General features: G+C 36.6%; 3 gene segments (V, D, J or C); all 3 read left to right on the plus strand.

The window, feature by feature from the left end:
- LOC127531715 (Ig heavy chain V region 5A-like) overlaps positions 1-11,574 on the plus strand; it is a 12,797-nt gene extending 1,223 nt beyond the window's left edge. The window contains 1 exon segment of the V gene segment in view: positions 11,171-11,574. Within this exon segment, the coding sequence occupies positions 11,171-11,481 (311 nt within the window).
- Positions 2,671-3,694, plus strand: LOC127531711 (immunoglobulin heavy variable 3-33-like). The segment is given in 2 exon segments: positions 2,671-2,818; positions 2,936-3,694. Coding segments are annotated over 2 exon segments (366 nt in total).
- A 22,913-nt stretch (positions 11,575-34,487) lies between the features above and the next one.
- On the plus strand, positions 34,488-60,420 carry LOC127531707 (immunoglobulin heavy variable 1-46-like). The segment is given in 2 exon segments: positions 34,488-34,733; positions 59,957-60,420. Coding segments are annotated over 2 exon segments (522 nt in total).
- Positions 60,421-60,948: the final 528 nt, after the last annotated feature.

Genomic DNA, 60,948 nt, shown 5'->3' on the forward strand with positions numbered 1-60,948 from the left:
TCAGAGGTCACATCTCCACACTCAGGATGATCAACACACTCACTCTGCTGCTGGTTGCTCTCTCTCTGTCCTGTGAGTTCTCCTGATAACTTGACATGAGAAAACATCAAGCCATCAGTGATTCCAGAAAACTTGTGTGATAACTGTGTGACTTTCTTGTGTGCTTCCTCTCTGCTTTCATCTCATCAGGTTGTACAGGTCAGAGGATGGAGTCTATTCCTTCCAGTTCAGTGGTGAAACGTCCTGGAGAGACTCTCAGTCTGTCCTGCAGAGGATCTGGATTCACATTGAGTTCCTTTGCCATGCACTGGATCAGACAACCTGCAGGAAAAGGACTGGAATGGTTGGGGATTATTTACTATGATGGAAGTAACACTGCTTATTCTAGCAGTGTTCAGGGACGGATAGAAATCAGCGGAGATAACAGCAACAGCATGACGTATCTGAGACTGTCCAACTTACAGCCAGAGGACTCTGCAGTTTATTACTGTGCAAAAGACACACAGTGGTCTGTGTTAATGAAGAGGCTGTACAAAAACTCCACAGAAAATGTTCCTCCAAAGACCTCAGGGTGTCAGTGGAGGATGTGAAATGGATGAAACTAACTGAGCAGTGTGTGACATGAAAACTACACTCAACAAAAATATAAACGCAACACTTTTGTTTTTGCCCCCATTTTTTATGAGATGAACTGAAAGATCTAAAATTTTTTCCACATACACAATATCACCATTTCTCTCAAATATTGTTAACAAATCTGTCTAAATCTGTGATAGTGAGCACTTCTTTGCTGAGATAATCCATCCCACCTCACAGGTGTGCCATATCAAGATGCTGATTAGACACCATGATTAGTGCACAGGTGTGCCTCAGACTGCCCACAGTAAAAGGACACTCTGAAAGGTGCAGTTTTATCACACAGCACAATGCCAGGAATGTCAACCAGAGCTGTTGCTCATGTATTGAATGTTCATTTCTCTACCATAAGCCGTCTCCAAAGGCGTTTCAGAGAATTCGGCAGTTCATCCAATGGTGAGAGAAATGGTGATATTGTGTGTGTGGAAAAAGTTTTAGATCTTTGAGTTCATCTCATAAAAAATGGGAGCAAAAACAAAAGTGTTGCGTTTATATTTTTGCTGTGTATGAAGGAAGACCTGACTTTGTATTTGCAACTCGTTGTTTCTTAAAATTCACCTCAATCAACTGCATGAGATAGAAATTAAATTTTGTGTAAATCATTAAAATGCTGATATTTATGCATGAATTGGGTCACAAAAAGACATCTAATATGTGATAATAATCACATAGTCTTTAATATTTCCAGTGTGACAACTGGCTAATACTATTATACACAATTAAACTCTAAACTTTTCACTGATGAAGTTAATTCAATTGACACTGATTTTTTGTCTTCAGACAAGGAATGAATCTTTCAAGGTAGTGTCATCTACATACAATTATTATTTATTAATTGAAGAACAAGAGAACACCTGACACAACATGAGCAAAGACTCTAACTGTTGAAACCAGCAGGAAATATTAAGTTCAGTCGTTTTTATTGTTGCTGTGAGTTTCTATTTATTCACAGTTTCTTTGTTGGTAAATCTGAGACTGTCCCTAAATGTCAGGACTGTTTATAATGAACATAAAAACATTTGCAGCAAGTAGACGAAACAGCGGGACACAGATTGCTGGAATGTTTTGCTGTTAGTTGGTTTATATTAATATTTTTTGAAATCATATTGTTGCTTGTCAGATGTTGCTTTTCCAAAGCTACATGCAAATAAATTTAAATCATTGTATAGTAGAAGCTGTGTAACAGGTATTTATATTATTGCTGTTTTAAAAATCGCCTAATCTACTAATTGGAATTTATTTAGTAAAATAAATCACCTTTTTTGGCTGGATTTGGAGAGCATAATAATGAGGGATGTCCCATAATATCAGTGGGCCAATATTATTGTCCCAATATTGACATAAAAATTTAATATCAGTCAATATCATTATCATTTTTTTCTTATCCTGAAAATCAATAAAATAATTCATGGATTTTGCCAACAGTTTTAAAAACTGGACAGTATAGTTGCCACATTGTAACAGACTCCTAGATGAATGGAGGGAGGGAGAGTGTGAACTGTTGTTTGAGACAATTAAAAAAAAGAATTTTTCCAAAACTTAAGTTGAAATAGTTTTCTTATTTTGCACAGTCAGTGTTTACATTATGAAAGCCTTGTTGAATTTGAGAATGTATCCAATGTGGCATCACAACAAGATCAGTCATGATGTGTGAATTCCATAACAGGAAATATGTAATATTACCGAAAACTTGTTAAATAGACTACATATATTACTATCAGTTGGCATAGGAATCGGAAATTGAGAAGTGGACAATTTCAGCAAATCGGTTATTTGCAAAAAATGACAATACTGAACATCCCTAAAAATAATACATGAAGTCACCTGAAATTACAAAGTTTTCATCACATTTGAAAGTATATCTGCTAAAGAAGTCACGTTATTATTCCGAGCAGTTTAAAGAAATAATCAAGCATAAAGGTACTGGTATTGTCTTCCATAGTGATGGATAATTAGTCAAATCACATGAAAATAAATAGAAAATAAATGATTTGGTTGAAATTAGGTGTAACACTCCATGAGCTCCTCCCTCACGATGTCCTGATGCAAATCTCCAGTCTGTCCAGTGTACTTCTGTCCTGCTGACTGATCTTGTTCTTTGTGTGGAGCATCAGAGGTCACATCTCCACACTCAGGATGATCAACACACTCACTCTGCTGCTGGTTGCTCTCTCTCTGTCCTGTGAGTTCTCCTGATAACTTGACATGAGAAAACATCAAGCCATCAGTGATTCCAGAAAACTTGTGTGATAACTGTGTGACTTTCTTGTGTGCTTCCTCTCTGCTTTCATCTCATCAGGTTGTACAGGTCAGAGGATGGAGTCTATTCCTTCCAGTTCAGTGGTGAAACGTCCTGGAGAGACTCTCAGTCTGTCCTGCAGAGGATCTGGATTCACATTTAGTAGCTATGCTATGAACTGGATCAGACAACCTGCAGGAAAAGGACTGGAATGGTTGGGGATTATCTGGTACGATGCAAGCAAAACTTATTATTCCAGCAGTGTTCAGGGACGGATAGAAATCACCAAAGATAACAGCAACAGCATGACGTATCTGAGACTGTCCAACCTAAAGCAGGAGGACTCTGCAGTTTATTACTGTGCAAGACACACACAGTGAGTTCAGTCAGTGAGGAGGCTGTACAAAAACCTTCTTTAACTTTTTACAGTCTCCACCAGGAGGCAGCAGAGTTTCTGGAATTTCAGTTATTATGACAAACCAGTTTGTCTCCAAACCTTCACAGTTAAGCAGCAGCTGAGGCTGTGGTTTGTCTCTTCCTCTTTTATTATTTTTACCAACAACAGCTTCTCCACAGCAGTTTATTGTTAAATATTTTTTCCATCAGGTTGAACAGATGTCGTGACCAATTTTCAGTTATGTCTCAATTATTTAATAAATGTTTTGAGTCTGCTCAGAAATTATTCAGACGCCACAAAATGAACACATGAAACAAGAAAATAAATGGGGATTTGGCAGACATGAACTTTTTTGAACTCATATGCACAAATTCAGCAGTAGACAAGAAGATTATTGTTAATATTATTTTACATATTTCCATATTAATAAAAACCTTTATCAGACTGTTTCAGGAACACTAACACCAACATGTTCTCTGTAGCTCTGCTGCTGGATTTACACTGCTTCAATATTCAACATTTCATCAAATGACACAGCAAGTCCATGTTTCACTCCATGATTCATGTGTGTCCATTTGAAATGATATTGAAGCAATTCAATTTGACAAAGGTGGACTGACTTCAACCAAGGTCTAGACTCATTTAAATGAATAGAAATTACATCTGACCACAATATGAACTCTGCTGCAAAGGATCTGAATATTTAGTCTGACTTTTATTTTTTCATTCTGATTTCTATCTTTATGGTTGGACGTGGTCACTTTGGTTTGATTTCAGATTGATGAGCAACAACGAAACTTTTATTCATTTACAATGATATCTGTAACACTATAAATATATTTTTGAATCCTTGACTTATAGTTGAACAGAAATGTCTCATATATTCATCATTGCTTGTAAAGCCCACAGCCCAAACGCTCATCATTTATGCAACGTTGTAATTCCCATCAAAACTACATCATTAATGTGATCTGCTTGAAAAATACTGAAAAATGTGTGTGAAATTATTCAGTAATAAAGTTTTCATTTCTTTGTTAATTTTACACAGAGTAATTATGTTAATTCTCTCCCATCAGTTTGTATTATACTTAGTTTGACTTCAATGTTTTATTTACTTCACAAAGAAGATTTAAAAATGATCTGAAATCATTTTGAAATCTTTTTTTTCAGACTGTTAGTCCAGTTTCGTGTTGAATTAGTGTGACTCCAGTCTTCTTTCACGATGGTGTTAATTTCATTTACACCTAATTATGAATTAAACATTTTTTACTTCAGAAGAAACTCTACATTGCTGGTGCTGTCATTCCAATTCTATTCATTTTTATTTGTGTTGTTTTCAAGTAAGTTATTAATTTAATGTGTGAATATGTGAGTCTGTCTTCAAAGAGAAAATGAAGATAATAAATCCTGCTGCATGATACTTTTTAGTTTTTATGTCATTTGCATAAAATACCATATTATTTATTCATTTTTTGTGTGCATGTTTTCTCACATTTCCAGTTCCTGAGCAGATATTTTCTCTGCAGAGTTTCAAATGTCTGTCTGCATCTTTGTCTTAAAGCATCTGCAAAAACTGACAGTATTAATGGTAAACCATCCACAATAATCTGCATTCAATGCATGATCTTATAGACTATCAGTGAATATTTTTGCTGCTCACAAGGTTGTAAATACTGTAATAAATGAAGAAATAAATGCTAAAGATCCCAATACATTGTGCTGATTTGTGTGAAATTCATCACAAATACGTCGATGTACTTACAGTAAATAAATTCTCTCAAGAAACTGTAGAAATCATTTTACAAGACACACTGATGTACAAATACGCAACAAACATGGAGAGCACAACTTATATAAAATAACATCAGTATTTGCAAATGCACAAGAAACTACATGATAATAGAAAACTGAATCATTGACAACACATTTATAGTTTCCAGAAACAGAAAAGTTAACAGTTGTTTTACTGATGGAAGTCTAGAAATATTTCATGTTGCACTTTAACATGTAATGACATTAAAATATCATGTATGAAGTCAGGAGGTGATTTCCATGTGTGTGTTCATTCTGCAGATACAATAAGTGAACAGACATTTCTATTGGCTTCTCTTGGACCAGCACTGATGCTTCATATGTTCTATGCAAACTCCATGAGCGTCCAGCTTTAAAAACATCAGACTGTCAGCAAAGTTCACAGCACATCAGTTTCACCTCCAACCATGTTGTCTGTAGCTCTACTGCTGCTCTTTGCAGCTGCATCCTGTGAGTCTCTTTGGATTTATGACAGTCTGTACTTCATTCTTTGTAGTATGACTTGATCATTCTACGTATAATATTTTCTTTTTTAACAGGTGTGAAGTGTGTACAGTTGACTCAGCCACAATCTGTGACTGTGCAGCCAGGTCAACGTCTCTCCATCACCTGTCAGGTCTCTTATTCTGTGAGCAGCTACTACACAGCTTGGATCAGACATCCTGCAGGGAAAGGACTGGAGTGGATTGGAATGAAATATACTGGCTACTCATACTACAAAGATTCACTGAAGAACAAGTTCAGCATTGAAATAGACACTTCCAGCAAAACAGTGACTCTGAATGGACAGAATATGCAGCCTGAAGACTCTGCTGTGTATTACTGTGCCAGAGACACACAGTGACACAAATGATCAGTAGACCTGAACAAAAACCCCTCAGTGTCTGAACACTTGTAACATGAAGCCACCAGAGGAGGAGCCCTCAGACCAGGAATGAATTTAAGAACAGAACACAATTGAATTAGTACAGCAACTCTTTCTTCAGCAGTAGATACAGAATGACCCAGTTCTTGTTCCATTTTTGGTATATTATATTTGTGGGGGAAGGAGTCCAGGTCCTCAGACCAGGAATGAATTCAAACTGTTGATTCAAAGTTTAACATGTGTCTTCTTTGCTTGACTCACAGTATTTATGCAAAAGTACTGAGCTGGATTGAGATTATAATAATGAAACAAAGCATTAGCAAGCCCCTCATGTGTATATACGTGTAGTTATTTTTTAACAATATAAGACTGAAATTTAGTTCAATTATCCAATCAGTCACATCGAAAAAAAAACTCTTTACTGTAACACGTTCTGCTCCAGTGTGATAACATGAGAGGATGGTTGCTTGTGCAGCCTGGACAGACTCTGACCATCACCTGTAGACTGTCTGGTTATTCTGTGACTGATAACAGCTATGGAACAGGTTGGATCAGACAGCGTGAAGGAAAAGCAATGGACTGGATTTTCCATCAGTGGGGAGGAAGTAGTGGCAGCTTTTACCAAAATAATGCTCTGAAGAACAAGTTCAGCAACAGCAGAGACACTTCTGCAGGAACAGTGACAATAACAGGACAGAACCTGCAGTCTGAGGACACAGCTGTGTATTACTGTGTACGTCGCCCCACAGTGACACAAACCACCAACAGACACGTTTTATCTGTAGACAGTTACTTCCTGACCGAGATGCTACATATAAATATAAACCAGCTATCAAAGCTTAACCATTTTCCTTTCACATCGGTGACCTGTATGTTTTGATGCTGGAAATTAAGAATCTTAATCATGATTTGAAGAAGATTTGCTTCCCACTCATCCACCTACCTAAAAAATGAGAAATTAGCACATGTGAATATGGTTTGCCCTTTTAAGATATGGTCAGAAACATGTTGTTGAAAATTCAAGATTCAAGGGTGTTAATTGTCACATTTACATGCTATTTATTACACTGTACTTACACTCTATTTCTTCAGAAATGCACATTTTACATTATTTATGCTTATACTGTTTCTACTTATCTTTATATTTTTAACGACATCACAAAAACTTATAGTGTAACACAATAAAATCAATGAATATTTAATAGAATCTGCTGAATGGAACATCAAAAAAAACTGAGACACTGAAATGTTCTGACAGGCTTTTTTTAATGTCATGGAGGAAACAGATGATTTTTAGCTGCTGAGTTGTTGAAATGATGTTGAATCTCTTGTTGTGCTGTTTATAGACCTGCCCTCTGATTTGACTGATGCAGGAGGAGCCTCATGGAAGCATTTTCATGTGGATTCAGTTTATTTAGAGGACATTTACAGACTTGAAGACATATCAGTCACATTGTCAACATGGATCACAGACAGCTCACACTGTTGGTGGTTGCTGTGTTTGTTTGGAGTGGTGCTGAAGGTTGGAGCATGACAGAGTCTGAAGCAGCAGTGAAAAGACCTGGAGAGTCCCACAGACTCACCTGTACAACATCTGGAATATATTTCAGCAGCTCCTGGATGAACTGGGTCAGACAGGCTCCTGGAAAAGGACCGGAGTGGATCGCTACTGAGACTCAAGATAGTAGCAGCAAATCCTACTCTCAGTCAGTCCGAGGCAGGTTCACCGTCGCCAGAGACAACAGCAAAGAGCAGCTGTATCTGCAGATGAACAGCCTGAAGACTGAAGATTCTGCTGTTTATTATTGTACTCGACACACACAGTGACTGAAGTTGGTTGAACAGCTATACAAAAACCTACAATCCTCATCAGACATGAAAAACATCCTCAGTTTAGAAAATTCTTTCACACCTAAACATCTTTTTTTAATCAGTGACATTTTAATTGTGTTTTCAAGGCAAATATGAGAAATAAGTGTGAGTAAACATAGATTTTCAGCACATGTTCTACAAAATGTCATAACAACTTATCACTGAAACTGTTTGCCAAGTTGTTGCCTCTTAACTTGAAGAAAACAAATTGTAAAAATGCAGTCTCCAGTATTATGGTGTCCGAATTCTTTTTGTATCTACCTGCCCAAGACTGTCTGAAAAGCAATACTTATACTGAAGGAATTATGATGCAATAAGATAATCCTGAACCTAACATTGCAAACTTTTCTGACATATTTTAATTAATTAATTTATTTTTGCCTGTTGTGACTGTCCCCTAAATGTGTCACAGACAGACAGTAAAAAGTGCCCAAACACTTGTAACATGAAGCCACCAGAGAAGAAGTCCTCAGACCAGGAATGATTTTAAGAGAAGAACACTGTTTTATTTCATTTTAACTGAATTCATATTACAACAAACTCTTCTCTCTTTTCCTCCTTTGCAGCTTCTCTTTTCAACATTTTTTCTATATTTAATTTCATTATCAATCAACAGGTAATATTTCCTCATTGACTATCGGTCATATACAGTCAGATCTTCTCATGTGCAGACTCAGATTCATGAACATGTGAACATATTATGCACTAAAAGGTTTTCATTATTCTGAAGAGTGAAGCTCAGGCATTCAAATCAAGCTGTCAGGGTTTTTTTTAATTCTGTGCATTAAGAGGCCCAGCAAACATTATGACTCTGAAATGTTGTTGAATTGATTTTAAATATCAACTCACAAAGTCGTTGCTGTCTTCACTGGTTGAGAGGGAAACCTGTAAGTTTTCTCAGCGTGTTTGAAGAAGTTGTGCTGTACAGCTGCCATTGATGTTGTTTGGATGTTGACTACTTATGCATCATATTATTATCATGAATATCTGGACAAAAGTCTGTCAACAACCAGAATGATGAGCAGAAAATGGAACTTCCACATCAAAATAAATTTCCAGACAAACACGAATCACAAGTTCATCTGGTCTGAATCAAAACTGTCACTGCACATTCTGAAGGTTTACATTTAGTCTGATGATGAAGTCTAATTTCCAGTTTGATGCTTCCTGTGAGGAGGACTCAATGCAAAACTTGCATGTATAATTTCCACCTCTACATCTGTGAGTGCAGAGAGTGAGACAGAGCAGTGGACTGACAGTTTAACATGATGAGCTACAGCGTTGGACTGCTGCTTTTAACTCTCTGCTGGACAGGTGAGAAACTATTCACACATCTGAGTCTGGCCTCAAAAAGTAACCAACTCACAACTATTTTCTCTTGTCTTGACAGGTGTTGAAGCCCAGACTCTGATACAATCTGGAGCGGTAATTAAAAGACCTGGAGAATCCCACAGACTGACCTGTACAGCCTCTGGAGCCACAATCAGTGGTTCTACTATGGCGTTCGCGGACGCCGGACATTCTTTAAATTCCTATGCAAATTCGGCGGATTCATGACGATCTAAGCTGTCCATCGGCGTTTGCGGCCGCCATTGCGGCTGCCAGACATCTGGCCGCTGCGGCGGCCACAAACGCCGATGGACAGCTTAGATCGTCATGAATCCGCCGGTATAAACCACTTTCAGATGTGATTACCACAGCGGGTTTCGCTCGTGGTGAGCGGCACGAAAAACATGACGACATCGTGTTGGTGCGCACGAAACCGAAACAAAAACTGACGTGACAGTTTCACGAATCCCCGTGAGACCGCGTTGCATCACGGCCGCGGCGGCTCGTCGGGGGAACACGGGGCGGCGGCGGCGGCGGCGGCTGCAGATATTACAAAACAGGGAGAAAGAGGAGTGCTCCTCACTGTCTTGCCCACTGTGTGCAGGAGAACATGTCACTAGGTGGAACACACTAGTTTAGCTGTGTTTAATTCATTAAAGGTTTGTTTATTTTAATGCACTGTTATTAATATGTTGTGTAAAATGTTTGTTAAAGCTTTATTAGAACAGGGTCAGGTGAATAAAAAGTTTTGCTATTTGTAATAGTAGTGCTGATTTCAACCCCCAAATCGTTGTCCGTGAAAAATCAGATAGTGATGTTTGACTTTTCCACAGACAACGATGACCCCATCACACTGATTGTAAAATATTTCTTGTAACTTTATTAGAACTTGATAAAAGGTTCTTGAATGAATGGACTTTAATACACTGTTAATACACAAAATACATTTATTTTTAATACAGTGTTATATAATGTTTTTACATCATTAAATACTGATGTTCAAATTCTATGAACCCACATATTTATATGACATTATGCTTAATAGAAAAGAGAACAGCAGATGACTGACATGACAGGCCCCACACAGATTCACCTCGAATCACGGAAGCGCCTTCATCACTCGGATTACCAGCCATTCACGAGGCGCCTTCATCAGCCGGCTCATATAATCATCATATTATGAGATTCCCGGATCTATCCTACGAAAAAAAATATCGCTCACTGGTAACCATAGATATGTCGGTAACGCTAATGTCTAAACCACACCAAATGCACAATAACTTCCTGGTCAAAGGTTAAACGGTGCTTTCGTCCAATCAAGTAAGTTCTCCTCTCTCTCTCGTCCAATCACGGATGATTAATACCGCCACAAGTACCTACCTCTTCCGGTATACAGAGCTATTTGCCGTTGTGTTTAGTTATTTGCCAATGTGTTTAGTTATTTGCTGTTGTGGTTTGCACTTCAGGGCCACCGTAAAAATGAGCTGCAAGATATGATAAAGAATGTACAAAACATCTTATATGCAAATTAAGTGTCATATTTAATATTTTTGAGTTTTCAAAGGGGTTGAGCACCGCTGCTGTGGCTTCAGCCTCCGAGCCAGTTGATCTGAAGTGGTGGGACTTGATCCATCACTTTTTTATGTAACACAAAACTTTCAGCAGCTAAAGTTGAATGAGTTAAAAATAAAAAGCATCAAATGTGAGGGAGATGAAGACAGAGAACAGATAAAGTCAAACTCTTCTATTGGCTCCACTTAGTCCAACATTCAGGCTTCATATGTTTGATTCTATGCAAACTCACTGAGCTTCCTTCCTACTCAGCTATAAAAACTTCACAGCAGGATGTGGAGTGAATTGAACTGAACATCTGTCTCAACAGAAACCATGTTGTCTGTAACTCTGCTGCTGCTGTTGGCAGCTGGATCCTGTGAGTCTCTTCTGATGTGTCGTAGTTAACAGTTCTTCTTTAGCAGCACAATTTAATTATTTGTTTTAAAATCTGTTTTTCTGTTGACAGGTGTGAAGTGTGAACAGTTGACTCAGCCACAATCTGTGACTGTGCAGCCAGGTCAACGTCTCTCCATCACCTGTCAGGTCTCTTATTCTGTGAGCAGCTACTGGACAGCTTGGATCAGACAACCTGCAGGGAAAGGACTGGAATGGATTGGAATGAGAACTACTGGATACGGGAACTCATACTACAAAGATTCACTGAAGAACAAGTTCAGCATCGAATTGGACACTTCCACCAACAGAGTGACTCTGAATGGACAGAATATGCAGCCTGAAGACTCTGCTGTGTATTACTGTGCCAGAGACACACAGTGACACAAATGATCAGCAGACCTGAACAAAAACCCCTCAGTGTCTGAACACTTGTAACATGAAGCCACCAGAGGAGGAGCCCTCAGACCAGGAATGAATTCAAACTGTTCATTTAAAGTTAAAAATGTGTCTTGTCTGTTTTACTCACAGTATTTATGCAAAAGTACTGAGCTGGACTGACATAAAAATAATGAGAACAAAGCATTAACAAGCCCCTCATGTTAGCAAAGTTCATATTTTAGCATCCTGGTATCTGAGCTGTGAGTTTCTCAAAACTGGTTGTTCTGAGATTCGAACATTCAAAGTTATCTGCAACCTCAAAGCTTTAAAAATCTACGTATGAAAACACTGAAAATAGACTTTTAGATTTAACATTTATTTTAATCAATTAAATTTACCTGGCATCATCATCATCATCATCAACAACAACAACAACAACAACAACAACAATAATAATAATAATAATAATAGCAAAAAGACTGTAAAGAACCCTGTCAGTTTCCACTGGTTTAGTCAGTTTCTATTTCTGGCAGAACATTTTAGTTTCATTGATTGAAAATGAATCATTAAAACATCCAAGTAAAGTCATTTTTGAAAAATAAAGTTCTCAATGGTTGTTTCTGTTCTCTGGCATCTGAAAAACTGAACATTGTGAGGAAAATAACAGGATAATATCATGAAGTGATTTGTCCAGAAGTTATGTTTACTTTAATTCATTTTATTAATTATAAAAAATGTTGCAGAATTTTAGTTCAGTTCCCTCCTTCCTGTGAGGAGGAGTCGATGCAAATCTCAACATTTTTCCACGGCTACTTATTCAGCTGCAGAGAGGAAAACAGAGAGTTGGACACTTTGTGAAAGATGATGGACTACAGGACAGGACTGCTGCTGTTAACTCTCTGCTGGGCAGGTGAAGGACTTCAACAATCCTGATTTGACACGACTCTTACATGAGTATGAACAGAATTCATTTGATGTTTTCTTCATGTCTTGGCAGGTGTTGATGGTCAGACTCTGACAGAATCTGAATCAGTGGTTAAAAGACCTGGAGAATCCCACAGACTGACCTGTACAACATCTGGATTCACATTCAGCAGCTATCCTATGAACTGGGTCAGACAGGCTCCTGGTAAAGGACTGGAGTGGATCGCTTTTGTGCACACATATAGTTCTCATTTCTATTACTCCCAGTCAGTCCAGGGTAGATTCACCATCTCCAGAGATGATTCCAGCAGTAAAGTCTATCTACAGATGAACAGTCTGAGGACTGAGGACACAGCAGTGTATTACTGTGCGAGAGGCACAGTGAGAGACAGAAATAGAAGAGTGGTACAAAAACTACTTCCTCTATTTACCATGAACACTGGGATCATTTACTTATGATTAGCTTGTGTGCACTGCTGATTTTAACATATTATTCAGATTCAGTGACTGAAATTCTACCAGACAGGTTTCATTAAAACAAAGATAATAATTCGAGCTATAAACATTTTTTTCTCATTTTTTTTCTCTCATTTTCTCGATATCTACCAATATGTTTGTTTTAGTGGTACAACCTGTCAAAGCTGCTTAATCAATTTTCAACTTTTTCCCCATTTTTTATGACCAAGTATTTCATCTTAAAAACTTTATTCTGTGTGTTTGCTTTCATGTTATTGTGATAAGCAGCTACATGTGGTTCAGAAAATATCGTTAGTTGACTACTGAATTATCAATATTTTTTAATATGCTCAAAGATGGATTTTTTCATAACAGGTTTAATCGTTTTAGTCGTATTTAAACTCACTCATATTCAGATATTATTTAATCCACTTGTCCAATATTACAGATTCTAAACCAAGGACATTATGAGAAATAACAGTGAACATTTCAGGATTTTAACTTTAATTGTTCAGGAGATTTTGTCGTTCAGACTCAAGTGTCAGTGTGCAAAAACAAACAAAAGTGCCGAAAGTTGGTCGACAGACAATTAAAGTTCTGTGTTAAACTGTGAAGTGAAAATTGCTGTGGTGTGTCGTTGATGTGTCAATTTATCAGTTTGAATAGTTTGAAATGTTTGGCTCATAAATCAGTCCAATAAACATTCTACTTTATAATGCAGGACAGTTAACATTTTCATGGGTTACAGTTTTTTTCGTACAAATACTATTAACTCTGTATATATTGAGGGAAAATATGTAACGGAGTCCTTAAATGTCAACTTTTTTTCTTTTATTAAACACACAAAGGGAGGTCTATTCAAAGTTTTTCTGCTTTACAAACTTAAAATTTGCATGTAATTGTTGACAGAAATACTGATTTTAATGCAACTTTGGTGTTTATTTCTTGCCATAAATATTAATATATTACAATAAATTCAGCTGCAATGAATTCCATATCTCAAAAATGGATCATAATATTGTTTGTATTAAAGAAGTACCAAAAATGTCTTGATTTATATGTTTGTCTCCCAGAACATGTGAGAATCCAATACATATTTGTGCAGCAGACATTTTATAAAGTGTGTGAGGGTTATTTATTATAATACTGAATAACAGAGCTGTACTATTTCATCCTCATTTCTCATCCCCGTACATATTGTAAATATTATTATTCCTACTATTTTTTTGTTATTATTTTAATTCTATTACTACGTTTATTGCTATGTGAGCTGCTGTAACAATGTGATTGTCCCCTGGTACAGGGAGAAATAAAGGACTTATCTTATCTCATCTTATCTTATCTTATCTTATCTTATCTTATCTTATCTTATCTTTAACTTTAAATAACTGGACTCCTCTGCAGTCTCCATTCACTCTCCACTTCAATGAATAAATAAAAACATAAATTATACAGTATGCACTTTTCTGCAGTTCAGTATTTTGTAGGATTTTTCTGGTTGTCAAAACCCTCAAACAGAAGTTAAGCTGCATCTTTACTCCCCTTTCAAACCTGTAGAGGGAGGTCTATGCAAACTCATTCTTCTTTATTAACTCTCCATCAACAGCTGTCAGGTCATACGATAGAGAACAACTGACTCAGTCTCATTGATCTTAGAGGAACTCATCATCAGAGACCTCCAAACTACACCGTTCACTATGAATGGAATAGAAAGTATGATTGGCTGGAGTTTATTAGTTTTAGCTACAATTCAAGGTAAGACATGAAATATTCTGCAGCTACAAAGTAAATATAAGTTTTTAAATGATAAATATTTGGGTGATGATTCCTTGAATTTGCTTCCAGGTGTTTGGAGTGAGATCAGACTGGAGCAGTCTCCCTCTGAGCTGAAAAGACCTGGAGAGACGGTGAAGATCTCATGTGTAACATCTGGTTACACTATGACAACTTATAGCATCTGCTGGATAAAACAAAAGCCAGGAGAAGCTCTGGAGTGGATCGGGAGGATATACACAGATAGCGCCAGGACTGTCTTTGCCAGCTCCTTTCAGAGTCGATTCACTTTGACTCAAGATGTGTCCAGCAGCACTCAGTACCTGCAGATCAGGAGCCTCACAGCAGAAGATTCTGCTGTTTATTTCTGTGCTCGAGTCCACAGTGACTGAAGACAGTGAAGCAGCTGCACAAAAACCTCCACAGACAACAAGTTCATGGAGTCGTCACAAAAGCATCTGAGATTTCTGAGCAGCAGAACAAAAATGTGCTTACATTTGAGACAATTTTAGACAATAACTGTCCTTTGTGTTTCTTTAAGAAAAACAGTCATGAAAATCATCCGTACCTACCAATAAACATCAGCAATGCCATTTAAAAATCAAACAAAGAGAAGTTCAAAAGGTGTAATTCAATTTTTAAAAGTAAAATATCAATATGTTGTAATTTTTGTAAATCTGTTTTTTCACCAGTAAACAGAAAAACAAGCTGGATAGACTTTAGATCAAACATGCTGCATGAATTCATCATTACACCACATGTGGAATATGGAATACCACAATAACTCATTTGTGTTATTATTGTTATTTATTATACTAGTCATGATAAAATAATACAATGTTGTTGCTACTTTGAAGTCACATGACCAGTTATTATATGTTTAAAATGTAAAACAAAAGAAAATATATTGTTCAACAAGAAAAAATTTATAAGCTTTGCTGTCAGTTTAATTTGTTTCTACTGGAACCAAATATGATGACAGTACAGAATATGAAACAGTGGTTACGTTTATAATGTTCTGGGACACAAAATTAAACTTTAATAAGTGCATCATATCTGTGTTGTGCTCCCATAAAGTCTGCTCAACTATTTCAGTATTTCCTATAAAGCAAAGATGCTGCTCTGAGCTTTCACTCACATCACTGATATATTAACAGAGAATGGAGAGAACAGAAATGGAATATATATGGCAGGTTTGTTTTTATGAAGCATTTTAGAGAAAGTAAGTTTAAATATGTCGAGGAGAAATGGATCATTTATTTATTAAAGTTGGCATTTTCATGAGACGTGAAACGTTTTCAGCATTATTGTCCATTATCTTTTTCAAGATCCTACAATGTCTAAATGGATTTTTTTCAATGTTTTATCCCAAAGTCAAAAGTCAACAAAAGTTTACAGTGCAACACAATAATATAAATAAATATTTACCAGAATCTGTTGGATGAGACATCAAGAATGAAAAATCAAACAATAATAATTTACTTGAATGTCGTGGAGGAAACATGTTTTTTAGCTGCAGAGTTGTTGAAATGATGTTGAATCTCATGTTGTGCTGTTTATAGACCTGCCCTCTGATTTGACTGATGCAGGAGGAGCCTCATGGAAGCATTTTCATGTGGATTCAGTTTATTTAGAGGACATTTACAGACTTGAAGACATATCAGTCACATTGTCAACATGGATCACAGACAGCTCACACTGTTGGTGGTTGCTGTGTTTGTTTGGAGTGGTGCTGAAGGTTGGAGCATAACAGAGTCTGAAGCAGCAGTGAAAAGACCTGGAGAGTCCCACAGACTCACCTGTACAACATCTGGAATATCATTTAGTAGCTACAATATGGTCTGGATCAGACAGCCTCCCGGAAAAGGACTGGAGTGGATTGCTACTGATCGTGGCAGCAACAGCAATTACTACTCTCAGTCAGTCCAAGGCCGGTTCACCGTCTCCAGAGACAACAGCAAAGAGCAGCTGTATCTGCAGATGAACAGCCTGAAGACTGAAGATTCTGCTGTTTATTATTGTACTCGACACACACAGTGACTGAAGTTGGTTGAACAGCTGTACAAAAACCTACTGACTCCTTCTTACTACATTGACAGGCCCCATCAATAAAATAAATGCATTTTAAATACACATTATTCTTTGTTGTGCTTTACTGAACACATGGTTTCTTAACGCTTTTCTTTGGAAAACGTGATTATTTTAGAAAAATTAATGTCTATGCACTGTAAGAATAAAGGAAATGCTTCATCAATAGAGCAACAGACACACTTTTCTTACTGATCTTAGATGTGTGGTTTTCCAGCACTGGATGGGATGAATGCTTAAAGCTGCTGCTTGTCATGTATTTGTATGTTTGCTGTTGGAAGCTCCTTCAGTGTCAGAAGTGAGGCTGTGATTAAAGGCTAATTAAACGTTTTTCCTGCAGGATTAAACAGTAATAGACTTCTGTGTATCACAGGTGAATGAACTATTCTTAAATGTAACTGTTCTTGTTTTAAACTCTAGAGGGCAGACAAAGACAGTTTTAACCGCATGGTGATATTTTCTCTTTTATGACCTCTGTCACATTCAGCTTTGCACCACTGCTTCACTGCTTGTTGCTTCTGGTTTAGATCAAATTAATCAGATGTCTTCAATAGTAAAAGTAAAGTGGAGTTTAGCTGCAGATGAGGCCCTCAGTTAGAAAGACATGAAACATGTTAAATGTTCAGACAGAGAAGGACATTTTCTGCTCAGTAAACATCCATCCTAGTTTCATTTAGATAATTCTCTCACACCTAAACATCTTCTTTATAAGCAGTGACATCTCAGTTGTTTTACACACATATAATATCTTCATATCTTGTCATTGAAACTGTTACGTGGGTTTCTCTGTCTGAACCTGAATGCATTTAGTTCATCTTCACCTACGACCACTAATGTAACACCAGGTTAGCAGGAACACATTTGTAAAAACACAGTCTCCAGTATAATGGTGTCTTAATTTATGAAGTTTTATTTTGTACACCGACCTGCCGAGGAGTTTCTGGAAAGCAACACTGATATTGAGTGAATTATCATGATTCAATAAATAATATTAAACACTTCTTGCATAATTTTACATCATTTTTTTTTAGCCTGGTGCGACTAAAAATCTGTCATAAATCACTTGTTATCTTCTTAACTGTGACACAAACATCTGTTCTGTGGAGATGATTTGACAGATTAGAAAGTAGATATCTTCCTGTCCACTACAGCATCAGTATTTTGTATATAGTCAAACTAGTTTCAGTTCCTCACTGTTTAATTTCCTCTTGATGTTTGAAGTTTCTCATAACGTCTGTGGTTTAAAACATAATTTAAATATTGAAACATTTGAAGATCTTAAAGAATCCAGTCCTTCAACCAGCTGAAACCAACTCAATCATTCATTTAGATTTTCATGCTGTCAGTTCACTCAGGAAATAAAATCAATCAGGAAATCTACTGCTTTTATTTTTTCTCCATTATTATGTCTTTCGAGATTCTAAAATGTATACATTAATACAATTTTATCTTCTTGTCAAAAGTAAACAAAAGGTTACAGTATTACTCTAATAAATAAAAGAAAATGTTTCACAGAATCTGCTGGATGAGACTTCAAAAATTAAAAAATAATATAAAGAAACAGACTCATAAACTGGGGCTGTAGTCCCTGTGCAGTGATAGGTTTGATTTGTGCCCATGGTATTTTGCTGCAGGTCATTCCCCCATTCTCCTTCCTAATTTCCTGTCTTCCTCTCAATATGGCTGTCAAATAAAGCTGCAAAAAGGTAAAAAAAAATCTTTAAAAATAAATAGAGTGTATGCTTTCATGGAGGAAACAGATGTTTTTTAGCTGCTGAGTTGTTGAAATGATGTTGAATCTCATGCTGTGCTGTTTATAGACCTGCCCTCTGATTTGACTGATGCAGGAGGAGCCTCATGGAAGCATTTTCATGTGGATTCAGTTTATTTAAAGGACATTTACAGACTTGAAGACATATCAGTCACATTGTCAACATGGATCACAGACAGCTCACACTGTTGGTGGTTGCTGTGTTTGTTTGGAGTGGTGCTGAAGGTTGGAGCATGACAGAGTCTGAAGCAGCAGTGAGAAGACCTGGAGAGTCCCACAGACTCACCTGTACAACATCTGGAATATCATTTAGTAGCTACAATATGGTCTGGATCAGACAGGCTCCCGGAAAAGGACTGGAGTGGATCGCTGCTGTGACTCCTTATAGCTTTACCGAATATTACTCTCAGTCAGTCCAAGGCAGATTCATCGTCTCCAGAGACAACAGCAAAGAGCAGCTGTATCTGCAGATGAACAGCCTGAAGACTGAAGATTCTGCTGTTTATTATTGTGCTCGACACACACAGTGACTGAAGTTGGTTGAACAGCTGTACAAAAACCTACAGTCCTCATCAGACATGAAAAACATCCTCAGTTCAAATCATTCTCTCAGACCTAAACTTCTATTTTATAACGCGTGACATTTTAGTTTATGTCTGAGAAATAATTGTTATGAAACAGAGGTTTTAAGCACATATTCTACATAATATCTTAATATGTTGTCACTGAATCTTCTTGTTAGGTTGCTGCCTCTTAACTTGAATTTACTACTTGTGAAAAATCACTGTCCAGTATAATGTTGCCCTAATTTATTTATTTATTTATTTTTACTTTTTTACATTTTTTTTTTTTTTGCATCTACCTGGTCAGGAATTTCTAGAAAACAATGCTGATATTGAGTGAATTATCACAGTGAAATAAAATAATACTGAAACTAACATTTCAAATACTTCTTACATATTTTAAATGTTTTTGTTTTTTAGCCTGGTGCTACTCAATGTCTGTTATAAAATCACTTGCTGTAATCTTCTTAAATGTGACACAAAGATCTGTTTTGTGGAGATTATTTGACAGAGAAGAAAGCAGATATTTTTCCTGTCCACTACAGCATCAGCATTTTACAAATAGTCAAACTAGTTTCAGTTCCTGAATGTTAAATTTCCTCTTGATAACTGATATTTCTCTCTTTTCCATCTTTAAGTCTGTTGCTTAAAACATAATTTAACAGCCTTAAAGAATCAAATCCTTCAATCAGTTGAAACCAACTCAAGCATTCATTTTCATTTAGATTTTCATGCTGACATTTCACTGACTATTAAAATGAAAATTTAGATCAAGAAATGTATCATGTGGAGAGTGATCAAGAAATAGTTTTTTGTGATTTTTTGTGAAGAAAAAGAAAAGTATAGCTTTTGAATATCCAGCAACTTCGCACAGCCATTGAAGAGGAGTGGACCTTCCCTAGCCTAGCCATGCTAAACAACCCACGGCAACGAATTTAATTCTCTGCCAGGGTGGGTCTAGTTACCCTCCATAAGGCTCGAGGTTGGATGCTCCTTAAACTGGCCGGATGAATCACCATGAAGTGTAGAGTCAGAAGGCGGGCGTAACGAAGTGACAACAGAGGCCTGACGATTCTGACAGAAACAACCGGCGCACAATAAACAGTTATCTTTCGACTCGGCTTTGGCCACAGCCCTTAAAGATTTGAAGCTAAAATTCAACTTGAAAGATAAACAAAGGACGGCACTGAAGTGTTTCATTGAGAAGAAAGACGTATTTGGACTTATGCCGACGGGATACGGCAAATCCTTAATATACCAGTTGGCTCCGCTGGTTGGGAAGCTAATGGGACTTAGCCACAATCCGGCGCTCTAGGAACTACGTCAGCCTATTTGTTGCGCTGATTGGTTGTATACCTACACAATTGCTGCAGAGTGATTTGAAAGACAACCTTTTAGCCCGCCTCCCTCTCTGTCGAGTGTTCCTAAACCCTTGTGTCTTAAGAGCTGGGTCTAGCACGGCAAGGCTAGACCTCCCCCCAATAAAACAAAACTGCACCTTTCAGAGTGTCCTTTTATTGTGGGCAGTCTAAGGCACACCTATGCACTAATCATGGTGTCTAATGAGCATCTTGATATGACACACATGGAGAAGTGCTCACTATCACAGATTCAGATGGATTTGTGAACAATATTTGAGAAATGGTGATATTGTGTATGTGGAAAAAGTTTTAGATCTTTGAGTTCATCTCATAAAAAATGGGAGCAAAAACAAAAGTGTTGCGTTTATATTTTTGTTGAGTGTAAACATGAAAGCATGACATACCATAGTTTCTATGTGTGTTAATAGTTTTTTAAGCCACTGTTTCTCATTTTATTTTCTGTTTTTCATCCTACAAGGTTTCATTCTTTATAAATGATCCTGCAGATGCTTTACTTCAGAGCTTCCAAATGAAATCATTTGAAGTATTTGAAGTCTGATATGAACCTGCAAAAACCTGTAAACAGTTAGAGCAAACTTACATTTTATACTATTTAGATCATCTGAACACTAACTTCAGTGTGCAGCAGTAGGTGTAGTACAGAAAATATGGAAATAACTGGATGAATACATAAACGCTGTTAAAAAATAAACTAAAAAAAAAGACTTCTCTCATATTTTTGAATATGTTAAACAGCATATGTGTAAAAAATGTGTCAAAGATTTGAAAGCATGATAAATACTCTGTTAATATGCCCTGAATAAAGCAACGATCCTAGTAGCCTGCATGAGCCCATTTTATTATAATTATTGCAAACTTAATTTATAAAAATGATAATTTTCTGTATTTGGGATAAACATTTATAAATGCAGAATGAACTTATTAGCATTAACACTAATAACAACCCTAATTGTTTGCATTTCTAATAAAAATATGAAGTAATTTGAAAAATAATTTGGTTTCAAAATGTGATGTTTGCAGCAACGGCAGAAATGTGTTGTTTGCAAAAGTCGGTTGTCTCAATGACTGCAGTTTCAAAATATTATAGCTGAGTGAAATCTAAATATCATATAAAGCAGACGTGTTCCAGACATGCTTTAAGCTGCACATACAACAGTCAGACCCTCTGATTGGCTCCACTTACTCTGATGCTTCATATGTTGGATTCTATGCAAACTCAGTGGCCTCCTTTGTTACTCAGCTATAAAAACTTCTCATCAGACTGCAGAGTGGAGTTCACAGCAGCACAGGTTCACCATAAACCATGTTTGTGTTTGCTCTGTTTCTGCTCTTTGCAGCTGGACGTGAGTCTCTTATAACATCTGTATAGTTGTCATCATCAGCAGTTCTTATTTTACAATACAAACTGATCATTTGTCACAATGCTGTTTCTTGTTTTAACAGGTGTGAAGTGTGAACAGTTGACTCAGCCACAATCTGTGACTGTGCAGCCAGGTCAACGTCTCTCCATCACCTGTCAGGTCTCTTATTCTGTGAGCAGCTACTGGACACACTGGATCAGACAACCTGCAGGAAAAGGACTGGAGTGGATTGGTGGGGACACAACCTTTAAAGATTCACTGAAGAACAAGTTCAGTGGCAACTTAGACTCTTCCAGCAACACAGTGACTCTGAATGGACAGAATATGCAGCCTGAAGACTCTGCTGTGTATTACTGTGCCAGAGACACACAGTGACACAAATGATCAGTAGACCTGAACAAAAACCCCTCAGTGTCTGAACACTTGTAACATGAAGCCACCAGAGGAGGAGCCCTCAGACCAGGAATGAATTCAGATCAGTTCACTGTAAAAGAAAGAAACAGTTTATCTATCAATGAAAGTATAAAACAAGATGACATTTGTCATTGTAATTTGCAATAATATTATTAAGTAATACTATGAAGCCTTATATATAGTGTCACTGTAGCTGGATCTATTTTAATAGTGTTTTAATATTCAATTCACCCATCTGCCTGCTGGCCGGGCGGGTTGAGAAGGACAGAGGAGGGCAAGGGGTAGGGATGGGAGAAGAGGGAGGGGTGGGAAAGCAAGGAAAACACAACACACATTTGGATACATGTATGACAGGATATGTGACATAAACAAAGTATAAGCTAACATTGAAAACTGACTCATAATTTACTCTTATGATGTACGGCTCTGACATTAAACATACTCCATATATAGCGAGCTGTCAGGAATGGTGGAGGAGGAAGCCAGGCACAGAAACCAACAGGCAGGTAACAGGAGTAAGTGGAGAAAATTTGGGTTTATTTAACCAAAATCCAGAGCTCAAAAAAGCAGAACAACAACACAAGGGAAACGTACTCACTACAGTGAATAATCCTCTCCAAAAGGGAAAATAGCTTGGCAAGTCCAAAAAACACCGAGACTTAAGGGAACGAGTCCACAAGAGAAAAACTAATAAAGTCCAAAAACTGCAAGATCAAGGGGGGAAACAAATCTTCAAAAATCCAAAGTTGGGGGGAAACCAGAAGGCGAGAGAAGGTACCGTGTATGCGACAGTCTGAACTGTGACACTCCCACACACAAAGAGAGGAGCAGAGGATATTTAAACTGAAAGGGAAGGCAGGTGAATAGTGTTTGCTGATTGCTCCACAGCTGAGTCTCATAGCACAATTAGCTGTCCTGCAGCAGGCGATCAGCTGGGAGCGAGAGATGGAGACAGGGAAACAAAAACCAGGCTGGAGCTGCAAAAGCATCCAGCCAGAGGCAGGAAACAAAAACCAGTCAGGAGCCGGACGGCTTCCTGACACTAGCAGTAAAATTCAAACAGTATGTAAGTTAGCATAACAGTATAGTGAAGGCAATGCAGAGTTGACTGGTGGAAAAAGGGAGTTGGAAGCAGAGGGCTGGAGGAAGGTCAGCAGCAGCATCCCACAGTGGACATGGTGGAGACTGGACCAGCTGGTGGAACATCGACCGCAGATCTGAAGCATCCAGCTCTGGGACCAGGGACACTCGGAGAAATAGCACAGGGGGAAACAGAGTGAATGTACTGCAATAACGGTATACATATTAAATGTAAAGGTAGATAGAGAAGGGCTCAGTGCGTCAAGAAAAGTCCCCCAGCAGCCTATAGGCCTATAGCAGCATGACGAGGGGCAGAACGAAGGGATGTCCAAGAGGGAGTCAGCTGTGCAAATGAAGACACAAGCCGAACCTCTGTGGGTCACCCAGTCAGCCCCAACTATAAGATTTGTCAAAAAGGAACATTTTAAGCGTGGTCTTAAAAATAGAGAGGGTATCCGCCTCCCGAACCCAAACTGGGAGCAGGTTCCACAGGAGAGGTGCCTGATAACTGAAGGCTCTGCCTCCCATTCTACTTTTAGAAATTCTAAGAACAACAAGTAAGCCTGCAGTTTGAGAGCGAAGAGTTCTACTAGGATAATAAGGTACTATCAGATCTTTAAGATATGATGGAGATTGGTTATTAAGAGCTTTATATGTCAGAAGAAGGATTTTAAATTCTATTCTGGATTTAACAGGAAACCAGTGAAGAGAAGCAAGTATAGGGGAAATATGATCTCTTTTGCTAACTCCTGTCAATACTCTCGCAGCAACGTTTTGGATCAACTGTAGATGTTTGAGAGAGCTATTTGGACAACCCGATAATAAGGAATTGCAATACTCAAGCCTGGAAGTAACAAAAGCATGAACTAATTTTTCTGCATCACTCTGAGACAGGATGTTCCTAATTTTTACAATATTACGCAGGTGAAAAAAGGAAGTCCTACAGACTTGCTTTATGTGTGAGTTAAAGGACATGTCCTGGTCAAAAATAACTCCAGGATTCCTCACAGTAGTACTGGAGGCCAATGTGATGCCATCCAGAGTAACTATTTGCTTTGAAAGCGAGTTTCTAAGATGTTTGGGGCCAAATACAATGACTTCAATTTTGCCTGAATTTAGCAGTAGGAAGTTAAAAGTCATCCAGGTTTTAATGTCCTTAAGACAATCTTGCAGTCTAGCTAACTGATCAGTTTCATCTGGCTGCATAGATAAATACAATTGTGTGTCATCTGCATAACGATGGAAGTTAATACAATGCTTCCTAATAATATTGCCTAAAGGACAATAGTGAAGAAGTGTTTGAGGACAGAAGAGCTCTCATTAGTTCACCTTTAAAATCATATTTTCTGTGTATTTTGAATTTCATGCATACACTTTACATTGGTGTCTATTTTTAAAGTCACAAGTAATTCTGAATTGCACAAAGAAAACATAACATCACCTCATGTTTTGACAGAAGTACTGACTTAAAGTAAAATTAAGTAAATCTGACTGCAAAGAAGGGCTGCACAGTGGAGTAGTGGTTAGCACTTTTGCCATGCAGCAAGAAGATCCCTGGTTCAAATCCCGGGGTTGGCCTGGGATCTTTCTGCATGGAGTTTGCATGTTCTCCCTGTGCATGTGTGGGTTTTCTCCGGGTACTCCGGCTTCCTCCCACAGTCCAAAAACATGCTGAGGTTAATTGATTACTCTAAAATGTCCGTAGGTGTGAATGTGAGTGTGATTGTTTGTCTGTATATGTAGCCCTGCGACAGACTGGTGACCTGTCCAGGGTGTCCCCTGCCTTCGCCCGAGTCAGCTGGGATAGACTCCAGCACCCCCCGCGACCCTAGTGAGGATAAAGCGGTATGTAGAGGATGGATGGATGGATGACTGCAAAGAATACAAACCTTTCAGTTTGTTGCGAAGTTTATGTTTCTCATCTTCATTTTGACTCACTTAAATCCATTAATATAAGATCACATGTTTTATTTCTGAATTTGTTATTCATGATCACATCATATTCTCAGCAGTTTTCTTCACTGTTTTTCCTGCTGAAGTTCTCTTTCTCTGGCTTCATAAAAATGGAACAACTTACCAACAGTTTCAAGTATAAAGTTAACAGTATTAAATGTGTTTAATACAACAAAATGTGTTTCTGTAGTTCATCTTTGTATGATGCAGACGTGAACAACCAACTCCACAATGTGTTTGTCAACCTTATACACAAACTAAAGTGAAACATGGACAACAGGACATTTGATGAATGGTTCTTCTACAGTAAACATTCATTCATTTATTGTCCAGTTTCACTCACTGAGAGTCCAGTCAGTGATAGTTAAATATTGTCCTTCCTGTGAGGAGGAGTCCATGCAAAACACAAATGTCTTCTACTTCTGTGACTGCAGTGAGGATGACAGAGAACAGTGGACTCACAGTTTAACATGATGGATTGTAGGACAGCTCTGCTGCTTTTAACTCTCTGCTGGACAGGTGAACATTTTCACTGATATTGATGTGACAGCTTTTCATTTGTGCCACCAGTGTACTACATTACATGCATTGTTTTCTGGTTTAACAGGTGTTGATGGTCAGACTCTGACACAATCTGGATCAGCAGTTGAAAGACCTGGAGAATCCCACAGACTGACCTGTACAACCTCTGGATTCACATTCAGCAGCTACAGGATGGTCTGGGTCAGACAGGCTCCTGGAAAAGGACTGGAGTGGATCGCATTCATTAGCAGAAGTAGTATCAACATCTACTACTCTCAGTCAGTTCAAGGCCAGTTCACCATCTCCAGAGACAACAACGTACAGCAGCTGTATCTGCAGATGAACAGTTTGAAGACTGAAGATTCTGCTGTTTATTATTGTGCTCGATACACACAGTGACTGAAGTTGTGTACAAAAACCTACAGTAGTCCTCATTTGGTCTATTAACATATTTTTATGTTTAATCCTTTATTTTAAACATATATTTAAAATATTTTGGCAATTTTTTATTTTTTTAAATTTAAATTTTGTAGTAATCTTTTCCCTGATTTTACAGTTTCATTTACATGGATGTCTTCATCTACATTTTATGACTCTACACAACTTCCTCAGGAAAGTTTATTTGTTAACATTAATCTCATTATTACAGAAGTGTTTGTTGTTTATTGTTGCACTCAACACCCACATTGACTGCAGTTTGTTGTTCAGCTGTACAAAATCCTACATTGGTCTGATCCTCCAAAAATTCACCATTTGTTTACTTTTTCTTCATGTTTAATTTTCCTTCCATCATAGTAAATCATAAAACCTGTCAAATAATAAAGGATGTATCAACAAGAAATGGTCAAAAATGATCTTATTGTTATCACTTCTTCATAAAGAACAATCCATATGTCAGTTTTTCTGATTCTTTTGAACTAATGTTTCTTCCATAATAAGTAATGAGTGAGCTGGACAAACATGTATTTTCAGTCACATTGGAGTATAATGTATTGATCATTAGCAGTGACTGAATGTTAAAATCATTCATGTCTAAAATTACAGAAGCAAGTAGATGAAAAGATGAACAGCAGCATCCTGAAGGAGCTGTGGTGTGTTGAATGAGGGAGAATGAGACTGAACTTGGATGACAGAGGTTGTTTTGGTTTTTTTTCTCAAAGTTGTCTGCATGTTTTCCAGATGTGTTATCACAGTGATGTCTGCTGCTTGAAAATCAGGAACATTCATTTGTTGGTTGATATGAATTTAATATTTACATTTATTTACATAAACTGTACAGATACCAGACAGTCCAGTTATCTCGTCCATGTCACGAGGAGTCGATGCAAAAGCTGATTCCTCTCCAACTTTTCTTAACTAACACTAACTGATATATAAGTATTAGTTAGTTCACCTTTAACATTCTATTTTCTATATATTTTGAATCCCATGCATACACTTTACAATGTGGATTTTTCAAGTCACAAGTGATTATGATTGACACAAAGAAAACAACATAATTTTATGATTGGGCAAAGATCAGGTTTTGTTGCTGGAAAACTGAAAGTAAAATTAATAGAAACTCCATCCATGTTTAAAATATGATATCTTGTGTCTGCGGATCCAACATTCAGAAATTTTTCACAACATAAGCAGAAGTCACCCTAATGATTTTTGCATACTTCCAATTTCAGCCTGTAGAGGGAGGTCTATGCAAACTTATTGCTCTTCATAAACTCACTGACTGTCAAATGAGGGAGAACAACTGACACAGTCTCATGAATCTGAGAAAGACTTGGATCAGAAATCTATCAACAGTTTGCAGTTTTCACTATGAAACATGCAGTGGCCTGGATTTTATTATGTCTGGTCAATATTCATGGTAAGAAATTAAATATTTTGCCGCTACATAGTAAAAGTATGTTTTTAAATGATAAATATTTGGGTGATGATTTCTTACATTGTTTCCAGGTGTTTGGAGTGAGATCAGACTGGAGCAGTCTCCCTCTGAGCTGAAAAGACCTGGAGAGACGGTGAAGATCTCGTGTGTAACATCTGGTTATACTATGACAAGTTATGGTATGAACTGGATACGACAAAAGCCAGGACAAGCTCTGGAGTGGATTGGGTGGTTAAACACAGATACAGTTGTTCCCACTTATGCCAGCTCCTTTCAGAGTCGATTCACTTTTACTCAAGATGTGTCCAGCAGCACTCAGTACCTCCAAATCAAGAGTCTGACAGCAGAAGATTCTGCTGTTTATTATTGTGCTCGAGAGACACAGTGAGTGAAGTCAGTGAAGCAGCTGCACAAAAACCTCCACAGATGTCAGATAACAGAGAGACATCATGTCTGAACTGAATAATACTGTAGATTATTTATAATATTATAAATGCTTTGGGGCTGCAGTGGTCTAGTGGTTAGCACTTTTGCCTTCCAGCAAAAAGATCCCTGGTTCAAGTACCGGCGTTCCCGGGATCTTTCTGCATGGGGTTTGCATGTTCTCCCTCCGGCTTCCTCCCACAGTCCAAAAACATGCTGAGGTTAATTGATTATTCTAAATTGCCCCTAGGTGTGAATGTGAGTGTGATTGTTTGTCTGTATATGTAGCCCTGTGACAGACTGGTGACCTGTCCAGGGTGTCCCCTGGTCAGCTGGGATAGGCTCCAGCACCCCCCGCGACCCTAGTGAGAATAAAGCGGTGTATAGAGAATGGATGGATGGAAGGATAAATGCTTTGAGGCCTGTTATGCTGAAAGTGACTCATGAGAAAAAGGGTTAAAACTCAAACAAATCTTATTCATTAACCTGTCAGATATCTGAGTATTCACTATCACTGAAATGCAGATGGTTGTTGTGTGAAAACAGATCTTTCCAGTCCATTCAATGCTAATATCCTCCACCTCTTCTTATCTGACTTTATTAAAAGCAAGACAGAACAGTGAACACACACTTTAAATCTCACTCGTCTTTTCTCTTCAGGTGTTTCCAGTCAGACTCTGATAGAATCTGAACAATAGTTTATGAAGTCTGGTGACAGGTGTATCTTCAGAAGAACTGTGAGAAGAATGAAGATTCTGGAGATTTTGTGCTGTTTTGTTTACTCTCCATTTGCCGTCATTTCTCTGTTCTGTAGAAATTTAAGATTTGCATATGGTCACATGGATTTCAGTTCCTGATTAGTTCATTTCCTCTGAAGGTCCAGAGTTTCCCTTAATGTGGTGAAAACACAATTTGAATAATGAAGCTTTTACATGTCTGAGAAATCCATGTAATCTAATTTGCATGTTCTTCTGAATTCTGAATAAATTGTTTCTAAAGAAATCTGCAGAAGTGAGGCCATTTATCATCTAATCTTGGTCAGATTTAAACTGAATAAATAAACATCATCCTTCAGTGAGATCATTCTGCTGTGTTCCTGTCATTGAATTGGACTTCAAAGATGGATGATGCAGGAGGAGATGACTGTTAACAAATCCTCACAGGGCTCCAGTTTGACTCAGAACCATTTTCTATAGCAGCTGTTTTGGGACTTTTTCCACTTAATTTTACAAACTTCTATTTCATTTCCATCTCCAGATATGACCTCACCAGTAGGATCCATCTACAGATACACAGTGAAGGACAGAGTATATAGAGAATGATGGCATTTTAATTTAAATGTTGTCAGTAAATATCTTTTATTCTCAGGGCATCATCTGAAATTTAGAAAAAATAGTTTATGAAAAATATAATTTATGACAAGCACAGAATGACTGATTTGAGCTGACTGACATGTTTGTTGTTCTTCTCATGACCACCACTTCTCAGGTCTCTATGCAAACTCAGTGCTCTTCCTTCCTCTCTGTTATAAAGGCTTCACTTGGACAGGAGGTCAGAGAGGATCAGAAGCTCTCATCTCTACAGCTTCAACATTAACTATGTTTCCTGTAGCTCTGCTGCTCCTGATGGCAGCTGGAAACTGTGAGTCCCTCAGTCATTTGTTCTTCTTTTGGAGTCCAACTGGATCATTTGTCAACAATATGTTAATCTTTTTACAGGTGTGAAGTGTGAACAGCTGACTCAGCCACAATCTGTGACTGTGCAGCCAGGTCAACGTCTCTCCATCACCTGTCAGGTCTCTTATTCTGTGAGAAGCTACAACACACACTGGATCAGACAACCTGCAGGAAAAGGACTGGAGTGGATTGGTTATGACACAACCTTTAAAGATTCACTGAAGAACAAGTTCAGTGGCAACAAAGACTATTCCAGCAACAGAGTGACTCTAAATGGACAGAATATGCAGCCTGAAGACTCTGCTGTGTATTACTGTGCCAGAGACACACAGTGACACAAATGATCAGCAGACCTGAACAAAAACCCCTCAGTGTCTGAACACTTGTAACATGAAGCCACCAGAGGAGGAGCCCTCAGACCAGGAATGGATTCACATAGTTGCAATTTTTCATGTTTTTGTGTTTTCTTTTATATATATGTCTGAATTTGTCCCTGAGAAAAACACATGAAAATTATTTTTTTAAAAACCCCCAAATACAAACAAAAAAACAAAGAAAACAACATTATTACTCATGATGTGAATGTGAATGTGAATCACTAAATTAATCAATGAAAGGCGCCATGAAAGAAATGTTTTATTCACATTTTGAAGGTTTCCTGAAGAAGCAGTAAATATATTGTGCCTTGAAAACAGCACATATAGCATGCTTAAAGTGTGTTTTAATCATTAAATTTAGAAGATTTTCTGCTTGTGGATCTGTATTTACTATATACTAGTTTCAGGTCAGTAGCACCACTGAGTAACCTGTATATCACTAATATGTACATTTAAACTCAGCATTAGGACTTTTACAGCACTTTAACAGAAGTTGTAGTGATGAGATCCTCTTTGTATTTGACTCAGAGGTCAGTGTTGAAGATTATTAAAGGCTGGTGGGTGTGTCAAAGAGAAATGTACTGATTATAGATTGAAGATAAAGATGGACGTCAGTGGCACTAAAATATTACTGATTAGGAACAAATGAATACAGAACAGAAGAGGACTCAGCAGAATCTTAGAGGAGGTTTTGGGGAGAGTAGTGATGGTGGAGTTGTAGTTCTTGATGCTTAGAAACTGTTTTCTAGTCTTTCTTTGGGGTAAAACTGCAGTAAGGAAAGAAAAGCACAGTGATGGAGAGCAGAAAGTTATGATTCAGTTTCAAAAACAGAAATGTCCTGAGATGAGGGCTGAAGAGAGAAAAGGATCTTGAATATAATGTCTTTATTGCATTTTAAAAGGTTCTCAGAAGTAAATAAACAGAGAATTCCTTTTCATTCAGTCTAATCTACTGTGTAACTAAATCTACCTGCATCTGTCATCGACATATATTTGCATTTTAAAACTGTTCCTTGTTTACAAGATGATATCTTCTGTCTATGGATCCAACATTTAGTAATTTTTCACAACATAAGCAGAAGTCACCCTAATGATTTTTGCATACTTCCATTTTCAGCCTGTAGAGGGAGGTCTATGCAAACTTATTGCTCTTCATAAACTCACTGTCAAATGAGGGAGAACAACTGACAGTCTCAAATCTGAGAAAGACTTGGATCAGAAATCTATCAGCAGATTGCAGTTTCTACTATGAAATATGCATTTCCCTGGATTTTATTGTGTCTGGTCATTATTCATGGTAAGAATTGAAATATTCTGCACCTATAAAGTTAAAGTATGTTTTTAAATGATAAATATTTGGGTGATGATTTCTTACATTGCTTCCAGGTGTTTGGAGTGAGATCAGACTGGAGCAGTCTCCCTCTGAGCTGAAAAGACCTGGAGAGACAGTGAAGATCTCATGTGCAACATCTGGTTATACTATGACAAATAATGGTATGAACTGGATACGACAAAATCCAGGACGAGCTCTGGAGTGGATTGGGTGGTTAAACACAGATACAGTTGTTCCCACTTAGGCCAGCTCCTTTCAGAGTCGATTCACTTTTACTCAAGATGTGTCCAGCCTGCAGATCAGGACCCTCACAGCAGAAGATTCTGCTGTTTATTTCTGTGCTCGACTCCACAGTGACTGAAGACAGTGAAAAACCTCCACAGACAACAAGTTCATGGAGTCGTTATAGTAACATGTAGGATTTCTGAGCAGCAGAGTAAACATTTATATTAACACCTCATATGTCCATTTAAATATGTTGTTGAATCATTTAAAATATACACAATTGTAGAAAAGGCCACAAAGTTTTGCATATACAGTGTTATATTTTAGAGTTCATGTGTTTAGTTCTCATGGCGTCATACCACATGACTGTGTTTATACCATGTCGCTACGTCCCCACACACACATGCAGTTCAGTGCTGAAGTTACGGAGCAGCAGTGCACAGGCGGAGTAAATTGTCATAAAGTTTGTGTGCGTCATTGAACATAAACCACACACCAAATATTCTCTAGATGCCTATACATCCTCCTGCAAGTTTGTATGTTGCCTGCTGAATCTCAAAGTAAAGCCTTTTCATCTGCAACCGGCATATTCCTTGCTCCTCATCTCTGAAGTGGCCGCAAGTGGTGTTCTGGCCGACACACCTGACATGAACCAAAGATAACTCCAGAACTAGCCCTGACACACATTGAGGTTCCTCCACTACAACAATCATCTCTGGAAATGAAAAGAATTAAAGAAGATACAGCTCTGATCCACCGTTTCAGACAAACATGAAGCAAAGATCTCATTAAATTGAAGAATTTTAAAACTTCAAGTTTAATTTCAGATTTTTTGAAACAACATCTGAATATAAGATGTTAGATAAACTGAATTTAAACATGACAGACAAACTTTCGCCCACTGAAGACTCAGACTGGTTATTAATTTCCTTCTCCTGTCGTACTTTCACTCACTGTTGACTCATTTTTACTGCAATATAAAATACTGCATGTCTGTGGAAACAGAGCAACCATAACAGAGATGAGAGAACTTAAAACTGTCTTTTGTGCAAAATAACAAAGTTCTAATGTCACACATCATAGAAAAGATTCAATAAAGTTGTCACACAATGGGAGTATGAACCCAAGCAGCAGGCAGGTGAGATTAGATAGGATTTAATAAGAAACAAAACAACTACTTAAATAAGGAAGCAGGTGGCAAACAACAAGGAAATTTAACTAACTAAACTAAATAATCAACAGAAAGCGGACCTGACGGCTGGGGTTAAATACAATATAAAACAAGGTTAAATAAAAAGGGGAAGGAGGCTTACTGAGTCCAGTCCAGAGTCAAACAGTGATACAGAGTCCAAGGGGAAAACAGAGTCCGGGGAGTGACGTGCATCAATGGAGATCAGAGTGAAGCGGCTGGCAGGACACGAGTGTAGCATGGAGGGTGAGACAATGAACCGGCAGCGTGTTGTGCCGAGAAGCCAGCTTAAATGCTGCAGTGATTGTCTATAGAGTTCAGCTGTGGCTCCTCAGCTGAGCTTAATTAGCAGGATCAGGGGCTGGCACATGAGGAATGTGACAAAAGTTGGATTTCTTTGATGATCCATTGAACAAAAGCTGAAAAACATGAAATTATCATGTCTGACATTCTTCTAAGTCCCCACAGATGTGACCAAAACTGGAAAATACTGGTGACTCCACATGTTAGATGCTGTACCTCTTAAATGTTTTCATTTGTTTCCATGCTGTGTATAAACACTGTCTGCAGTTCAGCTGAAAACACCCTGAATTTTTGAGAAGACTGTTGGTTGCAACTGAATCGCTGAGTTTCTCTCTTTAGCATCCAGGAGCATCATTAATTTATTTATTTATTTTTACAGAATTTAGTTCTTAGAAAAGGTTTGTTTGGAGCCAGTTTTTTAGTCAAACATGTAGAATAAATTGAAGAGAAGAGTAGAATAAATTGAAGAGAAGAGCATGGTAGAATAAATTGAAGAGAAGAGCATGGTAGAATAAATTGAAGAGAAGAGCATGGCACAGAGAAGTAGCTCAAGAACAGTTCAAAAATCTGAAAATTCTCTATGTTTTTTCATTTTCTAGCTCTGAAAAATGATGTAGTTCTGGTGCTTTTATAAATACAAGAAGCCTTTCAAACCAGCCGCTGAGTTCTGGGGTTCAGAGGTTTAATAAGAGTCATATAAAGGTGGCATGCAGGAAAACGATAATAATGAGGATCCAAAACATCCAAAAATCTGTCAGTAGTTGAAAATCAAAACCAGCATGCAGAAGAAAAAATGTGCAACTGTCCAAATTCTTTGATGAACTACAGATAGTTACGGAAATTCTGTTCTCTATGACATGCAGAGATTTTATACATGAGGACCTGTAGATCCTCTGTGATGTCTGCCTTCTACATTATCATGTCTAACAGTGGTTCTTAGTAAATGTGTTTCAGAACTGATTGAAACTCCTTAAATGTGACAAATAAACTCTAAACACAACTTGTGCTGTTTAATGGTTTGGAAAATATCTAGTTTGCATTTGCAATCAGAAGATTAATAATAATATAACCTAATAGGTATAGAAAATCAATATACCTGATAAACATTTACTTTGTTTTGACCAAGATGTTCGAAGTGACTTGAGGAAATAATTGTAGAAAAATGTACCTGAAACCAGAATAGATTTGTCAGCTACATGGTAGAAAAAGTCATTTTAAAAAAGCACTTAACAGTATTTCTGTTTGATTTCAGGTTATTTAGCTCAGCAGAGTGTTGTGAGTCAGAGTAAGAACAGAATATTTCTATGATTAGTTTTTCTCATCTGCTCCTCAACATGCTAACAGGGACTAACGTCCAACAGAAGATTGAACTGCAGAAAGTTCCCTTTTTAAACCTGTAGAGGGAGGTCTATGCAAAGATTTGATCCTTTATAAACACACCATCTGGAATTGTCATGTCATTTGTGACGGAACAATTTGGACCCACAAACACTCATAGAAGTTGTTGTTTGACAATAGAAGATATGATTCTCTGGACTTTATTCTTTCTAATTAGTGTTCATGGTGAGAAAATCATTTCTGCTTTAAAACATTGAAGACTTTTTATGTGGTTCACAGAAATGTGATGGATGAAGATGATTTGTTTGCTTCCAGGAGTCTGGAGTGAGATCAGACTGGACCAGTCTCCATCTGAGGTGAAAAGACCTGGAGAGACAGTGAAGATGTCTTGTGTCATATCTGGTTATAGGATGACGAGCAACTATATTCACTGGATACGACAGAGACCAGGACAAGCTCTGGAGTGGATCGGGAGGATGAATACAGGCAACAACGCTGCCAGCTATGCCAGCGCCTTCCAGAATCGTTTCCCGATGACTGAAGATGTGTCCAGCAGCACTCAGTACCTCCAGATCAAGAGTCTGACAGCAGAAGATTCTGCTGTTTATTATTGTGCTCGTAGAGACACAGTGAGTGAAGTCAGTGAAGCAGCTGCACAAAAACCTCCACAGATGTCAGATAACAGAGAGACATCAGAGACATCATGGCTGAACTCAATAATACTGTAGATTATTTATAATATTATAAATGCTTTGAAGCCTGTTATGCTGAAAGTGACTCATGAGAAAAATGTTTTATAGTAGAACAAATCTCATTCATTCATGTGTCAGATGTCTGAATATTTATTATCAGTGAAATGCAGATGGTTGTTGTGTGAAAACTGAGTATGTTTTGTGGTGTTCAAAATGTAATTTCAGAAAGAAAAAAAGAAAATCCAAAGCAGTGCACTGACTCATGTTCTTCCCTGTTTTTCCTCCATCTCTTCTTTTCTGACTGTATTAAAAACAGGAGAGAACAGTGGACACACACTTTAAATCTCACTCATCTTTTCTCTTCAGGTGTTTCATCACATCACACAAACAAACTTTGAAGTTTCACCTTCAGACTTTACTGTAAACTGATGACAGTAATTCTGTCACTTGTCAAATAAGAAAAACTAAATCTACAATGTCATTTTAATCTACAAACCACAGAGTAAACTAATCTGAAAAGAAAAGGAAGCTGAAAATCTGGGGTAAGTTTATTTATTTATTTATTTATTTGTTTGTTTATTTATTAATTAATTATGATCCCCATTAGCTGTACCTTTCGGCCAGCTATTCTTCCTGGGGTCCTTACAACCATGCAGATCATTTATCAAAGTATACACATTATACATACTATTCACAGTAAAAATAATAATAAAATGAAAATATAAATACATCAGCTGCATTTGTTTCAGTCTAATTTCCTATGACATCATTCCTCAGGTTACCTTTAAATACAAACATGGTTTCTAATCGTCATCATGTTTGGAGGCAACTTATTCCACTTTGAAACAACTTGGTATAAAAATGTTTTTTTTTAAGTGCATCAGTTCTTAGCCGAGGCAAAGAAAAGGTAGTTAGTTAACCTCTTAGTCCCTACAGCCGGCGGGGTTAGAAATTATGCAAAACAAAGTCAGCAGCTGTCTCCCTTTCACACACATACACATTCCACACACCCACAGAAAGCTTAGAATCTCCTCTAAACACTCATAAAAGTCATTTTTATGCTTCTTTACTGCAGCCACTTGCAGCTTTGTACAGGAAATGTCAAGAAGTTACCACATATGTTTCTGGAGTATTTAGGGAGCTCACAGCACATTTTCAAATGGAATTGATACTATAAAGAGATTTTTTTTAGGCGAGGATAAAAAACTTTTCTTTTCTTTTCTCTTCAGGTGCTTCATCACATCACACAAACTTTGAAGTTTCACCTTCAGACTTTACTGTAAACTGATGACAGTAATTCTTTCACTTGTCAAATAATAAATACTAAATCTAAAACGTCATTGTAACGTACAAACTATATAGTAAACTAATCTGAAAAGAAGAGGAAGCTGAAATAATCTCAGGGGAGTTTGTCTGAAGAAGATGATCAGAAAGGAGAAATGTCTTCAATCCACAACATCAGATAAAACATTGATTAATGACATGATGTGGTGAGATGGACTCTGAGATGACAAAGAAGCAGTTTGAACAAATGCTTGTCACTGATCACAGCAACACAGTAGATTATCTATAATACTGTAAAGGCTTTAAGAGGCTGCCTGTTCTGCTCTAACAGAATACTAGCTCACAAAGTAAAATATAAAAATGAAAGTTCTTTGAAAATGTGTCACGTTTGCATTTTTGTTAATATTAAAATGCATACAGTTGTGGTTTTGATGCTACAGCAACAATGGTTTTAATTTCATTTTATTTATTCAGTTTTGCATTTCTAAGCAACTGTTGTTTTTTTATTTGTTGTTTTTCATCCTACAAGGTTTCATTCTGTTCAAATGATCCTGCAGCTGCTTTATTTCAGAGCTTCCAAATTAAACCATAAAAAGTTTTTCATATGAACCTACAAACTTGTAAACAGCTACGACAAACTTCAGTTTTATACTATTTAGATCATCCTGAACACTAACTTCAGTGTGCAGCAGTAGGTGTAGTACAGAAAATATGGAAATAACAAGATGAATACATAAACACTGCTGTTAAAAAATAAACAGTTAAAAAGACTTCACTCATATTTTTAATCTGTTGAACAGCATATGTGTCAAAAATGTGTCTTAAAGATTTGAAAGCATGATAAATACTCTGTTAATATGTCCTAAATAAAGCAACGACGCTTTTAGTCTGCATGGGCCCATTTACCATAATTATTCCAAATTTAATTAATAAAAATGATAATTTTCTGTGTTTATGATAAACATTTATAAATGCAGCATTAACTTATCAGCATTAACAGTAAAAACTAAACTCATTGCTGCATTTCTAATAAAAATGTGAAACAATTTGAAAAATAATTTGGTTGCAAAATGTGATATGTTGGTAAAAGACTTTGCAGCAAAATCAGAAATGTCTTTTTTGCAAAAGTCAGTTGTTTCACTGACTGCAGTTTCAAAATATTACAGCAGAGTGAAATCTAAATATCATATAAAGCAGACGTGTTCCAGACATGTTTTTAAGCTGCACATACATCAGTCAGACCCTCTGATTGGCTCCACTTACTCTGATGCTTCATATGTTGGATTCTATGCAAACTCAGTGGCCTCCTTTGTTACTCAGCTCTAAAAACTTCTCATCAGACTGCAGAGTGGAGTTCACAGCAGCACAGGTTCACCATAAACCATGTTTGTGTTTGCTCTGTTTCTGCTCTTTGCAGCTGGACGTGAGTCTCTTATAACATCTGTATATTTGTCATCATTAGTGGTTCTTCTTGAACAAGACAAACTGATCAATTGTCACAATGATGTTTCTTGTTTTAACAGGTGTAAAGTGTGAACAGTTGACTCAGCCACAATCTGTGACTGTGCAGCCAGGTCAACGTCTCTCCATCACCTGTCAGGTCTCTTATTCTGTGAGCAGCTACTACACAGCTTGGATCAGACAACCTGCAGGAAAAGGACTGGAATGGATTGGTGGGGACACAACCTTTAAAGATTCACTGAAGAACAAGTTCAGTGGCAACTTAGACTCTTCCAGCAAAACAGTGACTCTGAATGGACAGAATATGCAGCCTGAAGACTCTGCTGTGTATTACTGTGCCAGAGACACACAGTGACACAAATGATCAGTAGACCTGAACAAAAACCCCTCAGTGTCTGAACACTTGTAACATGAAGCCACCAGAGGAGGAGCCCTCAGACCAGGAATGAATTCAGACCAGTTCACTGTTCAAGAAAGAAACAGCTAATTTATCAATGAACGTGTAAAACAAGATGACATCACTCTTCATAAATTGCAATAATATTATTAACTAATACTATGAAGCCTTATAAATATATATATAAATATATATATATATATATATATATAAATATATATATATATATATATATATATATATGGCATGCCTATGGCATGCCGTTTAGGAAATTATATATATAATGAAAGTCGATATATATATAATGAAACTTGATATATATATAATGAAACTCGATATATATATAATGAAACTCGATATATATATAATGAAAGTCGATATATATATAATGAAACTTGATATATATATATAATGAAACTTGATATATATATAATGAAAGTCGATATATATATAATGAAACTTGATATATATATATATAATGAAACTTGATATATATATAATGAAATTTGATATATATATAATGAAAGTCGATATATATATAATGAAACTTGATATATATATATAATGAAACTTGATATATATATAATGAAAGTCGATATATATATAATGAAACTTGATATATATATATATAATGAAACTTGATATATATATATAATGAAAGTTGATATATATATAATGAAAGTCGATATATATATAATGAAACTTGATATATATATAATGAAACTTGATATATATATAATGAAACTTGATATATATATATATAATGAAAGTCGATATATATATAATGAAAGTTGATATATATATAATGAAACTTGATATATATATATATAATGAAAGTCGGAATATAGAATGTTCAGATTTTCATTCCATCTATTCAAAGTTTCATTCCATATATTCAGACTTTTTCCTACTGAGCCCTGGAAGGACATGGCAAACAAAAACAGGAACCTTATTGGACATTTGCTCTTCAGATGAGCTCTTCTGTGATTATCTATCTGTCTTCATGGTTGTCACAGGGAACGGCGACTACGTTTGAGAAAACAGGTAATTTTTAGAGATGTTTTGATTCTGAACACTGAACGTGTTAGCATTAGCTTAGCTACTTAGCTTCGACTACATTTGCATCCCTACATAGCTTAAAGGTTAAACACATGCACCATATGTTGATGATAATGATAATATCTATGTTTATCTTTATAGCTGGTCTTAAGGCTAATTACGAGGCAGAGGTCAGCTGCTGCCTGGACACATCCATGATCACGCCACTGGTGGGACACAGTTGTACTGGATTTCAGCTGAAGGCTGCTGTTCTGTCCAAACTGAGACATTTTTTATTGTGACATACCCTCCACTGTTGTTAGCTTTTGATTCAATACATTTTTTTGAGATGAGGAAATCACTATTGCATGTTTCTAGTTAAATACCCTACTTTTATGATATATCACTACAGCATGCACTTTTTATATTTTCCATCAATTTCACCCAAAAGTTGAATAACTATTTGTGAGCAGTGTATGTAGACACATAATAGAAGCACATTTCAATAATATATCTGCTGCAGTAGTGCAGTTTATCTACCTAGCTTGGTGTAACAGTAAAAAAAACATATGCTACTGATGTTTCTGACTAAAATCTGCTTGAAAAGCACAACTGCTTATCTGTCAAAATGTGTGTAACAAAAGTGTGCACTGAACACTGAATAAAGTCTCTGTAGATTACAGACAAAATTTGCATCTCATCACAAATTTCTGTTTATTCACCCAAAGTGCATGGGTAAAATACAAAACAGGTGAAGTACTAAAAAAGATTTATTTTCTAGAAAAGCCAATAGTCAACAATGCAGTTTAATTCTGGGACAGTTGCTCCAGCACCGACACCATGCGTCCCATCAGTGCAACCAAGGTTTTCATTCATCTTCTGGATGTTCTGGAGCATGGCAGAGGTCACGTCTTGGTGTCTTCCGATCTGTTCCAAGAACCGTTCCTCTGACCTCTCCAGATACTGCAGAGGATCCACAGCAGCTTCCTGGTTCCCTTTTCCTGCATAAAAGCACCAAAAAGTACTAGTTGTCAGTAATTATTTTCTATTTTCATAAACACAGTTAACTTAAAGTAAATGTTCTATTTTGTGATTTTAGGATGGGTCAAAAGATAACATACTGATCATGTTGATGTCTGCATAGTCTAAACAGATCTTACTTGATTTGGTCTGTAGAGAGGAGGACAGCGTGGAGGAGCTGCAGGACGGAACCAGTAAGCTGCAGACTAGTGCTCCTGGTAACTGGACCTCATCATCCAAGGCCGACAACTAAATAAAATGAACAAGACATGCTGTTGATAGCATCTGTAATACAAATGATTTTATCCATTAACTGATTTATTGCTTTGTCCATACAATGTTAGAAAGTGTTACAAATAATACCTGTAATAATTTCCAACAGTGATAAATGCCTTGTTTTATTTTACAACAAAAAACACCAAAAGCATCTGTGTATAAGAAATCAGTGCATTGGATTTCCACATCTGCAAAGCTAGAAAATCACACATCAGAATTTTACCTTGAAATTATGAAAATAGCTGCAATTACCAGTACTCTTTACTTCATTGTGTTAACTTGATCATTTGAATCAGTTTTTTAGACTTGTATTACTGATACGAAACATAATCAACACATAAATTAAAATGTGTTCGCAAAGAGTTCACTGGTTCTTCAAGGGAAATTTCAATGATAACCATATAGTTCAGTAATATGAATAATGGGTCATTGTGTAACAGCGTGGGAGGTTCTGAATACAGGTCTGGTAATGAAATATTGCTGCTGCTTTCCTCCGGTTTTATAAGGAGTTGTTTCATAGCTTGTTAGCTTACCAGCGGCTAACTGGCTGGCAAACAATAGTTCAAAGCCAACCTCTAATCAGTGATCCGGTGTCCGGACCGCGTTAGCTGGCGGAACGTCCATAATACTGATGTGGGACTGTTGTAGCTAGCGTATTCATAGTAGGATAACAGCAGGATGTTGGAGAAATAAAACTTACCATTATCAGGATCGCTGGTCTGCATGGCAGACTCTTAGCGCATCGCACTGCTTGAATGTCTGTGTATTTCAGGCCGATTTCAAAATAAAACTCAATAAAATTCTCGTCCGGGTGAGTGTCCTTCATTGTCGCTTCGCCATACGGACATGTCCCTTCCGGGGCTCGGTAGGAAAAAAAGATTTGATATATATATAATGAAAGTTGATATATATATAATGAAAGTCGATATATATATATATAATGAAAGTTGATATATATATAATGAAAGTTGATATATATATAATGAAAGTCGATATATATATAATGAAACTTGATATATATATAATGAAAGTTGATATATATATAATGAAAGTCGATATATATATAATGAAAGTCGATATATATATATATATATCAAGTTTCATTATATATATATCAAGTTTCATTATATATATATCGACTTTCATTATATATATATATCAAGTTTCATTATATATATATCAACTTTCATTATATATATATCAAGTTTCATTATATATATATCAAGTTTCGTTATATATATATCGACTTTCATTATATATATATCAAGTTTCATTATATATATATCAAGTTTCATTATATATATATCAAGTTTCATTATATATATATATCAAGTTTCATTATATATATATCAAGTTTCATTATATATATATCAAGTTTCATTATATATATATCGACTTTCATTATATATATATCAAGTTTCATTATATATATATCAAGTTTCGTTATATATATATCGACTTTCATTATATATATATCAAGTTTCATTATATATATAATTTCCTAAACGGCATGCCATAGCATGCCGTTTAGGAAATTATATATATAATGAAAGTCGATATATATATAATGAAACTTGATATATATATAATGAAACTCGATATATATATAATGAAAGTCGATATATATATAATGAAACTTGATATATATATAATGAAATTTGATATATATATAATGAAAGTCGATATATATATAATGAAACTTGATATATATATATAATGAAACTTGATATATATATAATGAAAGTCGATATATATATATATAATGAAAGTCGATATATATATAATGAAAGTCGATATATATATAATGAAACTTGATATATATATATATAATGAAACTTGATATATATATATAATGAAAGTTGATATATATATAATGAAAGTCGATATATATATAATGAAACTTGATATATATATAATGAAACTTGATATATATATATATAATGAAAGTCGATATATATATAATGAAAGTTGATATATATATAATGAAAGTTGATATATATATATAATGAAAGTCGGAATATAGAATGTTCAGATTTTCATTCCATCTATTCAAAGTTTCATTCCATATATTCAGACTTTTTCCTACTGAGCCCTGGAAGGACATGGCAAACAAAAACAGGAACCTTATTGGACATTTGCTCTTCAGATGAGCTCTTCTGTGATTATCTATCTGTCTTCATGGTTGTCACAGGGAACGGCGACTACGTTTGAGAAAACAGGTAATTTTTAGAGATGTTTTGATTCTGAACACTGAACGTGTTAGCATTAGCTTAGCTACTTAGCTTCGACTACATTTGCATCCCTACATAGCTTAAAGGTTAAACACATGCACCATATGTTGATGATAATGATAATATCTATGTTTATCTTTATAGCTGGTCTTAAGGCTAATTACGAGGCAGAGGTCAGCTACTGCCTGGACACATCCATGATCACGCCACTGGTGGGACACAATTGCACTGGATTTCAGCTGAAGGCTGCTGTTCTGTCCAAACTGAGACATTTTTATTGTGACATACCCTCCACTGTTGTTAGCTTTTGATTCAATACATTTTTTTTGAGATGAGGAAATCACTATTGCATGTTTCTAGTTAAATACCCTACTTTTATGATATATCACTACAGCATGCACTTTTTATATTTTCCATCAATTTCACCCAAAAGTTGAATAACTATTTGTGAGCAGTGTATGTAGACACATAATAGAAGCACATTTCAATAATATATCTGCTGCAGTAGTGCAGTTTATCTACCTAGCTTGGTGTAACAGTAAAAAAAACATATGCTACTGATGTTTCTGACTAAAATCTGCTTGAAAAGCACAACTGCTTATCTGTCAAAATGTGTGTAACAAAAGTGTGCACTGAACACTGAATAAAGTCTCTGTAGATTATAGACAAAATTTGCATCTCATCACAAATTTCTGTTTATTCACCCAAAGTGCATGGGTAAAATACAAAACAGGTGAAGTACTAAAAAAGATTTATTTTCTAGAAAAGCCAATAGTCAACAATGCAGTTTAATTCTGGGACAGTTGCTCCAGCACCGACACCATGCGTCCCATCAGTGCAACCAAGGTTTTCATTCATCTTCTGGATGTTCTGGAGCATGGCAGAGGTCACGTCTTGGTGTCTTCCGATCTGTTCCAAGAACCGTTCCTCTGACCTCTCCAGATACTGCAGAGGATCCACAGCAGCTTCCTGGTTCCCTTTTCCTGCATAAAAGCACCAAAAAGTACTAGTTGTCAGTAATTATTTTCTATTTTCATAAACACAGTTAACTTAAAGTAAATGTTCTATTTTGTGATTTTAGGATGGGTCAAAAGATAACATACTGATCATGTTGATGTCTGCATAGTCTAAACAGATCTTACTTGATTTGGTCTGTAGAGAGGAGGACAGCGTGGAGGAGCTGCAGGACGGAACCAGTAAGCTGCAGACTAGTGCTCCTGGTAACTGGACCTCATCATCCAAGGCCGACAACTAAATAAAATGAACAAGACATGCTGTTGATAGCATCTGTAATACAAATGATTTTATCCATTAACTGATTTATTGCTTTGTCCATACAATGTTAGAAAGTGTTACAAATAATACCTGTAATCATTTCCAACAGTGATAAATGCCTTGTTTTATTTTACAACAAAAAACACCAAAAGCATCTGTGTATAAGAAATCAGTGCATTGGATTTCCACATCTGCAAAGCTAGAAAATCACACATCAGAATTTTACCTTGAAATTATGAAAATAGCTGCAATTACCAGTACTCTTTACTTCATTGTGTTAACTTGATCATTTGAATCAGTTTTATAGACTTGTATTACTGATACGAAACATAATCAACACATAAATTAAAATGTGTTCGCAAAGAGTTCACTGGTTCTTCAAGGGAAATTTCAATGATAACCATATAGTTCAGTAATATGAATAATGGGTCATTGTGTAACAGCGTGGGAGGTTCTGAATACAGGTCTTGGACTGAAATATTGCTGCTGCTTTCCTCCGGTTTTATAAGGAGTTGTTTCATAGCTTGTTAGCTTACCAGCGGCTAACTGGCTGGCAAACAATAGTTCAAAGCCAACCTCTAATCAGTGATCCGGTGTCCGGACCGCGTTAGCTGGCGGAACGTCCATAATACTGATGTGGGACTGTTGTAGCTAGCGTATTCATAGTAGGATAACAGCAGGATGTTGGAGAAATAAAACTTACCATTATCAGGATCGCTGGTCTGCATGGCAGACTCTTAGCGCATCGCACTGCTTGAATGTCTGTGTATTTCAGGCCGATTTCAAAATAAAACTCAATAAAATTCTCGTCCGGGTGAGTGTCCTTCATTGTCGCTTCGCCATACGGACATGTCCCTTCCGGGGCTCGGTAGGAAAAAAGATTTGATATATATATAATGAAAGTTGATATATATATAATGAAAGTCGATATATATATATATAATGAAAGTTGATATATATATAATGAAAGTTGATATATATATAATGAAACTTGATATATATATAATGAAAGTTGATATATATATAATGAAACTTGATATATATATAATGAAAGTTGATATATATATAATGAAAGTCGATATATATATATATATATATCAAGTTTCATTATATATATATCAAGTTTCATTATATATATATCGACTTTCATTATATATATATATCAAGTTTCATTATATATATATCAACTTTCATTATATATATATCAAGTTTCATTATATATATATCAAGTTTCATTATATATATATCAAGTTTCGTTATATATATATCAAGTTTCATTATATATATATCAAGTTTCATTATATATATATCAAGTTTCATTATATATATATCAAGTTTCATTATATATATATCGACTTTCATTATATATATATCAAGTTTCATTATATATATATCAAGTTTCGTTATATATATATCGACTTTCATTATATATATATCAAGTTTCATTATATATATATCAAGTTTCATTATATATATAATTTCCTAAACGGCATGCCATAGCATGCCATATATATATATATATATATATATATATATATATATATATATATATATATATGCCGTTTAGGAAATTATATATTGAATGAAAGTCGATATATATATATATAATGAAAGTTGATATATATTGAATAAAAGTACGAATATATTGAATGAAAGTCGGAATATATCATTCCTCAGGTTACCTTTAAATACAAACATGGTTTCTAATCGTCATCATGTTTGGAGGCAACTTATTCCAATTTGAAACAGCTCGGTATAAAAATGTTTTTTTTTTAAGTGCATCAGTTCTTAGCCGAGGCAAAGAAAAGGTAGTTAGTTAACCTCTTAGTCCCTACAGCCGGCGGGGTTAGAAATTATGCAAAACAAAGTCAGCAGCTGTCTCCCTTTCACACACATACACATTCCACACACCCACAGAAAGCTTAGAATCTCCTCTAAACACTCATAAAAGTCATTTTTATGCTTCTTTACTGCAGCCACTTGCAGCTTTGTACAGGAAATGTCAAGAAGTTACTACATATGTTTCTGGAGTATTTAGGGAGCTCACAGCACATTTTCAAATGGAATTGATACTATAAAGAGATTTTTTTTAGGCGAGGATAAAAAACTTTCATTTTTTCCTGTGTTCCTTCTGCATTTACTCTGACACAGTGGCACCTACAGTGATGGTTACACCTCTGATGAAATCTCACTGGTCTTACCTTTATTTTGATATCCAGATTATTCACATAGAGGTTGTATTTCCACAGATATAGCCTTTTTATTTATTTATTTTTTCATTTTCGAGCAGGTGCCTCAAAAACAGGGCTCAGGGACCAACAGGTTAAACTGAAGAAGATGATCAGAACGGCAAAATGTCTTCAATCCACAACATCAGATAAAACACTGATTAATGACATGATGTGGTGAGATGGACTCTGAGATGACAAAGAAGCAGTTTGAACAAATGCTTGTCACTGATCACAATAACACAGTAGATTATCTATAATACTGTAAAGGCTTTAAGAGGCTGCCTGTTCTGCTCAAACAGAATACTAGCTCACAAAGTAAAATATAAAAATGAAAGTTCTTAAGACAAAATGGCACGTTTGCATTTTTGTTAATATTAAAATGCTTACAGTTGTGGTTTTGATGCTGCAACACATTTTGTGCACTTAAACAAAGAATATAAAAAGCTCCAGAATACCTGATATCATAGATTTGATCTTGGATATTATTTCATCAGTTGAATAAATGATTTTCAGTCCAGCTGTGTCCTCCCTCCTGTCATGTAAATGTAAAGTTTAGATGTCTTCCATCTCTGTTCATCTGACTGCAGGCACAACAACAGACAACAGTTTAGCATCTTTTATGTTTTTTGTTCTTTGAGCGTCCATGCAAACTCTTGCAGAACTCATCCTCACTACAGTTATTCTGCATTGTTAATATAGTTTGAATAGTTTATAAAAATGCTGAATACAGTTAAACACTTTGTTACAAACATTAAAGTTTGATTTAACGAAAGAAGTACAACAAAAGAAACTATATCACTAAATAAAGAAACCATACAGTCTAAATGATTGTATTTATATAGCACTTTTATCTAAAGCGCTTTACATGATATGTCACATTTACACACTGATGGCGGGAGATGCCATGGAAGGTGCTAACCACGACCCATCAGGAGCAATTAGGTTTTAGGTGTCTTGCTCAGAGACACCTCGATGTGAGCACGACAGGCCGAGAATCAAACCGGTAACCTTCCAGTTACAAGACGGCCACTCTACCCACTGAGCCATGCCGCCCCATTGGTCTGAAGTAAATCTTCAGCTGTACCTCATCACAGAAGCTAAACAATAAACAGCATGTGATGTGGTCAGATTATTTGGATATTTTCCTTTCCACTACAGCATCAGCATTTTGTATTTAGTCAAACCAGTTTCAGTTCCTGAGTGTTTAATGATCTCGTGATGCTTGAAGTTTCTCTATAAGTCTGTGGCTTAAAACATAAATTAAATCCTTAAACCTTGAAGGTCTTAAAGAATCCAGTCCTTCAACTAGATGACTCCAACTCAAGCATACATTTAGATTTTCATGTTGTCACTTCTTTGAGCATTGAGGAAATAAAATCAGTCCAGAAATCTGTTGCTTTTTTCTGCATTATTATATTTTTGAGACGATAAAATGTCTGAATGAATGAATTAAATTTTCTCTTCATGACAAAAGTTAACAAAAAGTTACAGTGGAACTCATCTAAATCAATAAATATTTAACAGAATCTGCTGGATGAGACATCAAAAATGAAAAATGAAATAAATGTCATGGAGGAAACAGATGTTTTTTAGCTGCAGAGTTGTTGAAATGATGTTGAATCTCATGTTGTGCTGTTTATAGACCTGCCCTCTGATTTGACTGATGCAGGAGGAGCCTCATGGAAGCATTTTCATGTGGATTCAGTTTATTTAAAGGACATTTACAGACTTGAAGACATATCAGTCACATTGTCAACATGGATCACAGACAGCTCACACTGTTGGTGGTTGCTGTGTTTGTTTGGAGTGGTGCTGAAGGTTGGAGCATGACAGAGTCTGAAGCAGCAGTGAAAAGACCTGGAGAGTCCCACAGACTCACCTGTACAACATCTGGAATATCATTTAGTAGCTACTGGATGAGCTGGATCAGACAGGCTCCTGGAAAAGGACTGGAGTGGATCGCTGCTGATCTGCTCAGCAGTGGCAAATACTACTCTCAGTCAGTCCAAGGCAGGTTCACCGTCTCCAGAGACAACAGCAAAGAGCAGCTGTATCTGCAGATGAACAGCCTGAAGACTGAAGATTCTGCTGTTTATTATTGTGCTCGAGAGACACAGTGACTGAAGTTGGTTGAACAGCTGTACAAAAACCTACAGTCCTCATCAGACATGAAAAATATCCTCAGTTTTAATCATTCTCTAACACTTAAACATCTTTTTTGTAACCAATGACATTTCAGTTGTTTAAAAAAAAAAAAAAAGGCAGGTCTGAGAACTAATTGTTTAGCACATATTTTACATAATATCTTTATATCTTTCAGCTAAATTCGATTTTATAGCGCCCATTTCAATTCAAACTGTCTCAAGATGCTTTACAGAATCCACATGGCTGAATCTTGTCACTGAAACTGCTTGTCAAGTCGCTGCCTTTTAACTTGAGCAATTATTTGTCAAAATCAGTCTCCAGTATAATAGTGTCCTAATTTATTGGGTTCTTTTTGCACCTACCTGCCCAGGAGTGTCTGGAAAGCAATGCTGATATTAAGTGAATTATCATGGTGCAATAAAATAATATTGAAACTAACATTCCACACACTCCTTACTCTTTTACATACATATTCTTAAAAGTAACGGTTTGAAAGAAAGGAGCTACATTTCCTACAGTGCCCATCAGACCTTCCTCACATGAAAAACCTTATAAATAAATAAGAAACATCATTTTTGGCAACAGTGACTTTTTAGTTGGGTTTTAAAGTCACAATTATTAACATCAGTTTGAATTCCTGAACATCTTACAAACAGTTTCAGGTGTGATGCTGATCTTTACCTGCAGTAAAAGGCTGCATGCAGAAAACAGACACTGCATTAAAATAACAAGTCTCTGATTTAGTTTGAGTCAGTTTACATTAGAATAGAAAGAACTATCTGAGAGATCCTGATCTTTTTTATTAACCCATTACAGGGATTCAAAGTAAAGTTTTGTGTCATTGTATTAGCATCAGTTCATGTATTAGAGAGCTAAAATATACAGACATAGATTTGTCTGTTCGTAAGAGGCATTTAAAGGTGGTCATGCTTGAAGATGATAATAATGAGGGTCTAAAAAAGTTTTAAAATCTGTCAGTAGTTGAAAATCAAAACCAGCAGCACAGAGCATGAAGAAGAAAATATGTAACTATCTAAATGCTTTGATGAACTGTAGATGTTTACCTAAATGCTGTTCTTTATGACCTGTAGAGATTTTATACATGAGGACCTGTAGATCCTCTGTGATGTCTGCCTTCTACATTATCATGGCTCCTGGAAAAGGACTGGAGTGGATCGCTATCATCGAATCTGACAGTGATAGAATCTTTTACTCTCAGTCTCACTTCTGTGTTTCACAGGTGAATGAACTATTCTTGAATGCGACTGCTGTTCTTGTTTCAACCTCTAGAGGGCAGACAAAGACAGCTTTAACTTCATGGTGATGAGCTATTTTCTCTTATTCATCATCTGCTGCAAACTTCTATGACCTCTGTCACATTCAGCTGTGCACCACTGCTTCACTGCTTACTGCTTGTTGCTTCTGGTTTAGATCAAATTAATCAGATGGCTTAAATAGTAAAAGTAAAGTGGAGTTTAGCTGCAGATGAGGCCCTCAATTAGAAAGACAAAAGGATGCATTAAAGACATAGAAGGACATTTTCTGCTCAGTAAACATCCATCCTAGTTTCATTTAGATAATTTTCTCACACCTAAACATCTTATTTATAAGCAGTGACGTCTCAGTTGTTTTACACACATATTCTACATAATATCTTCATATCTTATAACTGAAACTGGTTGTCAGATTTCTGCATCTTAATCTGAACGCACTATTTAATTCATCTTTATCCACAACCACTAATGATAAATAAATGATGTTGAATCTCATGTTGTGCTGTTTATAGACCTGCCCTCTGATTTGACTGATGCAGGAGGAGCCTCATCCATCCATCCATCCATCCTCTATACACCGCTTTATCCTCACGAGGGTCGCGGGGGGTGCTGGAGCCTATCTCAGCTGACTCGGGCGAAGGCAGGGGACACCCTGGACAGGTGCTCTTGGACCAGCACTGATGCTTCATATGTTCTATGCAAACTCCATGAGCGTCCAGCTTTAAAAACATCAGACTGTCAGCAAAGTTCACAGCACATCAGTTTCACCTCCAACCATGTTGTCTGTAGCTCTACTGCTGCTCTTTGCAGCTGCATCCTGTGAGTCTCTTTGGATTTATGACAGTCTGTACTTCATTCTTTGCAGAATGACTTGATCATTCAACATTTTCTTTTTCAACAGGTGTGAAGTGTGAACAGTTGACTCAGCCACAATCTGTGACTGTGCAGCCAGGTCAACGTCTCTCCATCACCTGTCAGGTCTCTTATTCTTTGGGCAGCTACTGGACAGCTTGGATCAGACAACCTGCAGGGGAAGGACTGGAGTGGATTGGAATGAAATATACTGGAGGCTCACACTACAAAGATTCACTGAAGAACAAGTTCAGCATCGAATTAGACACTTCCAGCAAAACAGTGACTCTGAATGGACAGAATATGCAGCCTGAAGACTCTGCTGTGTATTACTGTGCCAGAGACACACAGTGAGTCTGGCACAGTAATACGCAGCCTGAAGACTCTGCTGTGTATTACTGTGCCAGACTCACACAGTGACACAAATGATCAGTAGACCTGAACAAAAACCCCTCAGTGTCTGAACACTTGTAACATGAAGCCACCAGAGGAGGAGCCCTCAGACCAGGAATGAATTCAAACTGTTCATTCAAAGTTAAAAATGTGTCTTCTTTGTTTGACTCACAGTATCTTTGCAAAAATACTGAATTGGATTGAGATTAAAATGATGACAACAAAGCATTAATAAGCCTCTCATGTTAGCAAAGTTCATATTTTAGCATCCTGGTAGCTGAGCTGTGAGTTTCTCAAAACTGGTTGTTCTGAGATTCAAACATTCAAAGTTATCTGCAACTTCAAAGCTTTAAACTTCTACGTATGAAAACATTGAAATTAGAGTTTAAAATTTATATAAACTAATTAAATTACCTGGCTATAACAACAACAACAAAAGGAATGCAAATAACTATCAATTTTCATAGTTTCACACAGTTTTTATTTCTGACTGAAAATTGTTCCGTTAGTTTCATCGAATGGAAAATGAATCATTAAAACATCCATGTAAAGTCATTTTCGATGTTTAAATAACGTTCTCAGTTTTTGTTTCTGTTCTCTGGCATCTGGAAAACTGATCATTGTGAGGAAAATAACAGGATAATATTATGAACCGATTTGTCCAGAAGTTATGTTTACTTCAGTTATTCTTTTTAGTAATTCTGTCTTGTTAAAATATTACAGAATTTTAGTTCAGTTCCCTCCTTCCTGTGAGGAGGAGTCAATGCAAATCTCAACATTTTTCCACGGCTACTTGTTCAGCTGCAGAGAGGAAAACAGAGAGTTGGACACTTTGTGGAAGATGATGGACTACAGGACAGGACTGCTGCTGTTAACTCTCTGCTGGGCAGGTGAAGGACTTCAACAGTCCTGATTTGACACGACTCTTACATGAGTATGAACAGAATTCATTTGATGTTTTCTTCATGTCTTGGCAGGTGTTGATGGTCAGACTCTGACAGAATCTGAATCAGTGATTAAAAGACCTGGAGAATCCCACAGACTGACCTGTACAGGATCTGGATTCACACTCAGCAGTTATTATATGGCCTGGAACAGACAGGCTCCTGGTAAAGGACTGGAGTGGATCGCTTATATCGGCACATATAGTTCTCCTATCTATTACTCCCAGTCAGTCCAGGGTAGATTCACCATCTCCAGAGATGATTCCAGCAGTAAAATCTATCTACAGATGAACAGTCTGAGGACTGAGGACACAGCAGTGTATTACTGTGCGAGAGACACACAGTGAGAGACAGAAATAGAAGAGTGGTACAAAAACTACTTCCTCTTTTAATCACCACCATGGAGACGGCAGTGTAAGGTTTAGTGACAACAGCATGAGAGAAACAAGTCACCTTTTATAGTATGTTTATGAGACATTTATCAAATCAAATCAGCTTTATTTATATGGCACTTTTCATACAATACAGTAACACAAAGTGCCTCACAGAGGATAAAAACAAGAACAACACAATATAAAACACTATGAGAAACCCGAAACCTTCCACCCCCCACCAAATATACACACAGATACACAATCACATATACATTCACACACATACGTAGACATACGAACAGACATACAGACCCACACACACAAACATACCAACATACACACACCCACATACACCATCTGTCGGTAAGAGATATAGAGGAGACATGGCTGGGCACGGAAATCCGAGGTGAGGAGGGCCAGGGCCATCCACGGGCCAGCACCCCCATCAGTGGACCAGAATCAACTCCAGGTGTGGTAGGCCCCAGGAGGAAACACTGGAAAATCGAGGGACTAAAACAGTAAAACAAAATAAAAGGTATGGAAGCTAAAACTGAGGATAAAAGAATAGGATGTATAAAGTAAAAATTTATATATAAAATAGTCATAAAAACTATAAGAATAGAGGTCAGCTTAAGAAATTATAAAGAGTTCAAATGAGTCAGTTAAAAGCCTGATTAAAAAGATGGGTCTTGAGCCTCTTTTTAAAAACATCAACATTCTCTGCGGCCCTGAGGTTCTCTGGAAGGGTGTTCCACAATCGGGGGCCATGATAACTGAATGCCGCCTCCCCGTGTGTTCTAGTTCTAACTTGTGGTATCGTTAAAAAGCCAGTGAGGAGGAGTCAATGCAAATCTCAACATTTTTCCACGGCTACTTGGAGCAGCATGTAGAGATTAAAAGAGTTGGACCTAAAATTGACCCTTGGTGAACCCCACACTTTGTCTTATGGGTTCCTGAGGAACATGTATCCATACTTACAAAGAAACTTCGGTCAGTGAGGTAGGACGTGAACCAGTTAAAAACAGTACCAGAGAGGCCGACCAGGTTCCTCAGTCTATTTAATAAAATGTGATGGTCTACTGTATCAAAGGCGGCGGTTAGATCTAGCAGAACCAAGACTGTGAGATTATGGTTATCTAAATTACACCTGATGTCGTTTAAAATCTTTAAAAGTGCTGTCTCTGTACTGTGGTTCCTCCTAAAACCAGACTGATGAGTCTCTAAAATATGTTTCGAGTTTAAAAATTCATTCATTTGATTAAGAACAAGTTTTTCTAGAATTTTACTTAAAAATGGTAGGTTGGATACAGGCTGGTAGTTATTTAAAACATTAGGGTCTAGATCACTCTTCTGCTGAAGGGGCTTCACCACCGCTGTTTTAAAGGAGGTGGGGAAGACACCCGTCTGAAGAGAGCAATTGACCAAATACAGCAGCTGTTCCTCAAAGAATCCATAGAGTGTTTTAAAAAATGGTGTGGGAATTGGGTCTAAAAGGCAGGTCGTGGGCTTTACCTGGGAGAAAACTCGACCAAGTGTCTTCGCATCAACCAGGGTAAAACTCTCCAGGGTTTCCTCGGGTACAGGCAATGATCCAGGTGTTAAAAGCTGTTGGGATAAAAGAGTGGATCTTATGTCATTGATTTTTCTTCTGAAGTGGTCTGCAAAATCCTCACAAAGGGCGTTATCCGGTGTCTTGGAGGATCTTTTAAAGTTTTTGTTTATTAAAACACCAGTTGTGGAGAATAAGACTTTGGGATTATTTTTATGGTCATGAATTAGGTTTTGGAAGTGGGAGATTCTTGCTTGTTTGACTGTGTTATTGTAAATTTTGAGGTGTTGACATAGTATTTCATAGTGAACTGTCAACTTTGATTTCCTCCATCTCCTTTCAGCACTCCTGCATTCCCTTTTAAGTTTTTAAGTTTAGAGAATTTCCAGAAGATTTTAATCTTTGAAGAAAGTTTAAAAATCTAATAATTAAAGTCTGCACACATGTGGACAGAATATTGACATGTTGTTAGAGTTGAATTTGTAAATACATTTATCATAATCGAGCCTTAGAGCATTAACTGTGTGTGCATAGTGTTTTACATGACTATTTTTATAGAATACCACTCACTCACTTCTACCTGCACATCTCTCTCTCTCTCTCTCTCTCTCTCCCTAGTCTCCACATCCCAGTATATTTCCACTCTTTCAGCTTAGCACACCCCCTTGTGTAACTCGAGCTATTTCTTATCTTATGCCATGTCTTCATTTCTTCTTGTGTATAAAATAAACCTTGTATGGGAGCAGTCTTTGTAGCTCGCACTAACGTGTTACACTGTGCTGTGTTACCCTTGCAAGTAAAATTACTGTCTCCGTGTGTTTTTCTGATTTGGTGAAGATCTTCTTATGTTATGTGAGAGCTCTTAACAGAGTTTCTCCCTGACACATGTTGATGCAGTAAAACAAATAATAAATTTATTTCTGTCTGCACTTGAAAAAAAGCTCAGTGAATTTATTTCTGTGCAGGTTTTTGTCATTTACAATCAGTAAAAAATACTAATGCAGTAATATTAATTCTAAACCACACCAGATGATGTTCTCTTTGATTTATATTTCAGACAACCACATACAATGCTACAAGGTTCCATTTTATTTAAATGATCCTGCAGCTGCTTTATTTCATAACTTCCAAATGAAACCATTTAAGGTGTTTCATATGAACCTGCAAACCTGTAACCAGCTACAATGAGCTTAAATTTTATAATATTTAGATCATCTGAACACTAACTTCAGTGTGTAGTAGGTGTAGGTGTAGCTTAAAACATCATTTAAATATTGAAATCTTTGGAGTTCTTAAAGAATCTAGTCCTTTAACCAGCTGAAACCAACTCAAGCATTCATTTAGATTTTTATGATATGAGTTTTCAGATCATTAATGAAATAAAATCAATACATTTGGGTTTTTTGTATAATTCCAGAAATCTATTGTTTTTGCTATGTTCTGCATTATTATATTTTTTAAGACAATATTAATTAATAAAGTTTTATCTGCATGTTAAATGTTAACAAAAGGTTACAATATTGCTTTCATGAATCAAAAATATTTATCAGAATCTGCTGAATGAGACATGAAAAATCAAAACTCAAAAATCAAATAATGAAACTTTTCAATTGTCCAATGTCATGGAGGAAACAGATGTTTTTTTAGCTGCTGAGTTGTTGAAATGATGTTGAATCTCATGTTGTGCTGTTTATAGACCTGCCCTCTGATTTGACTGATGCAGGAGGAGCCTCATGGAAGCATTTTCATGTGGATTCAGTTTATTTAAAGGACATTTACAGACTTGAAGACATATCAGTCACATTGTCAACATGGATCACAGACAGCTCACACTGTTGGTGGTTGCTGTGTTTGTTTGGAGTGGTGCTGAAGGTTGGAGCATAACAGAGTCTGAAGCAGCAGTGAAAAGACCTGGAGAGTCCCACAGACTCACCTGTACAACATCTGGAATATCATTTAGCAGCAGGTGGATGCACTGGATCAGACAGGCTCCTGGAAAAGGACTGGAGTGGATCGCTGCTGATGGTGGCGGCAGCAGCAAATACTACTCTCAGTCAGTCCAAGGCAGGTTCACCGTCTCCAGAGACGATGGCAAAGAGCAGCTGTATCTGCAGATGAACAGCCTGAAGACTGAAGATTCTGCTGTTTATTATTGTGCTCGAGAGACACAGTGACTGAAGTTGGTTGAACAGCTGTACAAAAACCTACAGTCCTCATCAGACATGAAAACATCCTCAGTTTACATAATTCTCTAACACCTATACACCTGTTTTGCAACCAGTGACAATTTAAAGATATTCCTGAGAAATAATTTTACTAAACCTAGATTGTAAGAACATATTCTACATAATACCTTAATGTCTTGTCACTGAAACTTGTGCACTTGCTGCCTCTTAATTGGAATGCAGTATGTGTAAAAAAAATGTTTTAAAGTTGAATATGATAGTGTCCTAATTTTTAATTTAATTTAATTTAATTTAATTTAATTTAATTTAATGTAGTTTAGTTTTTGCACCTATAGCTGCCCAGGAATGTCGGCAAGAAACACTAATTCTGAGTGAATTATCATGGGGAAATAAAATAATATTTAAACTAACATTCCAAACACTCCTTACATATTTTTAAATATTTTTTTCAGCCTGATGCTACTGTCATCTAAGTGTCTCACAGACAGGTTTGGAAATAAGCTACATTTCCTACAGTGCTCATCAGACCTTCCTCACATGAAGAACCTTATAAATGAATGAGAAACTTCATTTTTGGTACCAGTGACTTTTTAGTTGGGTTTTACAGCCACAATCATTAACGTCAGGTTGAATTCCTGAACATCTTACAAACAGTTTCAGGTGTGACGCTGGATTTTTATCTGCAGTGAAAGGCTGCATGCAGAAAACAGACGCTGCATTAAAGCGGCAACTAAATGAAAGCATTTAGTTAGAGTCACTTTACATTAGAATAGAAAGATCTGTTTGAGAGATACAGATCTTTTTTGTCATCTGATTGTGCCCAAATTACAGGGATTCAAAGTAAAATTTTGCGTCTTTTGTATCAGCATTAGTTCATGTATTGAAGAGCTGAAACATGGCTCAGAGTTGAGTTTCCTTTGCTTCATATGTTGGATTCTATGCAAACTCAGTGGCCTCCTTTGTTACTCAGCTATAAAAACTTCTCATCAGACTGCAGAGTGGAGTTCACAGCAGCACAGGTTCATCATAAACCATGTTTGTGTTTGCTCTGTTTCTGCTCTTTGCAGCTGGACGTGAGTCTCTTAGAACATCTGTATATTTGTCATCATCAGCAGTTCTTATTTGATTATACAAACTGATCATTTGTCACAATGATGTTTATTTTTTTTAACAGGTGTGAAGTGTGAACAGTTGACACAACCACAATCTGTGACTGTGCAGCCAGGTCAACGTCTCTCCATCACCTGTCAGGTCTCTTATTCTGTTAGTGACTACTACACAGCTTGGATTAGGATGATATCTGGATCTACAACATACTACAAAGATTCACTATAAAAGCAAATTCAGCCTTTCCACAGATGACTCCAGCAAAACAGTGACTCTGAATGGACAGAATATGCAGCCTGAAGACTCTGCTGTGTATTACTGTGCCCGAAGAGACACACAGTGACACAAATGATCAGTAGACCTGAACAAAAAGCCCTCAGTGTCTGAACACTTGTAACATGAAGCCACCAGAGGAGGAGCCCTCAGACCAGGAATGGATTCAGACCAGTTCACTGTTAAAGAAAGTAGCAGCTTATTTATCAATGAAGGTGTAAAACAAGTTGACACCACTCATCAAAATGTGCAACAATAATATTAACTAATACTATGAAGCCTTATATACAGTGTTGCTGTTGTCGTAGAATCTACTTGAATACAGTGTATGAGGACAGAAGAGTTCTCATTAGTTAATCTTTAACATCATATTTTCTATGTATTTTGAATTACATGCATACACTTTTTTGCATTCATTTCTGCTTTCAAAGTCAATATTCATTCTGATTGACGGAAAGAAAATATAACATCACCTTATGTCCGGCAAAGATAAGGTTTTGCTGTGGGACAACTTAAAGTAAAATCAAGAAAAATTCCAACCTCCTTGTGAGAAAAAGGTCAATGCCAAATGTAGCTGTCAAATTTGACTGTCGAGAAGAAGAAAAACTTTAGAGTTTAGAGCAAATTTCTTTTCTTTTTTTTTTTTGTCCTGTCCGGCAACAGAGCAGGCAGAATGAGGATCTGGCTGCTGCATTGTGCCATACAAGTTTGCTTTTCCAAGGGGAGTTTGTAAGTATAAGACTCCCCTTGATACTGTACAGTAATGTATTTAGTTTGAATACTTGTTGATTAGTTAAATATACACACGTGGACAAAATTGTTGGTACCCCTCAGTTAAAGAAGGAAAAACCCACAATTCTCACTGAAATCACTTGAAACTCACAAAAGTAACAATAAATAAAAATTTTTGGAAAATTAAATAATCAAAAACAGCCATTACTTTTGAATTGTTGATTAACATAATTATTTAAAAAAACAAACTAATGAAACAGGCCTGGACAAAAATGATGGTACCCATAACTTAATATTTTGTTGCACAACCTTTTGAGGCAATCACTGCAATTAAACGATTTCTGTATTTGTCAATGAGCGTTCTGCAGCTGTCAACAGGTATCTGTCCTATCAATCTGTTCTTGAAACCAGTGACATTCTAGTTGTTTTTGAAAGCATTCCTGAAAAATAAATTGTTAATATTCAAAGACTTTCTGCTCATATTCTACATAATATCTCAATATACTGTCAGTCAATCCTTTTACCGGTTTTCTGCATCTTAACCTAAACACATTATTTAGTTCATCTTCATCCATGACCACTCATGTAACACCAGATTAGCAGTAAAAGATTTAGAGAAATGCTGCAATCAAGAGCAGTCTCTAAAATAATGCTGTCTTATTGATTTATTGTTTGTTTTGGATTTTCCCATCCAGGAGCATCTGGAAAGCAGCACTGATACTCAGTGAATTATCACGGTGCAATAAAAAAAGTGCTATTGTCTCCTAAATGCCACTTTATGAAATCATGAGTAGTTTAATAGTCACAGTTTGGAATTAGAAAGTAAAATTCATCAGAGAGGCACCCTGAAATAAACTACTGTGGCATTAATACTTTGGTGAGAAGCAACATTACAGAGTGCAGAACGATGTGGAGTCTATTTTAAAACACACTGAGTAAATTATTAAGTTTGAAAAAATAAATGGATGCTTGGTTCTGAAATGTCTTTTTATGATTGAAAAATTACTTAAGAATAAGTAAAGAAATTGTGTTTTTTTCATAAAATCATAACCTACCACAACAAAATCTTGATATTGTGCTAAAAAGTTATTGTCTAATTGGTAATCTTGAAAAAATAATACTTAAAATAATAACATATGGTAAAATTTCTGGATTGATTTCCAAACTGAATACTGGTCCAGTGTGTCGGCAGTGAGTTCAGTTTATCAGAAATATTCACACAGAATGTTTTCTGATGGAAACATGACAACAGAAGCTCAGTGTGAAAACAAAAAGCAGTGAGATATCAGCACTTTACAGGTTTTATCTAGAAAAACCATTCATGTCAGATTCAGAGGAACATTAAATGTAGGAACAAATACAGTTTATTTTATTTATTTAATGCTCTTTTCTGCTGTCCAGTATGTTTACAAGGAGCTGTGAGTCTTTGAAACCAAATGGCTTCCTTGTTAAACCTGCAGAGGGAGGTCTATGCAAAGATTTGCTCCTTTATAAACTCACCAACCACAATTCTTATTCCATTTCTGACAAAACATCTCAGAGGGTCGAACATTCTGTTCATAAAGTGTTTAATTCAGAATGGAAACTATAATTTCCTGGAGTTTATTCTTTATAGTTTGTTTTCATGGTGAGAAAAAATAATCTGCTTTAAACCACGAGGAGTTTTTCTGTCATGTGTGATTGATGACGATGATCAGAGTTTCTTTGCTTCCAGGAGTCTGGAGTGAGATCAGACTGGACCAGTCTCCATCTGAGGTGAAAAGACCTGGAGAGACAGTGAAGATGTCTTGTATCACATCTGGATTTGACATGACAGACTACTATATTCAGTGGATACGACAGAGACCAGGACAAGCTCTGGAGTGGATCGGGGAGATGAATGCAGGCACAAACTCTGCCAGCTATGCCAGCGCCTTCCAGAATCGTTTCCCGATGACTGAAGATGTGTCCAGCAGCACTCAGTACCTCCAGATCAAGAGTCTGACAGCAGAAGATTCTGCTGTTTATTATTGTGCTCGTAGAGACACAGTGAGTGAAGTCAGTGAAGCAGCTGCACAAAAACCTCCACAGATGTCAGATAACAGAGAGACATCTGAGACATCATGGCTGAACTCAATAATACTGTAGATTATTTATAATATTATAAATGCTTTGAAGCCTTTTATGCTGAAAGTGACTCATGAGAAAAATGTTTTATAGCTGAACAAATCTCATTCATTAATGTGTCAGACATCTGAATATTTACTATCACTGAAGTGCAGATGGTTGTTGTGTGAAAACTGAGTATGTTTTGTGGTGTTCAAAATGTAATTTCAGAAAGAAAAAATAATATCCAAAGCAGTGCACTGACTCATGTTCTTCCCTGTTTTTCCTCCATCTCTTCTTTTCTGACTGTATTAAAAGCAGGAGAGAACAGTGGACACACACTTTAAATCTCACTCCTCTTTTCTCTTCAGGTGTTTCATCACATCACACAAACAAACTTTGAAGTTTCACCTTCAGACTTTACTGTAAACTGATGACAGTAATTCTGTCACTTGTCAAATAATAAATACTAAATCTAAAACGTCATTGTAACGTACAAACTATATAGTAAACTAATCTGAAAAGAAAAGGAAGCTGAAAATAATCTCAGGGGAGTTTGTCTGAAGAAGATGATCAGAAAGGAGAAATGTCTTCAATCCACAACATCAGATAAAACACTGA

The sequence above is a fragment of the Acanthochromis polyacanthus genome, chromosome 21, assembly GCF_021347895.1.
Source record: "Acanthochromis polyacanthus isolate Apoly-LR-REF ecotype Palm Island chromosome 21, KAUST_Apoly_ChrSc, whole genome shotgun sequence".
Lineage (NCBI taxonomy): Eukaryota > Metazoa > Chordata > Actinopteri > Pomacentridae > Acanthochromis > Acanthochromis polyacanthus.